At 34.1% G+C, this 72,089-nt stretch overlaps 1 protein-coding gene across 1 annotated transcript; it reads right to left on the minus strand.

The window, feature by feature from the left end:
• Window positions 1–16,001: 16,001 nt before the first annotated feature.
• Window positions 16,002–36,654, minus strand: LOC123528035 (ornithine decarboxylase 1-like). The gene is made up of 10 exons (XM_053522526.1): window positions 36,591–36,654; window positions 35,655–35,657; window positions 34,764–34,840; window positions 34,101–34,273; window positions 33,255–33,392; window positions 32,113–32,278; window positions 30,884–31,049; window positions 28,524–28,663; window positions 27,445–27,656; window positions 16,002–16,681 (listed from the first exon to the last, which is right to left on the minus strand). The coding sequence occupies exons 1-10, from the start codon at window positions 36,652–36,654 to the stop codon at window positions 16,633–16,635; spliced, it is 1,188 nt and encodes a 395-aa protein (XP_053378501.1). The 3' UTR covers window positions 16,002–16,632.
• Window positions 36,655–72,089: the final 35,435 nt, after the last annotated feature.

A 72,089-nucleotide genomic window follows, 5' to 3' on the forward strand; every position in this document is an offset into this window, starting at 1 on the left:
GAAGTTTGAAGACTCTGGGTCAAAAGGATCAAGAGTTATTGAGCAGAAACTATTTTCGAAGTAAGGGTCACAGTGACCTTGACCTTTGACCTACTAACCCATCATCTACTCAATTAGTCCGACCATCCTATCAACTTTGAAGACTCTGGGTCATATGGATCTCTAGTTATTGAGTGGAAACAAAGTGTGACAGACAGACTGATGGACAGACAGACGGGCAGGGCAAAAAGTGTATGTGGGGGAGAGACATTATTAGTTACACTGCTTGTTGGTGACAGGATACGGGATATACGCTGTCGAGGAAATCCATATCAGGCGAGAGCGAAACTCGAGCCTGATATGGATATTCGAGACAGCGTATATCCCGTATCCTGTCACCAACAAGCTGTGTAACGATTTTATCTTGCCGACTACCCTTTACTTACTTGCTATAATCTAATATTTTGTAAATTAACAAAGCGGCAGCCATTTGTTTTAATCAAAATTCATATCTGAAATGTACTAGCAGGATATGGAATATATCCTGTCTCCACGTGACGTCTATTGACCAATAGAAATGCAAGAAACTTGTAGGAGGCAAGATAAAATCAAATATCTGTATTATTACCAAATATACAATATGAACTGGAGGTATTTTTTTTTTCTGAAAAAGAATAAGATTGGTCTATTCCACAATTAATGTCCAGTAAACATATTCAAGATATATATAAAAGCTGAATGTGAAAATAAGCAAGTTAGCGATATGCAGAAAGTTTCAACTTCGTTTCTACATTATCCAGAAGTTTACTGAAAAAAGTCTTTTTCCTGAAAATATCCATAGTAACAAAGTTACCAACTTCCCACGGCTAAGGACATATCACACACAGCAAACAATTTTATTATTTGAATACTTTGAGGTGTGGGCCTGGGTTTTCTTTACAAAACAACTCATTATGGGGAAATTGTGCCAATTTATTTCAAAATCCCTTCATGGATGGCAGACTTATGGACCGGACACGAAACAGACCCTGTTAACTTTTGACCTCTTTGTTTGACCTTGACCTTCGAGCTAGGGGTCTGGGTAGTGAGCATGACACATCGTCTCATTATGGGGAATGTTTATACCAAGTCATTTCAAAATCCCTCATGGAAGGCAGAGTTAGGGACTGGACAAGAAACAGAATCCTGTTTACCTTGGACCTGTTAATTTGACCTTGACCTTGACCTTGGTGCTCATGCGCATAAGACATTGTCTCATTATAGGGATCAATTATGCCGAGTTATGTACCGGACACAAAGTATGATGGAAGGACGGACAGACGAACGCAGCCTACCATTTTTCTTCAAAGGGCGGAGGACAATAAAATTCAACAATAACGCTGCTTCAATTATGTGAGAATGTTAACATCTTGAAGTAAGTTTAAACGCACAGATTATTTCAAATTCGCTGATAGTAGCATTCAGAAATTTGACTGTAAACGTGGCCTTGGTGGCCTGTCTGTCTAATATTATTTAATTATTAAGCTATGTTACTGGAAATGTTTCTTTCGACACTCAGTGCTCTAGAAACTAATCAAGAACATGTAATATTGTGAACAAATGAAATTTTACACTTTTAGGGCGCAAAATGACATTTAATAAACTACGTAATGGAACATAATGTCTTTTTTCAGTAATTACATGTATGAATGGCCATACATACTGTCCCTTTACAATAACTCATTGGGCAGTGCACTATTGTGGCAATTTAACCCGATTGTTTTTATTTATTACCTTATTTGTGTGTATCAAGAAAGAACCATGTGTACCTGATAGTATGCAAATAAGGTTTAAGGGGATCAGGTTAAATGTCTAAGTAGTATCACTTCCACATTTCATGTCCTGACTACGTCAATATTGCTTTCATGAGGCAGAAGAGCAAAAAACGGATGGTTTGCTCGTGGAATGATGTCAGTCAAACATAGTGAGATCAAGTCGCTGAGCTCAATGAGGAATCCCTGTTATGACAGCTTTGCCATCGGGGCCATCGGGGCAGGGCATACCACAGTCGGTTCGACTATGAAAGTCAAATACATAGTACAAACTGTGATCCTTAATTATGGCAACAGTTTAACAGTCAATTGTCAAAAAGCAGAACTGCTCAGTATTTTTGAGTGCATCATACAAGCTATAGAATGGAATGTCTGAATGTTCTCTATCAACTGTTCCACAATAAGACTGCATAATTTTCATGTCAAGTTTGATGTTTTATGTGGACGTCCACAAATCATCAGATATTTAGAGCACAATTCGATTGACATGTACAAGCTGTCCAGTGTTTTGGCGACTTTGTGATTGAATATACCATAGCTGCTAAACAATTCGGTACATTGCTTTCCAGCTCCCACGAACTTTTCATTGCCTTGATGGCATGTTGCTTGAATGGACAGCATCCTACAATAAAAATTCAAGCCAAATCATTGATATTGGCATCGATAATTTCCTCCATTAAAGGGGGCCGTAACTCTGTCAAAAATATCTAACTGGAATGCCACTCTGATATGCATAACAAGGCATGGCACAAATAATTTTGGTGAAGTTTTATTGAAATCCACCCAGTGGTTCAGGAGAAGTAGTGCAGACAAGCTGACAGACAGACGGATGGATGGACTGACAGAGTACTGAAAATCTGATTCAAGGATTCAGGTACAGTCTAACCTGCAATAACGGTCACCTGTAAATAACCTGACCCAGTTTGAGATCCGTCGTATTAAAATCCTTGTATAATGGATCTTAATTAGCGTGAACCTGTCTTTCGCAACAGGAAAATGACCGAAATATTGATATAGTGGTTACTGTCATGATGGTCAATTTCACGGCTTATAAATCGTATACAAATAACCACGTAAACACTGAGAGTGATTATGATAATTTGACTAATATCGCTAATCTGATTGGAGATTTTCAATTTATGATGTGCACGCATATTTGACAGTTACAAATCAAAACTTCCAGGGTTACAAACAGATGTTATACTGTTAAATATATCGGCATCTCAAAGACGAAATGCACCCTCTCTTAAAGGGTTGCCGTGATTTTAAAACTTTCTCGAAAATGGCAACAGAAGTAAAACTTTTTGGAGTACAACATAATTGTAACCATAAAAAGAAAAGCTGAATACTTAGAGGTTAGAGTAGTACAAACATGACTACGATCTTTTTTATTTAAAAAAAAAAAGGAATATATTAATGTATATATTTTTAAACATTCAAAATTTAACATTAATTTTGTAATGTATTTATAATATGATTTTTTAATGTTGTTAAGTTTAATGGGGACAGGTTTGAGTTCAATTCAGTATCATTTAGGTCCATGTATATATTTTTATGTAAATTTTTATATAAATGAAAGATATCCCTGGATATAGTGGCCACCTGTCTATAGTGGTCATTCTCAATCCATCCCTTAGATGAATGCTATAAACAGGTTACACTGTATACCACCTTAACTTTATATGCGGGTATATGATAAATCGCAGGATGAAATGCTACTGGACATCAACTGACTAGTCAGGCATCAAAAAGCATGCAAATAAAAATACAACTTTAAATAGTATCCACTGGACAGACATGCTTATACGTGTATTTTCTAAGAATTCTTTTGCTTCGGTGACTGTGTGACAGGAACATTGCATTTAAAGTAAAAAGAATATAGAAACTATAATGTATCTGTAGTAGAACACGAGGTGTGCCCTCACTGGTACATTTTGTCACAGAAAAGGGGTAATAATTCAAATGTTTGCAGTCATACGGGAGGTGTGTGTGTGTGTGTGTGGGGGGGGGGGGGTTGAGTGGGGGGGGGGGGGGGGGGTGCGGTAAGGACAACACCTTTGAATTATTTTAAGCAAGTACCTGCGATTTGTTCAGTAGGCCTATAGATGTGCTTGATTTCTCTCACAAATCTTCTCCATAAAAGAACTTCACCAGACACATACTGTGTATGAAATTTGGGACCTAAAATAAAGAGCAATATATATTGTCAAACCTGCATTGAGAAAGCAGTTCTAATAGGGAGTGATAAATGTTTTACCTGCGTTTAATACCTTGAATATATAGTTTTATTTAATGACAATTAAGAACTCTTTTCCTTCAGTGACTGTGTCTCAGTTTTGCAGACAGGAACATTGCATTTCAAGTAAAAAGAATACAGAAACTATAATTGTGGAGCATCCGTGGTGTAGTTGTTACAGTCTCAGCCGTAAGATTGAAAGGTCCCGGGTTCGATTCCGGCTCAAGCCACGTATCATTGATGTTTGTCTTTAGGCAAGGCAATTCACTCTGCACAGCTACGGCACCAGCGCCGGGTAATAATTGGACCGAAATCACAACAGCAGAAGGGGCCACAATCCCGTTGTGCTCAGCGCCTCGCATGTTAAGCATTATATGATTCAGAAGTTAGTATCGGGCTTCCCGTATATACTAACAGAGGACCATGTGAAGAATTGCCATAGGCTAAACATGTTATCCTCTATAAATATGGACAATTATTATTATTATTATTATCATTATTATTATGTACCTGTAGGACACGAGGTGTGCCCTCACTGGTACATTTTGTCACAGAAAAGGGGAAATAATTCAGATGTTTGCAGTCATAGGGGGTATAGCCAGTAAGGACAACACCTTTGAATTATTGGGGTTGAGTGTGGGGGGTGGGGGGGGGGGGGTGCGGTAAGGACAACACCTTTGAATTATTTTAAGCAAGTACCTGCGATTTGTTCAGTAGGCCTATAGATGTGCTTGCTTTCTCTCACAAATCTTCTCCATAAAAGTACTTCACCAGATACATACTATGTATATATAAAATGAATGTTAAATGAAGAGCAATAGATTCTATATATTGTCAAACCTGTATTAAGAAAGCAGTTTGAATTGGGAGTGATAAAAGGCTTATTATTGCTAACAGGAGTTGAGAACTACCTTTTTGCTAAAAAGACTGTTCTGCAATCTTTAAACATGTTAAACAAGAGCTATCACAAAAGACGATGAATACCCCAGGCTCTGACACGAGTCCTGTGAAGTTTCATTGAAATCAGACCAATAGTTTGCGAAAACTAGCACAGACAAAATCAGTTTTAAGGTTAACTGAAATGCTGTTAAAACTGGAGTTAAAAACCTATGATAGATGAGAATATTTCATTAATTTGCTCATCTTTGACCGTCAGAACTGAAAATTCATGGGCCACCTTAAGCTGGTGTTGAAACACTTCAGGAAAAGCCAGACTCATCTGCCAGTAAGTGACAATGTGTGGGATACTGGTACACATAAAACATATTCTTAAAAATAGCAGTAAACTAAATAAGTGCTGTAAGAATTAAGTTCCTTTCAAAAAATAATAAATATACTCAACAGTATTAATTTTATTCTTTCCTCTTCAGAAATCAGCGAAGAAGTAATATTTTTGTCCGTACTTTTAGATAATCTTCCCAAAACAACAAACAAACAACAATTCTCTCCAAAATAAAATGCCAAGATCAGCACAAGTTCCTGATATTGATGGCATGATAATTATGACTTCATCAGTGACATCACTGTACATGTAACACTGGTGCTCTCAAGTTTTATAGAAATATTATGAAAAATAAAAACCGTCAGGCTAGTTATCAGGAACAGAATAATGACTGTAATTCTTTCCTTTTTGAACTAAACATATTGATGTGACCATTCATTTTCTTAGTTAGATCATTTTCTATCCACCTAAAACATTTTTGATGTAAAATTTGAGAAAAAAGTATTTTTTTCCATTTTTCTAGCTCTATATCAAGTAGGCATTAGTTATTTGATCAATTCCAACTAGAGACAGTGCCTTATTTCATTTATTATATTAAGAAACTGGCATATAGCAAGGATTATTAAGTTCAAGCTGATCTGTAGCTTACAAAAAATCACTTAGACCCTTTTCGCATTAACTGTCATGCATTCTTACGTTCCGATGTTAATTGCGAAAAAGTTCCAAGTGATAGGGGCCTAACATTTTATTTTACATACAGATATATTTCACTGTAAATATCAGTACTGTCACAATTCCTTAAAATATCAAACAAAAAAACAAAAAACTCCTACCTTAAAAAATATTCACTTAGGCCCAAATTCACTTACCATAATAAGTGCTTACATGCACTTGGAACTTTTTCGCAATAAAAATTGGAACAATTATCACTTAGAACTTTTGGACAAATTTGCAATAATTTCAAATAAAGATAGCTTTTGACTGGAAATCTTTCATCAAATGCTAGATATACACACTTTATGTCTTTTTCTGTAAAAAAGTGGTTTTCAGAAAATATGTCACTTAGAACTTTTTCGCTTTCACCCCTCGATTCAGCCATTTCAATTCCATTATGAAACACTTTCTAGTTTTTCACCCTGTCATAGACCTATATTCAACAAGATATCCATGCATTTTCTTCAAGAAAACGAAAATAAATAAAGGGTGTTGATTAGTATGCAGTGAAATGCAAGTCAACTGAAGTCAAGTACCCTCAAATTGCCGCATTTCAGAATGCGGTCCGCAGAATAAACAATCTACTTTCGTTTTAGAGTAAACAACTCGAAAACATGTGAATTCAAGCATGAAAAGTGTCTTATTTTTTGTAAATACATTCCACGATTTGAATAATACCAATCTGGTCCCTGATTTACGCGCAAAAGCGTTAAGAATTGAAAAAATAGGATCTATTTATTACAGATCTTTTTTCGACTACACTACCGGAAGCACATTTTGACCGAACTGCTATTATAACTATGTGTGTGTGTGTGTGTGTGTGTGCGTCTGTGCGTGTGTGTGTGTTCGGGTTTAACGTCTTTTTCGCCAATTTTCAGTCATATAAAGGGCGGTGTCTACTTGTAGCAGTGAGCACAATGCCCAACTTTATAGTGCTGCTCCAGTGGAATATCACGCCGTAGACACATGACATGATACCCAACCCAGTCACATTATACTGACACCGGGCTGACTAGTCCTAGCACTATCCTCTTAATGCTGAGCGCCAAGCGAGCTATATAACTATGGCCTACGTGAGAGTGACTGTGTGACCATGTGAGTGACTGACTGGAGACGAACCAACCATTTGTTCATTCAAAATTTATTAAATCAGATAACATGACTGTGCCTAATGATTTTATTCTTCCTGTGTGCTCATTTGTTTATAAAAGTATATATTTTCCTCCCTTTAGTTTATATTAAATATTCTCAAAGAGTGACTGTTCTACTTTTGAAAGCAGTTATTCTTTCCTGCGTATATGATATAATTAAATTAATATAAAATCAACTCCAAGCTTAAATGCAAAATGACGTTGTACTGACTAAAGTGTAGAAAAAAATATTGCCTTTATTTATATAAAATTCGTAGGCTAACTGATCGCCTTCATTTCAGTGATATTACAATGACTCGAGTTTCATACATTCATATAGATCTGTAAGTTCCCGCTTATAACAAAGCAAACGGATAACAGAAAATTTGGTTAGTTCATAGATGGTAGGTTTACATGCTGCTTTTCGTGACAACGCAACTAAAATGAGGCTTGCCATGCAATTTTCCCTTTCTTTAAAAATTACATACATACAGGACATTACTTTTTGTTTCGGGCGTCGGAAGGTGTTTCGTATTAGGGCCGTGGAGGGGGTTAGTACGAGAGGGAATACACCTTTCCGTTTGAGCTATTTCCTTACGCAAAACAGCTGTCAACAAACAATATTTTTCAATAGCTCTTTCATTGAAAAAATAGTGTGCTAAATTTCCGTTGTATAAACACATACTTTGAACTTAAATGAAGCATTTTCTGACAATAAAATCTTTTAATTAGCAAATATAATAGCGAATTTGTAGGTTTCAGTCATTAATTCTGGTTATTCTTTGTTTTGTTAAGTATAGGCCTAGAGAGAAGAAATTAAGAACGAGTAGCCTAAGTTGGTAAACACGATTTCTTCCCCTTTATCTCTCTTCACAATAGAGGCTGCTAAATTCTTATTATGCTTGAGTAACTTTTGTATTCATACGCCGATATATAAATCAGCTACTTTTCAGTTTTGTTTGACAGAGCCCGCCCGCTTAACTCATCTGGAGAGCGCTAGTCTACTTATCGCGGGGTCGTGAGTTCGATTCCCGGGTGGGGCGTATGGTCTCCGTGATTCATGTTGGCAGTTACTTGCGGAGAACAGGTTTGTACTGGTACAGAATCCAGGAACACTGGTTAGGTTAACTGCCCGCCGTTACATAACTAAAATACTGTTAAAAACGGCGTAAACACCCCACCCCCCCCCCCCCCACCACCAAAAAAAAAAAAAAAACACAAAAAAACAAGTTTTGTTATAAAATCAGAGTTATTTGATAGAAGAGATTTCGCCACACCCGGCCACCCTTTTGCTTATTATTTTTTCTTTTGCTATTATCTTTGTATGATTTATCTGTTGAATTGTATTAATTAGTTTTGTTGTATTTTACAGCATTTTACAGTGTTCTAAATTAGATATATCTGCTACTATATTATTGTTACAGCTGTTATTTGATAGCGGGATAAGATAAGATGTAAAAGTGATGTGTTCAATAGCTCAATATATTCAATGTTCAAAGATCCTGAAAATATAGAAGAAAGAAGAATAGATCTACAATTTGCGTCCCAGACTTGTAAAATGAGCCAAATACTTATTACAAGTTATTTAACAGAAATCGAGCTAATATAATCAACAAAACATTGTGTTATTGTGTACGACGTAACGTTGTGCAATCTAATTTTTTGTAGCTTTACAGTATATGTTGTATTTTTTTTCACGGAATGATGGTTCATGAATGTTTTATACTAACAAGGAAAGTCAGATATCTTTAGAAAGTCCTTACATTGCACATTTAGCCATTTATAAATATGAATGTCAACTTTCAATAATAACTCGCATATAATGGGGATACTCCATTTTGAAACGTACATTTTTACGTTAGATTTTCAGTATGTAATTTTTCTGAATATACCGTAGACGTTTAATACTGGTTAATGACTCTTGCTTTAAACATGTACATATCCGTTAATTTTATGATAATATACGTTTTGTTATTTTTTTCCGATAAATTATTGCAATATAATTGAAAAAATACGTACCCGGATGAGAGCGTAACGCTTGTACGAAAAGGCGTTGTTGTTTTGTTGACGCCAGTAAATACGATAATGACGTCAAATAAATGCACGTAAAGATGCGCGGAAAAATTCAACGTTGTCTGCTTGTTATTTTGTCCAGATATATTTTCAACTGGCAATTTTATTGTCAAAAAACCGACGGCCGTACCAACATCTTGTTACGCGTAACGTTACATTTTCCGTCATTTTTGTTGATGATAATTCGATTTTAAATGTATTTTACGAGAATAAATCCTCTAACAATTATAACGGAAAAAATGGAACTTAAATCTCTTAATCAGTGTAGTAAAACCATACATGGTCGTCAGTTACTGATAATTCAATAGCTGTATATGCTTCAATATGTACCTCAAAATCGCCTATGTACAAAATAGCGTGCGAGGTATTGCGTTTGCTTTTCAGTGTCGGCTATGGCGTCGCTGGGCTAGATGTTGCATTCAGAATAATTTTATAGTAAAATTCTCATTTTTTTTTTAAAAGTACCTACAATCCCTATTATCATCAAATGTCACATTGGCATTGATCTTGGTAAGGGACATATACCTGATATTTTACGAGTCCTGATTGGGCCAAAAATTGTAACAGCACATGCAAGCTTTTCATTTGCATTATATATATTCTTAAAAACCTCACTTAAGGGGCGGACAGATATTAGCTTCAGGTACCTCAAAGGTCAAGGTCACAGGAATCAGATTTGTTACAGTTTTGTTTAAAATTCAAACCCTATGTTTTCAATTTTCAATTGTACTACATCTTGTTAATGTGTCTTAGTACCGGTATCCCTCATACATATTATTTTAAGCCTTACCCTCGCGTCTACCCATACATATTAAGATAACACTCCTCCTTCTCTATTCATTTGTCTACATGTTTTGCTCTAACTTTTATCTTATTTTGCTTCTATCATTCCTTGTATACCTTCCCAGCACACACTCCTATGCCTTTCTCATTTTTTTCAATTGTTTGTTTTTCACCGTGTTATTTCTGAGTGCACTGCTACTAGCGTTACACCCCTCCCTTCCATCAACCACATTTTTGTCATTTTCACGTACATGTTTATTTAAGGTTATGAAGCAAAAAATTAAATTTCGGGATATTTGTCTAAGATATAGATAATCTGTCATTGGTCTTCGGTTAAGATCAGAAAATCCCAACCCGAGGGCGCACCGCTCAAGTCTTAAACGAGGCTGTGCCGAGTTTAAGACTTGAGCGGTGCGCCCGAGGGTTGGGATTTTCGATCTTCACCGAACACGAATGATGGATTCTATTTCTCACTTACCACAACAGAAACAATAAAAACAAGCATGAAAATGATATGAAACTATTTAAAACGCGGGAAATTGACGTCCGTAAGCAGAAGTGACGTCGTGACATTTCAGTGACGCACAATAACAAAGTTCCGCTTTAGTTTTATCGTTTGTAACGTAATGGTACGTTCTTATCATAAAGTAATGAATTTTGAATCGAGAAATACACTATAAGGAACGGAGAGAAAAGATAAAGGTACCTGATTTTTAATTATTTTACATAAATAGTATGTATATTCAGTGCATGAAGTAGTCCGTCACAGGAGTGTGGGATAACCCATGTGAGATAAGATTTTCCAGCACTTCTAAAAATAGAGATTTTTCTGTCCGATAAGTGAGAAAATCTCTATTTTTAGAAGTGCTGGAAAATCTTATCTCACATGGTTTATCCCACACTCCTGTGACGGACTCCTTCATGCGCTGAATATACATATTATTTATGTAAAATAATTAAAAATCAGGTACCGTTATCTTTTCTCTCCATTCCTTATAGTGTATTTCTCGATTCAAAATTCATTACTTTATGATAAGAACGTACCGTTACGTTACAAACGATAAAACTAAAGCGGAACTTTGTTATTGTGCGTCACTGAAATATCACGACGTCACTTCTGCTTACGGACGCCAATTTCCCGCGTTTTAAGTAGTTTCATATTTTTATGCTTGTTTTTATTGTTTCTGTTGTGGTAAGTGAGAAATAGAATCCATCATTCGTGTTCGGTGAAGATCGGAAATCCCAACCCTCGGACGCACCGCTCAAGTCTTAAACTCGGCTCAGCCTCGTTTAAGACTTGAGCGGTGCGCCCTCGGGTTGGGATTTTCTGATCTTAACCGAAGACCAATGATGGATTCTCTATATCGGGCATTGGAAACTTCAAAATATTAAAACGAGGTCAGATCATTGATAAACCAGATTTTTCGGATGTTAAATGTTTGTAGTGCAATAGGTAAAACCACGTTTCAAATGTGCAGCCTCCTTAGCCTAGAAGCGACATCAGGGCGGACCTGCACATGATTAGTGCACACGCCGTGCACACGCGAGTGTTCATAACTTAATCTCTGCCAGGTGAATCCTTTTCAAACGCGCTAGCAACAGAAGGCACAGTATATAAACGCACAAATAATGCTTCGTAAAATATATATGAGCCGTGCCATGGGAAAACCAACATAGTGGGTTTGCGACCAGCATGGATCCAGACCAGCCTGCATATCCGCGCAGTCTGGTCAGGATCCATGCTGTTCGCTTTCAAAGCCTAATGGAATTAGAGAAACTAATAGCGAACAGCATGGATCCTGGCCAGACTGCGCGGATGCGCAGGCTGGTCTGGATCCATGCTGGTCGCAAACCCACTATGTTGGTTTTCTCATGGCACGGCTCATATAGAAATCAAACCTTACACAACACTAAAACTGTTGTTTATACATATCCTACAGAGGTACAGTAAAATCAGACTAAGACTATGGACACCTGTCTATTGCTTTTTTTTTGTTTAGATTCATATTTGAACTAATCGTTCAAAAGTGACGAGATAGATGGCTTAAATTTTGATATGTTCAGTTTCCTTACCGTTCAAAATCAATAATGTCTCATGATTCACATCTAATAACATTTGCAGGGACTGTAGCCATATTGAAGACTTTTTATCTTTGTAACATATCTATTAACTAAACGCTTTCTCTGTAGGACAAGATATATCATAATGTTTGCAAATCTTTGCTACGGTTTATCATCGTAATTCTGAGCTAGTTACCAATATTTAAAGAAATCTAAGGATATATCTGCGACGAGTTTTACAAGATGGCGACGTAATTTACAAACAGCGTGAAATTTTCTGGCATGGGTATGTTTCGACTTTTATTCTTTAAACCTTTGGAAAGTCGTTTTGCAAGAGGCTATGAACGTCTGTACTGGTTCAAGACATACTAAAGCATTTTACACAACACAGGTCTTCACTCCTGAACTGTGCGATGTCGGGACAGATGAAGGACAATGCTGAATGACAATCGGCTCTTAGTCCTTTTCAGGAGACGGACTGGTCTGGTAATTGAGTTTCAACTGATATTCTGGCTTCTGAAAAGAAAGTAATCCACAAAATACGTGTACTATTTGATAAATTTTGATTTATATATATCTTTTTAATAAAATGAACGTATTTGTATTGTACAGTGCACTGTGGCTGTTGATATTAACCTTGACGTGATAACTTTATTAACACTGTCTTGTAATATAAGAACATGGTTGGAGTTGAAGAGGGATGTATAGAACCTGTCAATTTTAAACTCAGTGTAAGACAGGGCACTGTTGTACTACTTTGTGCATGTCTTTTGCGTTTGTGTTTCATTGTCCATTTAAGTGTATAAATGTTTAAATTTGTACGAATCCCTATGTACATATTAAGTACATGTATTACATAGGTGATCGCAGCGTTTCTGTCGAATCACCGTTGTCAATGTTTTTGTGTAGCTTAAATTATCCGACGTCGTTAGTATCATGTATGGCATTTATCCGTTTCAGCTGCATACAGTTCTTTGGTTGCCTCAAAAAAGGAGAAAAATACTAGATTAATTTATTATGACCTGTAAGCATGTTCTTTTATTTAACATTTTTGCTAGCCACTCTGTAAAGTATAGCGGTGGTATTTTTATTATAGGGGATATCCGTTGCAAAGTAGTTAAGGTAGCTGACTTTAAATCACTTAACCCTTACCGCTGTGAGTTCATGCCTCACTTGGGGCGTAGTATTCTTCATATGCGTAAACTATCCAGCTGGATTACGGAATGTTGATGTTTCTACCCAGATGCCGGTTGGTGATGAAAAATACACCGAGGGGCTTTCTACACAATTAAAGGCTAGAAAGTCGCTAAATGAGAAATAATTGTGTCGGTGTGACGCTAAACCCGACACCTACACAAATGTTTTATTACTTGTATCCAGGACAGTTACGTGTACGAGGGCTGTTCAAAAATAACGTAGACTTTTGCTGTCAAATATTGCATATTGTGTAAATAATAATGTAACATATATCGTTGTAATTCGGAATCTTTCTGTAATTTAGTCATTTTTGTAACACTTTTGCTGATAGGCGAAGCTCGTCGAACGTTTTTATTACCATAGCTACGCATAACCGGCGCAGTCGCTTTTTGATCTGTCGTGATTTGAATTCGATCGCTAATGTTCGCACTAATAATACACTTGTTTGCCCAAAAATACCCCAAAGTGCAGCAACACGTAGGGGCGACATGCACCTAGAGTATGGCGTCATTCCGTTGTGGGAGGCAGAGGAAAACAGCGTTTAAACAAAACCAGTGTTACTGTTTATAATGCATGTAATGTCGTCATCGACTCGCACGGATACTAAGACCGTTGCTTAGTTATGGAGATATTTTGGCGAACAGCAACTGAAATTCATAAACTAATGAAGCAGACGCCACAACAATGTTCAGTCATCTGTGTCTTTATCTCCAAGTGGTACAAACGATTATCTATTGGTCCAGAATTGCTTAAAGACAGCGAAGATGGAGGAAGAAAACGGAAAATCTGCGAATGGATGTTAACGCCAATATATGACGCCGTAGATAAAGACCAAGTTCTCACGTTGAGTACCGTGTCCGAGATGCGTGCCATAAGTATTCATACCTTTTTAGTATCTAACCAAACAAATTCTTATGATTTAAAATTGCTCATGAACATTTATAAAATAAATTTACAAATATGAATTAATGCAAACTTAATGAAAGCATCGCCATGAAAGCACGACGTCGTTAACGTCGTTGAATATAAGATCGCCGTGCGCCGGGTCCGTGCAAGGGACTGTTTTTGAGGAGGCGTTACTCCTAAATTCATGGTCATAATCACGTCAAATTTGCAGTGCAATTAGTAGAAAGATTGCAAATCATGATGGTATATTTCTTGTTTTGCTTCATTAAAGTATATAAAAGCTAGAGAAAAAGTCTACGTTTTTTTTGAAGAGCCCTCGTATTTGTCATATTAGAGAGGGTACGAGTTCAATACATCAGTGTGTATGCGTAAGTGTTGTGAATCCTTATTAACATAACGTTTAAAACTGTCCCATAATATAAATCGAGGTGTACACTACATGTAAATGTACACTTTTAATTCTTCAGATATAACATTTACGATTTCATGTTGAATGTGTACTGCCAAATTATTTGAAAATTCTTTCGAATACTCCCTCGTCTAAAAATGTTTTGTTGAGTATATGTCAAACATGCAACCATAGGCACAAAGAGGACTTAGCGATCAAACCCAAGAGCATAATTGGACACCGTCTAAGAATGATTTAGGACAAAATACAGTAGCGTAATTAACTTTGCACCGAACATTGCTCTAAGTCCCCATAGTCAAAGCAACAGACAGAGCAGAAGGAAGAGTCAAGATAATTATATACTTTAAAAGATAAAAGGTAAGGGTAGGTTTCTGAAACAGAACTGAAAACTAAACGGAACAGTAAACAGTGAATTAGTATATATATGTATAATTCATTTGAGGAATGTACTGTAAAATGAACTGTAAGATAAAACCATACTCGACGGCACAGCGAATTGGTTAGTGATAAACTTGTTGATGATACGTGCACTACTTCTTAAACTCAAGCTTAGTATAAATTAACAGGAATGTACAAAAATAATAAATACGTGCCAGGTGATTCGATTAAGACCTGAAATGGTAACAAAATGCATGATATGCAACCATTAAATGTCCGCGTATGTATATTCAGATGAAGGAAACCTTGCAAACACTATAATCAAGGAATAGATACATTTTGTCAGCAGGTAGATCATCAAGAGATACAAATGTTTTGTTTTTTTTCAGCGCGTATTACAATTCCATTGAATGGGATCATTCTTATCCTACACGCATCCTATAAATGAATATTCAAGTATCATGCAGTTATAAGCCAGCACTGTTACAACAGGATCAAATGCATTTCCGCGATGATGACAGTATTAATACTTTTCAATTTATTATATTAAATAAGACAGTTTATCAAGACAAAATATATGGTAAATTTGCGTATTTTAGTATAATAATTATAATGTTTAAAAGATATATTTACGTACACATACAAAATATTGCTAAATTATCTTTAAAAAATAACACACGTTCACGTGATATTATTTACAAAGCTCAGTTGGTTTTTATGCTAAGATTGAAATATTTTCAACCGACTAAGTAGCATAACTTTATTCTCTATAAACAACTTATACATGTGATATTTGCATTTTATCATGTTTGTATATAATTCGTTTGTAGGATTACTTTTCTTGGTATATGATAAACTCTAACACAAAACGGCCACAATATATTTAATGCATAATACAGGAAATTCACACAAATCTGGTTAAATCTACTAACTCCAAAGGAAGATGACCATTTCCGAATGGACTGTTGTTGTTAACTTCTTTTTTCCTCCATCTTTCTGGAGTATATTTGCAACGTTACGTACATAACTAATGACAATCGTTCGACGCAAATACGTCAGCCATCTCGAAAAAAACGTCCATATGTGGAAAGAATGTGTCCATTTGAGATTGATAATTCGAAGAAAGCATGTAAAACTTTATTTAAAGCAATGTAAATGATGAAACAAAACCGTACATACAGGCTATGATTATTTCTCACAAATTCCAGTTTAATATATTAGAAATGAAATATATGGTTAAATGATTAAAATACGAATAAAGGCCTCCGCGCATTTCATACATGCCTCAGTATTCAATACTCATAGGAAAACTAGAAAAAGAGATACAGATCTTAAATACTAAGTGGGTATTATTATTATAATGCATCCAAGTTCATAAATAAATTGACGATTTTCTGTTAGGCTAATCAAATAAAGTTGACCAAACAGTTCAGCTTTTGTTCATGTGAATGAAAAGCATTATAGATTACCCCCTTGTGTATCTTCATTAATTTAAAAATGAAAATTTGTTTTCTTTTAACGCTTCTTTGTGCATAAAGAAGATATGTTATTTTACAACTTAACCAACAAAAGACCAGATCACTTTATATGAAACAAACAGTCATATAGATTCAAAAAACAAACTAAATAGATGGATTTGTAGAGAAATAAAGAAACAAAGAGTACATTTAAATCCCTCAGAGATATAAGCTTTAAGTGTACGATGCATAGCATCATACAATTCACTGTATAAATCAGTTGACTGAGTCTTCCTCGATCTTGCTATCCGGATATACTTGGTACCTAAAATGAAGTAAAAGACCATCATTAGATCAATAAAATCTATAAAAAGATCCTCTGAAAGCATAGAAAAGCAACCAAGGAAAATATAGGTTATGAACTATGCAACAACTCTCAAGCCCCTTAGCTGCGGCTCAAGTGGAATTCTTTTAAAGTAAAATAGAATGTACTTCATGGTCAAACATTATTCCTCATATTAAATGGTAAACAAGCTCAGAAATGTGGGTTCGAAGTTACTTCACATAGATTTTTTCTTTTACTGATATGTTACAGTATAGATTTATAAATTGGGAAATGTTCAACGTAAAACAGTAAATCTAAGGAACTATATCATCAGATCCAAATTACAGATGAACCTTTCTTTTCACCATAGTTGATGAAAATATGCATATCTAATCAAAATGGTGTTACATTTACAAGCGGCATGTACAAGAAATGAAATTCTTGTATGCAATAACATTGAAATGATCTTCTAAACCAGTATACGTCACGAAATGTATCTGATTTATGTTTTATGTAAGAAAAATCCTTTTAAGCGTCACACATTAACCCTTAGCCTGCTAAATTTCTAAAATGGACTGGTCCATCATTCCATATGATATATATTTTGTGTGTCATTTAGAAGCACACATGCAAACCATGTGGCAGGTACCATCAACTGGTTCGTAGGCATGTATAGAAACTTCAGAATTTGAAATAATGCTTTTGAAGTACCGTAGGCTTTACATTGTTGTGTTTTTGTTTGATATAGTGGACGCAACTTCACCCCGATGGTTGACCTCTGTATTATAATACATAATGAGGCACAACCTATTATTGAAAGGAGTGCATTGTATACAAACTTACTGTATATAAATATACATGGATACCCTAAGCACCCGTTATTTATACTAATGAAATAATCAATATGAATAATCAGCCTAAGGTCAACCATCGCGGTCAAGTCGCGACTACTATATCACCATGTAATTTACAAAAACTGTTATAGTTACTTATTTACAAATTAATGTATTCATACACATTTATAGGCGTATTGTTGTTTATTGTCCGCTATAAGTTTTGCATATGTACGTCTCATGGGCTTTTTAGCGTAATGTATTTTTTATAATTTATGAAATACTATACACTTACTAAAAGGTCAAGTTATTTGTCAAAACTATTGCCCTGTGATTCATTTAAAAAGTTGTCATTATACATTTAAAACCCATGTATAAGCTAAAAGAAGTTTGATATATTAAGAGTGAATTTTGAACATGAAGAATTTCATATTTCAGAACCCTCATCCGTTATTTTTCTTTTATATCAGCCAAACTATAATACCGGTAGATTAGAACAAAACTTTGACACCCTGATTAATAATTAATTAAATTGACCATTTAGCAACGAAAAAGTGAAGTCATAAAATTATGTAACCTAGTGCTTAATAAAAAGGTACTGACTGAAAGGCGAACAGTGCAGATCATGAACACACTTCATGGATGTGCAGGCAGATCTTGATCTGCACTGGTCGCAAAGGTAGAATCATTTACGTCCAGAAGGCTAAAGGTTGAATTATTAGATAGCAAATTACTATGAACAATATCAATTAACGCGTCTAATACATGACACTTTAACAAAGTCATAATTATTTTCCCAATTACTATACATAGGCAAATTAAAGATCGAGTGAGATTTATCTCTCTATCTTTCTTCTTTAATTAGCTAGCGACCTAAGATATGTATTAATTTATATTTACATTTAACATATTTACATTCTTGAGAAACACCAGGTTATATAAAAGTATATGATTCTTTTAAGAAAAGCCATACATTTCAATAACAAATTCTAAAACGTTTTTCTCGCTATTACTAAAACAACTTTTCACTGATATATGCACTTGGTTTTGCGGAAGTTTCATCATACATCATAACATGAAACGGTTAGGCAAGCATAACTTACTACCCTCTATACTCTCGGCATGACATGCCCTGGGACTAACTAAAAAAATAATTTTACTGCCTCTAGCCACGTAGAATTTCCGGTGACAGATTGTCGGTGTTCTACGAAGATCTATCTTATCTTACCACCTACTGCGAAACTAGACAGTCTTGTCGTCGTGTAAAAAATCAACAGTTACATTTATGTTTGCATTTTAACTGATTCAGTAATCTAGCAATTTTCAATATTTTCGCAAATCGGATTCTAAATGTATCTAAAAGAAATGTATCTAAACGTATTTTAAACTTTTTTTTTCAATTTTGGTGCATGTAGCTACGCATAAAACAACAACAACAAAAAACAAAACAAAAAAAAAACAAAAAACAAGGTAATCATTAACATTCAGTGTTCAAAATTACATTCATCGAAATTGTTCACTATTGCAATTCGCGAAAGAATTTCATGTTTGGAGCCAGGGGCAATAAAAATGTCAATGTAGAAACAACCTGCTGGAGTTACTTTCCCTCGTAATGAAGAAAACAGATAAAATAATAAGAACAAACATAGGGACAGGAGCCAGTCTAATGTACATCTACTCTCCACGCTACACGCCTCGACGATCATACTTTTTGTCGTTAATTTGTTTCTCTAACAAAAATATCTGAATCAAGGAGTGCAAAGTTGGAAATGGGCTTCCTTGATCATGTTGATTAGAATTTGATAAAAATGACAAATTTATTGCAAAAGAAAACACATTTTCAATGTTTTCGATGTATTTTATTTACGAGCTGCATATCCATACGTAGCCCAAAGATTGCTAATTTCTAGCTGTCAGTGGTAAAATCAAACATATTCAAGAGTTTAAATGTGTAATTTGTATGAAGGTCATAATATAAAAGAAAAACATGACTTCAGGCTACGATCGAAAATCATTGAAAAACTTGAAACAACAATAAAGGGAGCTAATAAAATAGCAATAAATTATTCAAATAAGAAACATAAGAGCCTATATAAATTATATTTGATCGTAAAATATTAATTATAATTTAAAGTCAGAATATAAACAGAAAACGATGATATAGAATCATAACATTAAAGCTACAGAAAATTTGTAAACAGGTTGGTATATATTAACATTACAAGTACTAGTCGCTGGTGTTCGCTCATATGGAATTACACGGTGGCGAGGGTAAATATATTTGTTGCTGATTTCATCGCTAGTATAAGGCACGATATTTAACTGGTGAAATTGTAGAAGATATCGTGTCATAGTCTTTCAATTACATTAGAAACAAACACAGTTGATAAAAGACTGAAATTGCCAATACTGCGATTAGTTCTGATGAAATGTTTGCCACACCACTATCATAGGAAGAATCGCTGAAACGTATGACTGTTTATACGTTTAGATTTCAAACATATTTGGCAAGTATATATTTAATTTACATGTTACACTTTTTACAAGTTATCACATAAACGACTTCTGATAATGTCTAGTCTGCATTAAATTTAAGTTTGTACATTGTAAATCTGGTTTCAGCTACCCGTAGCCACTATGACTAAGGCGCGCTAGTCAGACTGCTCTGTTATCGGTTTCACAGTAACAACAGTAATTACCACTTCACTTGTTGCCATTTCACTGACTTTTATAAGGGAAATCCCTGGCCAGGTGGTTAAAGTCGCTGAATTTGAATCACTTGCCCCTCACTGGTGTAGGTTCGAGCCTCACTCGGGCCGTTGAATTCTTCATACAAGAAAACCAGCATGCTGGCTTACGGGAAGTCGGTGGAAAAATGCACGGATGGAGCACCTTGGGTATTCCTCCACCATCATAGCTGGAAAGTGGCTATATGACCTATAGTTATGTCAGTGTGACGTTAAACCCAAATTAAAGGCTTTTAAAAAGTAGGAACGCGAGGTTGTTTTTAATTTCCTTACTGTACACGTACCGGAAACCAAGGTTTGTGCAGAGCACTTGTTTTGGATGGCTTGTATCAAAGCCAAGGTCACACTTAGGGATCAAAGTTCATATGACTTTGTTACGTGATTATATTGATCTGCATTGAGGTTCTCTTATCTTTATTCGACAGATCATTTTTTGTTTACTTACATTTTTTTTTCATTACTTCCTTTTATGTTACTATAAACAGCTTATTTTGTTTTTTTAGGCTGGCGATATTCGCCAGACTATTATAATCATATATCGAGTTTCCACAAAGTTTAACAGGTGCTGAGACTGACAACACAAAATAAAATTCCATGCGCGATTCAAATAGTCCGCCACGTTTATCAGTTTTGCCATCGAGTTGTATAAAGATTGTTAAACTTACCTGATTCGATAGATCTATTTGCTCAAACATATCATAATAATGTTTTACTTTTCTAACGGTAAATACTTGAAAGATAACATTATATAAATATTGCATTCCTGAGAGGGTGATAGGAAAAATGTTCACCGCGAGATATATGAATATTGACTGAGGCGCCAGCCGAGGTCTATATTCATAATATCTAGGGGTGAACATTTTAATATAAGTATAAGTATAAGGGTCAAAGCATTTACTGGAAAATCAACATTATAATGTATTTAACATTAAAAAGTAATAACTAACCAAATAATGAAGACAGAATTAAAGAGTCTTTACTTGTTAGCACTCATAATTTGTGGCGACTTTGCTGTGTAATAAGACTTTTTTGATAGATTTAGTCGAGACGCTTACATATCGCTGATCCCTATATTTATTCTAATATTTCAAATTGCGTCAATCAGTAACATTCGAAGAACGGTGATAACTTTCTTTTTTTTTTTAAATAAAATATGTAAGTGTGAGCACTCATTTTCAAACTTATTGTGGTAGTTTCGACTCAATATTTGATGAAAAATTGTTTTCGAAATATTTTGCAGTCCGGTTTATAGCGGAGTTCGAGCCCAAAATTTAACTCATACCGACAGGAAAATCGCCCCATCTGATCAGTGTTCATACATTCATACATGATGTGTGTGCATGTGTGTGTGTGCGTGCATGTGTGTGTGTGTGTGGGTGGGTGTTGGGGGGTGGGGGGGGTGGGGGTGGGGGTTGGGGGGTGCATATCGAAATCTAGATGTTGTGTTTGTTACCTTTATATTTTATCTGATATTATGTCCCTCAATGTTAATCATCGCTTCTTTAGAATCATATATAAACGGTTATGGCACGCAAATTGTCCAATAATAACGTGAACCAAGGCTTACGGTAAAAAAGTAGGATTAACAATAGATAAACTAGGATTTCGAACGTAAAAACAGGTTTTTCTAATACTTACCCATATTTTCGAGCGAAAACACGCCCGTGAACCCAGGTTTCAACTAGGTTTTTCCATTGAACTTAGAATTTCGGCCATTATTCTAAGGTCACGACAGTGAACCTATGTTTACGGGAGTAAACCAGGGTTCACGAATGTAAACCATAGTTTACGAACGTGAACACTATGTTAACGATCGAGAACTTAGATTAATGACCGTGAACATGGGTGTACGACGGTAAACATATGTTCACACTCGTGAACATAGGATTATGACCAAAAAATCACAGTTTTGTTCGAGAAACCAAGTTTTTCGAACGTAAGCCTAGGTTCACGTTCGTAAACTATGGTTCACGCTCGTAAACCCAAGTTCATTGTCGTTAACATAGGTGCACGTCCTCAAGCAATGGTTCTCGGCAATCAGATTATCCAATAATTACGTTCTTGGTCGAAAAACTATGATTATCAAATGCTTACATAAATTTTCGAGCAAACACACCGGATAACGCCGGTAAACTATAGTTTACTCTCTTGAACACATGTTTACGTCCGATAAACTAGGTTTCTCGATTGAACTTTAACTTGGATGCACAAATTAATCAAGATGGTTCATCACAACAATACCCTATGCTCGGCTAAGTTTGATATGGAAAACCCATAATATCTTTTGCAAACAATATTTTGCAAACATCTTTCTCGCACAGTTTTCATTCAGTGTTTTTGGTAGCCAGCCTTTCTGTACTTTCAGTACTTTGATTATTATTTGTCTTAGGGAAAACAGAGAACACTTTTCTTTGGTACAACATGGATAGTACCTCCAATTTAGGTGTATTTTTACATGTACCTGGTAAGGATTTTTTTCTGGACTTTCTGAGGAATTTCCTCTCATTTGTTGTTACTCTCCTTTGGGTTTCAACAGTTAATTTCTTTAAAATTTGCCCCCTTCCTCCGATATAATTGTGGGAGTATATTGCCACGCTTGGCGGAGATCTTGTCTTTTGCATACGATATACTTGCAATGATAGAGGAAATAGAATAAATAACTCTACTTTTTATTGAATAAATTTATGAATTTACGTAATTACGGTGAAAAGTACAGTAGTGTGATGACATGAAGAGTAGCGTAAACAGCTACTCATGCAAATACGACGATGTGTTCAGCGTCTCCTCAGGCCCGAAATAAAGGAAGTTAGCTAAGCTACTACTTTCACAACGTGAAAAAAAATGACAGCAATTGTGAACCTCTACGTGAAAGCATTTTCTGGAAAATTATATCCTGGAAGATATGTTCAGTGTCACATCAAGATGTAGTGAAAACACTGATTACCGATAACGTGTTGAAACTTAAAGAAAAAAAAAATGATAAAAATAAATTTATAATATATTTTTTTTTTATCAAGGGCACATACTTGTGTCTCGAATATAACACATGAATAAAATCAGTTTTAAAAAGATTGATAGGAAATACGTTAATTTACAACTAAGAAGTTTATCTATACATTTAAATCGAAGCATGTCAATAAAGTGACAGTATTTTTTCAGTCATTCATTGTAAGATAAACGCGCTTTTCCAATTGTAATTACTCTCTACATAGAAAACTATATAATTAACCGGTCAAAACATGTTTCATCTTTGACGTTTTGTAGAGTCATTTGATCAAACATTGTTTTCACTTAAGAGATACTTGGGTTAGGTGTCCGTTAAGCTTTAGATATAGACATGCAGCACAATGTGTGATTTAATGCAGCGATGGTAAGAATATTTTACAGTTATGATATTTTCCGTATTCAAGAAACCGTTATGAATTAACGAAATGTTTTCTTCTGTTTTAATTTCACAGAAAGACATGTTAATCTTATGCTGTGAGCCGGTTGCCCCAACCGTAACTCCAAATTGTGATAATATTATTTATATAAGAGCAGGGAAATAGGGGGAATCCGAGGTTATGACCAGCAAAAAGGGGTTTATTAATAAAACCCAGCCCGGCCCGGCACAAACAACGGGCATAACCGATTCCGATTATACGGAAACCACCGGAAACTTACGGACGGAAGGCTAATATAATTACGAATGGTTATACCGTCATCTTAGTCAATGCAAATGTGTAATTTTCTTCATCATTACAGACCTAGTACAACGTATGTTCAATGAGGTATTTCACTTGACACAAGCAAATACTTAAAATAACGAGATAGTTAGGTGTTTCAATTAAACTCAGTGGAGCTCGGCAATCGACATGTCATTGTGTGTTACGGGCAGACATGAAATGGCACATGTCTGGACACTTTCAACAGAACTTGACAGGCTAGTTAATGTTACGTCATTATGAACTACTTTCAAAACTACTGTGTGGCACTAGGTTTTGTACTACGGCGAAGGGGCCTTTACTGTGTCGGTACAGTCGCCTGCATGTGTTTTTCGTCCTACTTTTTCACAAACTGGCGAGAGGGAAAGGAAAATATAAATAAGAACTGTCCTATAATTTTCAAGCAGGTGAAAATCGTTGACCTTGATAAATGCCAGTTAAATTAGAAATTTTGGCTATTGGTCTACAAGAGAACGACTAAAAAGCTATGAATATAAAAATAAACAAATGACTTTAACTTCTAAATATATATGTGACAGAACGTAACTTGATATCGACACGATATCATTAATATCGTAATTATATTAGCCTTGCATCCGTAAGTTTCTGGTAGTTTCCGTATAATCGAAATCGGCTATTTCCGTGGTTTGGGGCCGGGCCGGGTTTTATTAATACAACCGTAACCGCAAAAAGCCTTTTCACCCCTGCTTTCCGAGTAGATACTGACGTCTTATTAATGTTTCTACTAGATAAAATAAATGCGCCAAATGGAATAAAAAAATAAAAACAAACAATTCGGTCATGTCCATGACCTGTCATTCAATTACAAATCGATGAATTTCTTAAAAATATTTAAGTTAAGTAGTATTCTACATAATGATTGACATTAAGGCCATTTCCTCATATTTCTGTAAATACTACGCCAGGATTTGACGAATATGCGCGTTACTGCTTTGTGTGAATTCTGCGCTAAGTTAAGTGACAGGGGCCTGTGTCGTATTATGGTCTAGTACGATTTTTTTACTACAATAGGTAGATGTACTGTAAAGGCATTTATATTCAAATGGTTATTAATAATAATTATATAGAATGAAGGACTGCGTACGAGTAATTACTGTGTAAAATAAACTAATGCTTGAAGCTCCATGTAGATGGCCGGGTCTAAAATCTTACCTGAGATACCTGAACTCAGATAAAATGGAAACGGTCATCCATCCACCCAGATTTAGCTCAAATTTGTGGAAAAAGTGCATGGTTACAAATATGATCGCACGCTTTATAAATATACATATGTCTTAGGCCAGTCATTTGCAGATAATAAGGTACAGGTCGCACAAGGAGTGTATTTTGGACTATTTTTGTCTCAAAACTTAGTGTCCTGAAACTGGTGTTTCACTCTTTTTATCATAGAAACAACAGAATCCGTTCGGCAGGCTAAAAATGTCACATGTTGAAGCGCAACAATAAAATTTATTTCTTTATACGGTATGATAAACAATTGTTGTGCTATAGCATAAAACGGAAGAAAGTTATATTTAGTCTCTATCTTGGAATAATTATTGGTTATTAGATTTCTATAAGAATTGAGAAAATACGCTGGGAATATGCTTCGGATATTCTGCGACGTAATGGGTGGTATATTATTCCGAAAAAATATGGAGTGCCCATTTCTAGATGCAATACAAATATTTTGTTACATTTACAAAAGTATATATATTATTTCTATAAGAATGGTACAAATTACTGTTTATAGAAACTTTTAAACGCAATGGCATACATGTAACTGGTGTCACAAATGACGTCGCAGGCCCTATATGATATTTATTTGGACGTTAACATTATATTAGAAAAATATTGACGCTTCAGATTTCATTGGAACTCATAATAATTTATAGATAAGTATCAAATAATAGACCGTATTTTATGGCTCATCCGTCAGTAAATTTATATTAATGCAGTTCAAAAATGCTAAGAAAAGAAGTATTTTAGCTTTAAAATGACAAGTCATTCAAAATTGGAAAAAAGTCCCATCTTTTAAGCTGGATATTTTTCCAATTTTTAAAGCTGGAAAAAATTCCAACTTTTAAAGCTGGAAAAATTTCCAACTTTAAAAGATGGAAAAAATTCCAACTCCTAAAATTGGAAAAAAATCCAATTGGATTTCGATTTTTTTAAAAACTATTTTTAACTGACTAAAAACATCGTTATTCACTTTTTATATTTAAGGGTGTTCATTGATCCTGTTCATAAGTATTTACAATAAATCTGATTTTTTTTCTGAAAATGTCCAATCGGATTTTTTTCCAGCTTTTTAAATGGGATTTTTTTATTTACCATAGTATAGATCTCAAACCCAGACAAAAAGACAGTAAAACACAAAAGTAACACAAATATGCCTTTAAATTTGTTATAAAAATTTTAATGTTTTCCGCCCGGAAAAAAATCCAGCCTGCTAAAATATTGGAAAAATGTCCGACTGGATTTTCAAAAATTCCAATCGGACGCCATATATCCGATTGGAAATTGGAAAAATCCAATTGGACAAATTTTTTTAATCATATTTTTTGTACATAAGAAAATTAAAAATAATGCAAAACTATATCATTTATTGCTCCTTGGCCCCTAAATTACCATCCAAGCTAAAACAGAAGTTTCTAAGTCACTTAGAAATGGTAGTGAAGTTTGCCAAAATCCTGGTTTTGCAAAGATATCCTGGTTCTGTTATGGGCACTACCATTTATTATTCGAAGGGGTTTTCACTGAAAATTTACTGACTGAACAGCGAACAGTGCAGACCATGATCAGACTGCACGGATGTGCAGGCTGATCTTGGTCTGCACTGGTCGCAAAGGCAGAATCACTTGCCGCCAGCAGGCAAATGGTTAAACAATGTTTCCAGGTATTATCCATCTATTAAGATTTATACATGGTTTACAGGTATGGCTATTTGTATATTTTTGTGAAACTTGCTTGTCCAACATATATCTATAAAATTATTTTACAGCAGCGTACTCAAAGAAATGTATGTATTACAGGCATAATCCATAAACAAACTGCAGTAAGCTTCCCTAAATATGTATACCACCAAGAAACACATGAGTTAAGTATTTTTTAAAAACATAATAATAGAAAACATACACAGAAAGAGTTACATTTTAATGGTCCGGAATTAAATGTCAACCTGTTTATTTCTGTCAAAAATACATTACACTCATAATGTATTTCTACGTTAAGGTATTATAAGGTGAATAAGGTGACATTGTGAAGGTTAAAAATTAAATAATTGATTCTCATCTATCTGGCTTGTAAACATAGCTTTGGAATGTAGAATTCTTGCATGCGGGGAGACTTACTGAATATTATACGCTCTACCAAGGTATTCATCCGTGCCTTCAAGCAAGGTACCCATCCGTGCCTTAAGAAATGCACAGAGGGTGTGTCATGCAATTTGACCTCAATTGGAATAAATAGATACAAACCACAACTCTTCCAAACAATGGTATGTTATAGCAGGTACGTCCAACCCGTTAAATCTTGTAGCCGTACTGAGAGTGTAAGCACCCATATCTTCGTAGTAAATCCAGTCGCCGACGTCAAGGTTAGGTAACATTACTGACACGCTTATGATATCTCCAGGGGCTAGTGTACATCCAATCACTGTACTCTCACGGCCCACATTATCTCCCGTAGCCTGAAATATAATGTTTAAGACAGTACCGCTGGTGAGGTTTATTAGTGCCCCCTTTTTTATTCTACTATGGTTTGGATTGATTCTCTTTTGAAACAACATTTACACGGATTTCCTTCTGCAATGAATTTTACGCTGTCATACTTATAAAAACTACTAACGGTATATTATCATTCCTAACCAGTTATTTTGGTTATAATAACAGATTCGTTTCCTTTCTTTCCAACATTGTTGTTTTTACTCAGTTTTGCCTTTTTGGGTAGGCTATAAATCTGTATATTATCTAATTAGTCAATTGGCCGTTAACGTTTACTTTTTGAACAACGAACATGTTAAAGTGGCGTGTCATCGCAGATCTTCCAAGAGAAATAAAAATGCATGTATTTCATAAAACGAACGACATATGTTAGCGAACAAATGTTGTCACCCTACGAATATTTCGCCTTTGAGTAACTATAATTTACATGTACATGTATTTGAATACACAGATGCAAATACTTTTCTTCAAACTTACTTGTAAAATTCTAAAAATAAGACCACCCTTTCAACTTTATCAAGAGTAAATAATTGACGTTACAAAAAATATATTTACAAAGTAGATCAATATCATTTAAGAGTTTTAAATATATCAATTTACGTCCAGCCAAAGAAAAAGTCTTGGAAAATTTCAAGTATATAAGTAACGAATGGAGGCAATTATTCTTTTGCTTACATAGAAAGATTAAGTAGCGTTATTCATAAAGTTTGAAATGCTTAAGTGCCGGAAGAGAAATTTTAAAAGCATTCCAATATGATGCTGCTGAAAATGCCTTGCTTGTAAAATATTATTTATTCGTACCTTGTATCTACTTACGTAAATAAGGACCGTACCTTCACAACCTTAGGGATATATATCACAGATCCTGGCTTGTACAACCAACCAAACATAAAGTTCCCAAATACACTGTCATTCACGGAATAGGTCGTAACCTTGCTTTCAGGCTTTGCACTGTCTTGTCTGTTCACCTCATCTGTAAGAGTTCAATCGCAGACGTGTTAGTTACATGCATAAGACAAAAACGAACTAGAATGAAGAACACAGTCTGTCTCAACTAATTTTGAACCTCCGATTATTTATCTAAACAGTAGGTAAAATTGTCAAAAGAATGGCATGGCTGAGAAAAGAAGGTTAATACTTCTAGACATGTTTTTGTTTCTTTCTTTTCTTTTCTGGTTTTTTTTAATTATTTTTTTATTTTATTTTTTTTTGTAAAATGAAGAACAACAATAATAAAAAAAACAATAATATTTTGTAATGTTCCCGTAAACTGACGCTGCATAATCGAGTGACGTTCAGTCTAAAATAGTGGCGTCCATGCAAATGCCATTCTGGGCCTTGTTCACAGTCTGTGACGTCTGATCTACTTATTTTTGAATAACAGACATGAAAGAATAAAACGAACTTCGTGCAAAACTTACAGGATTTTCTTGCAAGTTAGGCCCTGAATTACCATTTCCCCATTAGTTAAGCTTTCTTTTCTGTTTCAGTCCGTGCACGCTATTTTTAGTGACCGTTTGATACTGGTAAAAAGTTCTACCTGTCTTCAAAGTTCAATGCAGTTAATGACCGAGAATGTACGGTCTCGATATATATTTTTATTTACACAATTTGCCGTGCTTTGGATGATTAACAAAAGCTTGTTATTGCTAATTATAATCAACAAAAGTGCTTATATAAAGGGTTACTTTTAAACAAATTAATGATTTGCTTTATTCTTTATCATTCTGAAAAATAACAACAAAAAACACAAAAAAAAAAAACGTAACATCTATTTCATTAGTTCCATCATGGCTTCTTGAATTCTTTCAAATTCTTTCAAAGTAGACATATTTAAACAGTGTTGATAGACATGGCAGATTATTCATCCAAAGTTTAGGTTCAAAATTAGATTGGATAGATTTTATGTACATAATTGCAATATAATATTTAATAGTATTATTGTTAGACTTTATAAAAACTTGTGCCTTAAGCTAAGCTTCATCGTGTACTTTCTTTTCAAAAGAACGTTTGTGACATGAACAATTTTTTCTTGATGCAATGATTTAACTAGACGTTTCATCTGATACTGATATTGTGAAGAGCATTCAATGTTACAAAATCAATGTAAAATTACCAAAAATTCTAACACGACCAGCAAATAACCTACATACATGTAGAGCAAAATCTATCTCGGGTTATTCTGCAATAAACCACTCGCGTGCAATGACGTCATCCGATCAAGGTACGTAGCACGGTCGTAAAATGTAGTTACCACTTTTTCTAGCACAGTTTATACTAGAATGTCAAGTTAGAATCAAAATAATAAGTTCCCAAGTGTGTTCTTTTTAGAATAACGCGAGTTTTTCGTTATTATACGAAACAATATATCACTCAGGCCTACGGCCTTCGTGATATATTCTTACGCATAAGGACTCAAAATTTTGGCCATTCTACAATTAACCACGTTTGGGAACTTATTATGTCTTAATTATTATATAGAGAGCTGGACCTACATTTTTGGACTGAGACATATTATTGATGCAGGGATGAAGACCTTACAGGCTTCGATAAGCAATAAAACAGCTAGAATGTAATCGGTACTTAGTGACGAGGTATATTTAATCATGATATATTTTGTTGGTGAAAATGATTGTTTTTTTCTGTGGAAATCATGTCCAGAGATTTTAAAGAACATTTTTTACAACCAGGTTAAACAAATTGAAATATGTACTGATCATTCTAATTTGTGAAAATTTACACCTTGCATGAATGCAAATTCCAAGAAAACAAATATGCAAGAAATAACATATTAATCTTTTCATTTAAGCCATCTGCATCCAGCTGTTTGAGAAATATCTAGTAGGAACTCAATCTACAAGGAAGATATTTTGTACCATGATTATACTTAAGAACATTATGCTTTACTTATATATAGGTGCGTGTGGTTGGACTGGCCGGGGAGTTTTAGTAGCGGAGTCAATGGAAAATCATGCCAAAATATAAAAATTAACATTAATTTATTTCAAGTTTACTCCTTTGCGATCTTATTATCAAACTCGTGTGATAGGTACCCATTATAAACGATGAGTCCAACTGTGAAGCTGATTTCAATAATTTCACGTGTAAACGCACATTTATTTAAACTTTGTTAAAAAAAATAAAACAAATTTTATCATTATCACGAAATGTATATTGTATGTAAACGGAATACCTTCTCCATTAACATTAGCACTGCTTTGATAGCATCTTTTGCTCACGATACTGGCAACTACTGTAAAAGCAGAAGCTGCTATATATCGGCCGGGCTCAGCAATTATCTCAACGTTGTCCTCCGGCGGGAATAAATCGAGCAAGGTTTCGTTAATGACCTCAGTGATCTGCACAAAAAGAATAATTATCGTTTTATCTATTTTACACATATCTAAAATAACGTAGGAAGTATGTTTGCAAATCAGTATCAAAACAAAAAATTCTTTACCATGTTTATTGCACTGTACTCTTTTTCTGTCATTTTCGCTTGGAGTAATAGAGTACTGTCTTTTTGCAATTTTTAAATGTTCTATGTTCATTCACATACAGGATAACAAGTACATAAGCAGGATGTTGTTGCGGCGAATTAAAATTTTCATTTTATAATGCCAAAGAAATAGATGAATACTTTATTCATATTAATGCATTCTGTCTTTTAAGGGTATTGAAGTGAGTATTCAAAGTACAATTATATATTACATATCCAAATTCTGGCGAAGATAAAGAGGTATTTAACCGCAGTAAAAACAACCATATACCTTTAAAATAAATACATGAAAATACTTCTTAATAATCTATCTTTTTCGAAACATACTATTTTTCCATGCTATACGTACGTGTACCACATGAACTTGAAATATATGTCTATATTGGGTATGATATTTTTCATTTTGGACGACACGTCATGTCATCTTTTATATAATTAAAGGAAGAAAGCCATTGATATCCGCATGAAGTTTATAATCTGATAAACGCATAGAGCACTGGTTTCTGTGAACGCCTATCGGCTTGTCTAATATGATACTTTCAATTGGATAGTCCCCAAAGTATATTGCCGAAATGTACAAAACAATGTTTAAAATTTAATATAATGATGATTATCATTGAAGTTTAATTGGTTAAAACAGCCGAAAAATATAACTTGAAGTGTCCGGCGTTCTGCTTAATGTTACAAGTGATAACTAAGTATGTATATGATCTAAACTGTTTCAATAGATTGTGAACACATTGTATTGGTCAATTATAGTGCAAGTTCAATTTGCAAAGTATATATAACTATTAATAATACAAAACGATTGTTAGAAATTATGCATGTTATATATGTTGGCAAACTTACATTTACTTTGGTCTTGATATAATAGTAATCACGTATTCGCATTAGGTTGGAAATTAAAATAAACTCTCACTGACCTCTTTAAATCGTTCAAAGGTGTTTTGTTCACCAGGAAATCCCCCGCCAATATCTAGTATATTCATGTTAAATCCCATCCTACGTGCAATGTCAAAAACGGATCTGGATTGTTGCAAAATGGGAACATAAGCTCTGGGTTCTTGTATGTCACTTCCAACATGAAAGCTGAAGTATTATCGAACAGGGTAATAGTCTAGTTACACAAGTTAATATAATGGTTTTGGCAATCATCATGAATACAGGTTAAGACATTTGCCACATGCTATCTCCCCCATATATATATATACATATATATATATATATATATATATATATATATAAAGAAAAAATAAACAACATTACATGTGTTACATTATATTTGCCTACCGGTTTCGTTTATACTCATCAGGGCAAATAATACAATATGGCTTCAATAAATGTGTAATTGCTATGCAATGTCATTTTTGCTTATATATATATAAAAAATAATTTTTTAAAGCGACTAACACACACATCATGGTGTGAGATTTTAAAACATATAACTTTTCCTATATTCATCTTTATGTCGCATATTTGATGTTCTAATTATATAACTACGTGTTAATAGTGACTCGTTTTGTCTTCTTTGAAATTAAATAAATTGAAGATTAAAATTCGAAAACCGTAACCATCCAGCCAATGAGGAATCACGGACTGCATCGTAATCGTAGTGCATTGCTTAATTTTATATTATTGTTTTGTTGTTTACATTTCAAAACGCCATAACACTGTGCGGTGCTTATACGTGTGTGCTGTAATGATTGTTAGTGACGGAAGCATGATTTGCGCATGCACAATTTTGGTTTGATAGTGTCAATGTCAACGATTAAGTTTCATATAAATATATGAAACAGTGGCGGCATTTTGTCTTTCGGTGATAAATTATTTAAAAAAATTACAAATCACAGTGTTTGGTTTAGTCTCTTTAAAGGTTTATCCTCTAAGATCATTATTCTAAGTATAATGAAATACCTTTAATCAAACAAAGATATCCGCTTATTCATTCGAGGTTTGAATATGAAGACAATATCTAACTGAAGCACTTTTTAAGCGAGCAAATATAGCAGTTCCATTAAATGAAGAAATGATTAAGTTTACATTTTAATTTATAATCTTTAATTACCATACTCCTACAATGTTAAGATCAAGATCTTTCGCCGTCTGAAGTATGTGTCTAACCTCTGTGGAAGAGCAACCATATCTGCCGCTAAACTGTAATCTCGCATTGAATTCTTTCTCTGGTAGTAATCGTAACAGTAACCTAATATGTAAATGAAGCAATGTGTACACTGGAGCTTCCCTACAGGAGAGCACGATTATAAAATTGACAATGAAATACCAGACAGAATTCCGGTCAAATGTCCTGGAATTCTGAGTTTTGTAACAACGTTTCTTCTCGGCGATATATGACCATTTTGTGTCGATTCGCCGTAAAACCCAACTCACTCACTCACTCACAACGTTTCTTCATCAAAGATGCTGTGAACTGAATCTCTTGTACTCGTAAACAATTTTAATGTGTAATATTTCTGATATCAAATAGTCGCTACATCTTAAAAAAATGATAAATCATGCAAATATATGTCTGGATGATTTTCGTCTGAAGTTGGAATCTGCTTAAAATGCTACAAGTTGTGATCTCATAATTATACGCGAACGTGTAAGACTTCATTCTTCTTTCTGGCGTATTGTGTGAAAGATTTATATTAATTTATTTTATTCACAAAACTTAGCCATACAAGTTCCAAATATTCTTCTAAAACAAATGTAAATGGACGCCTAGCCAGCAACTCTTTTCAGTCTATTTCAAGCAGACCACTGTTATTTAGACATACATGTTTTTGTACAAGCAAGACATTCCTACAAGGTCTAATATAAACATAGTAGTAGTACAGTAATACTTCAATATTCCTTATAGATAATGTACACATAATTTTGTGTGTAACAAGGTATAAGAAAATAAGAATACCTAGCTGAAGGATAAGTCTCTTTCACTTTCTTAAGTTCATTTACATTGTCGAAAGTCACCAAGGATACATCCCGGCTTTTCGCAAAAATCAAACTCGAAACAGGTTTACATGGGTGAGCATACACGATACGGGTAGGAGATACACCAAGATGTAAGACGGCTTCAATTTCTTTCTAAAATATTTAAGGCATATTTACGAATACATCACAATGAAGAATTTTGGAATACAAATAAAATATAACTTCCTGATAAAGACACTGTATAAGTTCTGTTTTCGTAATCACACCAGTTCTGATATTTACATTTGTATGTGAGACAGTATGATTTCATGGCTGTCGTTCATCTACTTGGTTACCAGCCTTGCCCTGGCTTATTTTCGATTCCACATGCTTTAGGTGATTTAACTTTTTTTATTATTTTTTTCATTACTAGACTTTTATGAGCCATTTGATTGCTTCCCGACTAAAATGGCATTGGTAAGTTAATCTTGAAGAAGTCAATGCATTTTATTTGCAACCTTTTCAAAAATATAAATAGCACCATAGAACATACTTAACAAATGTTCTTTTTGCATTTTGTGTATCCGCTTCAAAAATATTGTCATGGCAATCGAACAGCACTTAAAGTTGATGCATACATATATTTACATTGCTAAATAATTACCTTGCTTGCGCAATCAAACGAAGCCCCCATGTCTGACAGAACTTGCAGCAATACTTCATCACGATTACATTTCACAGCTGAAGCACAAATGGTATGTACATGTACAATCGCTCAAAACCAGAATACGTCTTACAGACGTGTGTTTGTGCATGTTTGATGTTTGAGCATGTTGTGTGTGCGTTTGTGTGTGTTTCGGTCTTGTGTGCGTTCATGCATATCCTGCTGTGGTTTGTGATCTGGGAAGGCTGCGATTTTCGGAGCGTTGCTTCCTCTGTTGAATATTCATTTTCCATTTTCCCAACTCCCCTACGCTATATACCTTGCAATGCACGATGTCTCATCTATCTTTAATTTTGCTTTAGTAAGATTAAACGTCACGCCGACACAGTTAATAGGTCTTAAGTAATTATATTAAAATATTGTGTTTTCTAAAAAAGAAATGTTATAAAGTTTATAAATCTTTCTTCAAAAAGTATCTAAAAATGAAATGTTATAAAGCTTGTATATATTTCTTCAAAAGGTATCAACTAATGACCACATCCTCTGTGTTTTGGTTTAGTGACATATAAAGAAGCTACACTTCCGGACATTTAATCAATATCAGTACCTCACCATGTTCAAAGAACCTTTACACGTTATCTGTTTCATGCATTTACAATAATATGCAAGTACAGAAATTACGCAAACCGAAGCTTGCAGTATATTATAATCACCTTTAAGGTCACTGATTGTATAGCTTGGAGGTCGTCATTTTCGAAAACGAAAGAGAGATAATTTTGGTGGGACAATGTTTATGATTTTTATATAATTTAGAGATATCGAGGTTATGTCTATTTTTTAACACCATAGTAAACCGTGAACTCACAGTTATATATGTACATGTAAACATACCTTCTGTAATGTACAATGTAGAATCACTTTTACCTACACACAAGCCTTAAAAAATATTATAGAACTACATGTTCAGGTCATTCAGGGTATCCACATACAAAAGTTGGTAATTTTATCTAAAAATATCTGAAAAATATATTTTAAAAGTGGATAATCCGATTTTTGGCTAGTCATTGGTTTCTTCGTACACATATTTGTGCTTTCTGAGTGCTTAATACATGTTTGATTTTCACTGGAGGTTCTTTTAAAATCTGATTTTCCTATTTTACTTGCACAACCAAGATGGGGTTATTTTTAACATAAGATTTAATTCTAATAAACATTTTTTGCCAATTGAATTATCTGAATATTAGAATTATTGAATTTCAATGGAGAAGATTTGCATTAAATATTGCACAGTCATAATTCATTAGAAATACAAATATGTGAAGCTACTGTAAATAATACCTCATCTTCTTGCATTCTTCATAAGCCATTAAAATCAAACTGCATTTAGTATATTCAAAGCATAACTCAGAAGCTTTATTTTTCCTAATTCCTTACAGAAATGAAATACTTCATACTATCATACTTCCAGTATTAAAGGTTCGGAGCTTTATGTTATTTTAAGTTAAATGAGGCGCTTTGTATTGGGATTAGGTAAATACATATCAAACGTTCTTAGGTTAAAAGTTATAAGTGCGTTTTCCTGAAAATATTGAAATATTGCAAATATCGGGGTTATGTCTATTTTTTAACAACATAGTAATCCGTGAACTCACACTGTTTAAAAGACTCTCAAAGTGCCCGCCAATGATGAAATAATGCACGGAGGGTCATCTCGGATTTTCCTTCACCATCAAAGCTAGAAAATCATTATTTAGCCTAAATTGTGTCGGTGCCAACAAAAGCCAATAAAAAATTAATAATTTCTTTCTCTGTTCTCTGTTGGCCTACTATCGCTCAGTTCCTTTAGTAGATCTTTCTGCATCTGTACCGGAAGAATATGAATTGGCGTCATCTGTGCCTGCCTTGACATGTAATGTGCGTTTCAACGTGTTTATCATTTAAAGAGCGCTTTATAAATCTAGAATAATAATTCTCAGTATACTAAATATAGATTTACATAAGTGTTATATGAAATGATGATTTCTAGAAATAGAGAAAAGTGGAAACTTCACAGGTCACTCAACACGACAAAAACGAAAATGTTGCAGGCTCGGTTTGATTGAGCCTGTTCATGGACGGTAGTGGAAATGCATGCTACCGAAGTAATGCAAGAAATAGATATAGTTATATTCTTTTCAGGTAAATCAGCACCCTGTATATATGCATCAGTCAGAAGACACTCGAAGTACACGTATAATAAATGGAAACAAATTTAAGGCCTTCATATTTTCTAATTTTTAGAATTTTGGATTTTTAAGAATATAACTTGATACCATAGAGAGTTCTAATTTGTAATATTTTCAATGCTATTCAATAGCCAGCATCAAGATGAATTCCATCATTTGGACCAAGATACAATGGAAGAAAAGTTAATTGCAATTAAAACCATTGCAAGAACTCTCATTGTAAAAACTGGACCTATCAAGGTCTGACGCATTTATGACTCCTGGCCTAATCGGGCTCATGGCCATTACAATTCTGAATACGTACTGAAGTTAAATTTAGTCAATTTTGACTCTTCAATTTGAAACGGACTTCAAATGCAGTTTTGTTGGTTAAAGCATAATCATAATTCTGTTTCATATCAGTCAAACTTCGTTCGAACTCGGATAATTCCAATACCACCATTCGTTCAAGCTTATCGCCGGGACCAGGCTACAAATCTACACTTATTAAGAGAGAGATATATATATACGACATTCGACTGTGAACTGATGATTCTTAATACCTCCAAATTTATAGCGATTGTTTCATCCTTGCAACATGTATAGGAAACACTCATATATATAAGTGGTTTCGCTGTGTAACATGGTGTGCGTGACCATTGTGTACAAGTGGAGCTCGTGTTGTTCTTCATGTCTAACAAAATACATTGCATGCACTTTCAAGAATTAAATGATATTAAATGTTGAAATTATTTACAAACTTGTTAATTACGATTCATCAAAATTGACGAACTTTTCTAAGATTTGTCTAAATTTATTTTAATTGTTATAAACTTATTTTTCTTGCAAAAAATAGGCGTCTATTAAAATCGTTTGTTGAATCAATAATGCCCCTCAATACCTATAACAATTCAGTAAAGTAACTTCGGTATAACATATCGCAGTCACTGAAAGTATACCTAGCAGTGTCACATCAACACGTGATATATTTTTCAAATATACCCATGTCATATATGAAATAGAATAATAATTCAATTATTCATTTAGAGCTGGGAGTCAGTGGTGCAGCGGTTAGCAGGTTGCACTTCAACGCCAGCGTTCCAAGTTCGATTCCCGGTCGCGGCTAATGTCACGGCTAGTGTTCAGTGTTGGGTGATTTACTTAAATTGGTACTCTTTCCAGCAGTATCAGCCTAGACAGGGTGCTGAGGAGGTAATTATGACGCATACCGTGGGCTCCGCTGGAAATAAGTTGTTTCATCCATTCCAGAGGGAATTTTTGTTGACTACTCAAGACATTTTACTTTTTTATCTTAATATGTTAATTCCATTTGAAAAATAAATATGCAAAATACACACCGTAGAATATTTTAATCCTTGGCATTAACGTAACCCAACACTGGTACTTCTTGATGATGTCTCCAACATCACATACAACAAATCTTTCGTCGTCACCCTTGATCGAGAAAAATGGAAGATGAAAAATGATAATAATCATATCTAACTATTCTCTTCAAGATTTAATCGTAAAGACTAATCATGTAGCACAAAAAGTATAGCAATAATTAAAGGTAAGACCTAAGTCTTAACACAGAGCCATCCAAGAGAGATGTTTGTGATTTTTGAAAAAAGTTTTTGTCGGTATTTTGTGGCAAGAAGATCTTTTAAGTATCCATTACAAACATGTTCATTCGGGAAAAAATGACCGTACCCGCTAGCAGCCGTCGTTTTGGCGTGTCAAAGAACTTTCATCTGACTAAATAGAAAGTCACCTAAATTTGAAAGTTGTGTGTCGTTTTAGTGCGCATGCCGATTCGACAAAACAGAACTAACAAAAGCATGTAACCAAACAACAGAACGACACATTTTTACTTGTTGTCGCTCGCGCCATCAATCAAAGATATGTTGGCGCGTTGGCACGCACGCCAAAACAAAATAAAATGTCTCTTTGTTTCTCGTTTACGTTATCGCTATCAAAAATTGTTTTAGCATGTTAGCACACGCCAAGAGGAAATAAAGAATTTCGTGGTCCAACGTTGGCGATCACAACAAAGTGTGTTATATGGCTTCGTGCACGCAAACGCGCTACTACAAACATTTAATTTTGTCTCTCTGCGCGAACGTCAATACGGCAAAATGAAATCTTTAAGGACGCGCACGTTCTATGTTTCGTTATATCGCGTTGTTAGTTTCATATTTTCGCGTTAGCGCGACAGAAACGACATACAAAAGTTTGACAATTTATTTAAAGTAAACAGGAGAAACAACTGAAAGTTATATACGTGAACACACGTAATTATATTAAATATTATTGATAAGCTGAAATAGATCGTGACCGATTACATCCATTAACTATGAACAGATGCATTGACACTACAAAAGGGACATAACTTATGTGTATAGTGTCTTCTAAAGACTTATTTTCCGCAAAAAAATACTGTTATGTACTTTTCTGTGTTTTGCTGACACAACATTTTCGATTATTTCATGAGTCGATCTTCTCTCTGGATGCAAATCAATGACACACCGGTCTGCAAGTCTTTTGTTCATTATGTTGGCAGAATTACGTTTTCCAAAATATTCTGAAAAGAAAATCAACCTTAAATATGTCATTTTTGTCATCCATAACGGATTCGAATTGTTTTGAATAAATATACAATCATAAAAAAAGAAAAACATATCGTGTTAAGTGTAGAAGTTTACCTGGTAGATTTTGGAGTGGTTTTCTTTGGTTCGTAGGTACTACGCCTTAGTATATTCCCTTTCATGACGAAAAGCGAAGCTTGATTGAACCTATTAGTTGCACGACTGCTTGTTTAGTTTACCTCCCTGTTTGTGTGTTTAGTTCATTTCAGTTACTTAGCTAGCTTTGAACAAAAACCAACTCAGGGGGTGGTTTTTTCCTTATAAACTTTAATTAATGTACAGTTCCGTATGAAAGGGTAGGTATAATTATCATAACATTAAATTATTTGCTTGTTATTCCGGAGGAATATCATTTCTATGGTGGCTGATTTCTGCTATTTCGTGTTTTCGTGTCGGCGGGGCGAAAACACGACAACTCGTAAACACGAAAACTCGACAAATACCTAATTTGTCGAGTTTTCGTGTCGCCGGGGCGAAAACACGAAAACACGACATATCTTACGCGAAAACTCGACATTTAAAGGGCGCCGACACGACAGATTTATCTGTCGAGTTTTCGTGTTGGCGGGTATAAATGTGTCGTGTCGGCGCCCTTTATTTGTCGAGTTTTCCTGTTTTCGTGTCGGCGGGGCGAAAACACGAAAACCCGACAAATTAGGTATTTGTCGTGTTGTCGTGTTTTCGCCCCGCCGACACGACAACACGACAAATACATTATTTGTCGAGTTTTCTTGTTCTCGTGTTTTTTCGCCCCGCCGACACGAAAACTCGACAAATTAGATATTTGTCGAGTTTTCGTGTTCCCGTGTTTTCGCCCCGCCGACACGAAAACACGACAAATTCTTTTTAGACATCTCTTGTAAAATGTAGAGTAATATGGAGTGTATGTATAATTGACCTGGTTCCAGAAATATTTTACTGGGTGCGGGGAGCGGCAACAGTTAAAGAACGAAGGCGGCATCGGCGAGCCGAGTGGGGTTTAGTACGGAAAGGGTTAAACCCTCATGTTATGTGGGCCAGGGCGTATCTGCCTTTAAATGTTTGAAATATATGTATAAAACGGTGAAATGTTTGAAATATATGTATAAAACGGTGGCCTCTGCTGCATTTTTGAACCCAAATTTTGAGGTACGGGGGTTGGGTATTTCGTGTGAATAAGTTAATCTTCAATGAGGCCCACGCATATACGTAATTATTTTTCTGTTTGTAAAAAATGCAGCAGTGACCACCATTTTATACCTATATTTAAAAAAATGACAAGGGAAAGATCCTGTGACTCCACTGTCAGGAGGGGGTTAATCGTACCTCAAAATTTGCAGCAGAAGCCAACATTTTATATATGTATTTCAAACATTTAAAAGTAGACACGCCCTGACCAACCTACACAACTCGGCTCGCCGATGCCGCCGTCATTCTTTAACTGTTGCCGCTCCCCGCACCTCAATGAAATATTTCTGGAACCGATTCAGTAATACATACACTTCGTATGCTTAAAACGATAACTGACATCTGACATATTATTGTACTGTTTTATAATCTCAAATCTCCTAATGCAGCTTTAAGGAATTTAAATAAATTTCGAATTGGCCGTTCGTTCGAATAGAAAGAGAAATGCTTCTAAAACACTTTACCACTGGCTTCAGAATAACTCCACATTTTATAAGAGATGTCTAAAAAGAATTTGTCGTTTTTTTCGTGAAACGTTTTGATATGATAAATAAAATCCATAAGGAGACCCTTTCGAAGCACAGACAGCAACAAAGCAAACTAATAGCAGAGTCAATTTGACCGAGCCATTTCATGACAGTTAATAAAAGTGCAACTTCCCTCACGCCCCTTGAGTCACTGCATTTTTTCACATTTTTATAGAGTTAAAAACGCAAAATGAAATTGTAAACATACCTTAACATTTTTAAAACTTCGATCGCACTAGCACGAAAATCTTTATTCCTTTAGTGACATGTGGCAACAATAATACAAACTGTGTCAATTTACCAAAGTTGAAAAAAGTTTTTCACTTAAATATCAAAATGTCATCCTTGTACGAGGGATGTTTGAAATGAATTTCTTATTTCTATCCGGAGACTTCAAATTTCTAGTTAGCCCAAAAGGGCTCATTTCATGCCCTCGAAGTACTCCCCGTGGCTAGAAATGCAAAGTTTCAGCCGATGTATCCACTTCTTGAAGGCGTCACGGTACGCTGATTTGGGCACAGTAATAAGGGACTGATGAATGGCAGATCCAAGTGCCTGTCGGGACTGGTATTTCCGCCCAGCAAGGAATGATTTCAGTTTCGGAAACAAAAAGAAATCACATGGGGCAAGGTCTGGGGAATACGGGGTTGGGGGGGGGGGGGGGGGGGGGTGAGGCAAAACAGTTACTTTTTCTTTCTTCAAAAACGCCGTAACTATTGCGGAGGTATGAGCGGGGGCATTGTCATGTAGAAGACGGACATGTTTAAAACCAGTGGCAGGGCGTCGTTTCTGATAATACTTTTTCAGGTTCTTCAGTACTACGTCTTTGTAGTACTTTCCGGTGATGCTCTTGCCCTTTTTCACCGGCACTTTTATTGCGACTCCTTCACCAGAGAAGAAGATTGCATACAAAACCTTCTTTGCACTCAAAGAACGTTTGGCAATTATTGGGCGTTTGCTGTGTTTAGTGGCCCAGATCTTATTGCTAACCTTTCTGACGGGCTCAAAATAATGGACCCAGGTTTCATCACCTGTGACGACATTGGCAAACTGCTTTTTGTCATATTTTGGAAACATTTGAAGCAGCTTTTTGGCCGATTTAACACGTTGCCTCTTTTGCCCATCAGTCAACAGATGTAGCACCTATCTAGCAGAAATCTTTCTGACTTTCAAATGCTTCTTCAAAATAAGGTGAACCATTGATAGTGATATGCCTACCTTTCGTGCAATATCACGAACTGTAAATCTGGCATCTCCTTCAATGATTTCCTTTATTTTGAAACGATTTCTTTACGAGATGCAAATTTTGGCCTACCTGATTTCGGTGCATATTTGATGGACTCTACACCAGACTCAAATTTCTTTTTCCACCGCCGAACTGTGTCATAAGACACACAAGAAGGTCCATAAGCAGTAGAAAGTTCAGTCATCAGCTGCTTCAAAGAACAACCAAGTTTTGAGCGAGCTTTGATGTAAGCCCGTATTTCATCTTTCTTGTAGTTTCTAGTTTATTTTCCTCGTAGATATTAAACGGTTAATTACACAGACAAATGATGTTAAAATGTAGTTACAGTATCATCAATTTATGTGTCTTTCCTACATGACTAAAAGTATGTAAATGTTTTTTAAACCGTGGCTAAACGTTATGCACCGAGATTCGAGATTATTTCAGATTACGCGTACTAAATACAGAAAAGGTATAATTATGATCGTTTTTATCATCACCATAAAGTTTCTTTTAAATAAACTTAAGCGTTTGATCTTTAATGGCTGTTTTCGGTTCTTTCTAAAATATTCACGAAATCGAAAAGAATAACATACCGAAATATGTTTTTGGAAAGAAAAAACACATGAAATATAAAAAAAAACGCAACGGCTTCTTGTAATTAGAACAACCTTTGATAAAAAGAAGATGATAAAATACATGTTATCATTACAGCAATTAAAATTATTCATTTAATATTAAGTCGTATACGTAGTAGTGATAAATGTGCGAAAAGCAAGATTTTAATTAAAGACAAAACGGTTATTGGCATAAACATAATTTAATATATGTATTTACGTTTTTCGTCAAAGTACATCCCTTGGAGGTTTGCTTAACGGATCTGAATACAATACTACACTTGGCAAAACTATTGATAGCATAAAGAGTAGAAAAGATACAAATACATCGAACACGATCATTTTGAACCCTCATAGCAAGATAAACATAGAGCTTAACATGATAATATTATTACTATGATATTAAGTACATGTGTGCTTACCAAAACTAAGTATCGTACCTAGGTCAATATAAAGTTCAACAGCGTAACGAATGAACACTAAATAAACCTAACAAGACTGAATTAAAGCGCGGCAAATGTCCATAGGTGTATTTTTTATCATAATTATGTAGTGAAACGATGAAATCTGAGACGCGCTGGCGATTCACTGAATATTGCAAAAAGTACCAATGTGGTTTATACTCTATAAACCCACACATAATAACATTCGGTATGTATTTTTACATTTTGTAAGTAGTTTGCGTCAAGAATGGGTGCTTTGCTTTCCTTGATTATCAGAAAATCAAAATAAATATTAGGATATCGATAATAGATTGCCAAATGTGACCCGCAAAGTTCAATTTTAAATCGCCTTCTTATAAAAAGTACAGTTCTTGTTAGTTCTTTTTATAAAATATATTTATAAACAGTGAAAAAAATATATAGTCGTGGCGATTCTATTTTGGGTTTTAACGTTTAGTTAGAAAATTAATTTTGGCTATAATTTAATATTCTTTTTTTAGATATTGGTGTCCAGTTTAGAAAGACATTTACGAATGACGCCACGTTTTTCTTTGCGAATGACATAAGATTACACCTGCAATATCGCGGGAGGGATATGATATCCTTACATCAACGTTGTCTATACGAAAGTAAACGCGACTTTCTTTCCGTACAGCTTTGTGAATTTAATTCTATGATCATAATGAAATCATAATTTTCGTAATTTGGAAATATTCAAAAGATATCCGTATAAATTCATGTTTTATTTGCAGTATTAAACGCGATCGAGATATGTGATACATAATTTGAATGAAATTATAAATGTGCAATAATTATTCCCGACTGAGCAGTCCTCAAACAAGAAAAGATTTTTTAGACTGGTCATTTTAACATTTGGGGTTAAACTAATTCCAGCATAAACTTTATAGTGTGGACTAAATAGCATGTAAGGATGGAACGAAGAAAAACAGTCCTCAAAAATATCATGGCACATTTTTTAACTATTGCATCTTTGATTCTGAAGTAAACTCTAATTATTTAATAATATGTATTGTGACCAATATTGTGTACCGTATGATGTATTGTCTACTACGTGTGTACTATAGCATAAATGTCTGCTCTTAACATAAGAAAAAAAATAGAAAAAAAGATATTTTCAGATTTCTGACAGGTACTGTTAGACTACATTTAGTATTTAACTATCTTAGTCAAAAAGCATTGGGTGTCAAAATTCAGAACATAAATATCAAAATTGAAAACATAGTATTTCTAACCAAATACATACTTACTATAAAAGAAACTCATCTACATTTAGTTAAAAGGGGTTGAACAATATCTGCATCTCACTGACAGAAACAAGAAAAAATATCAATGGGGATTCGTGAAACAAAAATGTATTCTGAGTGTCACTGCAGTTGAGCGGGGTACTTGACACAACGACTCGTAATTCATAGCACGCCTGCAAATTCGCGGAAAAGACAATCCTTAATATCATTACGCCAGTGTTGTGTGTACGTATGTAGTCGCGTTTTCTTTCTGTACAAACGTTTTGAATGTTATTAATATAACAATTGTCGTAATTTAGAAATATTAAAAAAATACCATTATGAGTATATGTTTTATTGGGAATATTTAACACGACCGAGATATGTAATAACTGGGTTTTCACAACAGGTTCCAGTTCTAAGGTAGAAATATATTAACAAGGGAGAACAACCGCTTGATGTTTAGACCACATTTTGACTGAATTTGTGAATATGTTATAAATAGTCCCTACTGAACGGTCCTCAAACAAGAAAATATCTTTTTAGGCTGGTCATTTTAACTTTTGGGGTTGAACATATTCCAAAATAAACTTTTTGGTGTGGAATAAGTAGTATGTTGGGAAACGATCCTCAAAAACGTGGGACATTTTGGAGATATTGCATCTGGAATTCTGAAGTAAATTCTAATTAATACGAATTGTAACCGTTACTGTGTACATAAAGCATTTTGTAATAATTATGATCAATATGTGATGCATGCACTATGATGCAACTAAAACATAACGTTTTTACTTTACATATTTAATTTAAATGTTACATCTTTATGTATCGAGAACGTGAATAAAAAGGGTAACCCGTTATGGACCCTCGAAAAAAAGTTACATTTATGCAAAAAAAAACTATGTTAGTTTAGGCGACATTTTCGGCGAAATTGTTCTTTCTCGTAAAAATCTATAAAATGCGAGTGCTATGACAGTGATCAGTGGATAACATTCATTGACATATGAATTTTGTATACCAAAAATACTTTGCAGAAGGGAAAAAACAGTTGTAACACTTTTTGAAAATTAATAATGTAGAAAATCAACAATCGCCTCGCGGTTTTACCACTGTGTAACATTATTTTGAGCCACATCATTTTTGTTTTTTTAGTTTTCTATGTTATAATTATGCCAAGCTTTCTGGAAATGAAAACGTTGAAAAATTTCACCACAACCGTGAGCCAGTGTCTTTAACAATACAAAATGTCGGAAATTGTAAATCAAGCGCGTTAGACTTTACTACCGTGGTATGTTAAGGACATGTATTTATTTTTTAAGATTGAATTATCTCGTGCGCACGGCATGTTATCCCGAACGCTCGGCATCTTATCTCATGCGCTCATTATCTTATCTCGAACTCAAGACATCTTATCTTATTGATTTGTCCTTATAAAAGCAGTGACAAAAAAACCCGATGTGTTCAAATTCAGGCCGAAATAATTACTTTTAACGTTCTTTTTGTACTCTGTATCCACGTGGCATGTGTACAGAGAAGTTAAATCATGTTGATTATCGCTTAACTGGTTCAAATAATGTCTAGTATTCAGTCTACATGACATTACGTTTACGTGAACTTTTAGAGCACTTTCACTGAATTTAATTTGACGCTCCAGTTAGTAGTTATTGAAGGTTATGACACATTTAAAATAACCTAGATTCATAACTACTCGTCTTTACTATTTATAAACTTGTGGGATGGTCGCTAAATGATAACGTTTTTTGAAAACTAGTGACATTTAAAACACTTGACTTAAATCCATAATACAGTATTTTTTCGACAGCTTGAAAGTAATGTTATTGCATACTTACTGAAAATGTATATCAGGCTTTATAGTAAGTAAGTGAGTAAGTAAAGACTTTATTTAATGAGGCTACACATTTGGTTTCCCTATCTTCCATGTGGGCCTCAAACAAATTATAATATTTGTTTACTACGCAAAATCCCCTTTACAGTGCCTGTCATTTAAATTCTACTGTTGGGATGTAAATTCGAATCCGTTGTTTCCGAATCTACTCTACATTGTTCACAAAACAAATAGCTAAATGGCAACATGGAACATCAATTCGCTAACATCGTTCTGACCGGCTTTGACTTAGATCTATTTCAAAGAACTAGATTGAAATTAAATCTAGAATGTCCAAAGGACACGGATGCCTCAACCGCCTGTCACTGTAAGTAATAAAAGACTACTGTTAAGTAACATTTTTATATCATCTTTGGCTAGGAGTGTAAATCATCTGGGTCGCTTAGGTTGGGGGTAGGGATGGTGGACGACTTCAAAATATGATCGGGAAACAGAAACACAAGATAAAAGACATTGCAATACTATTTTTGGGGTGAAAAGGATTAGTTAATCCCCAAAGTAGAATCAAGGTGCACAAAATAATGACTTTTGGCATATTTTTACCTATCAAGAGCCATAACTCTGGTCTGGCTAATTAAAATACCAAGCACAACTTTATATGCTGAATAACAATGCTATAATGTTTGATGTCTCTATGTCAAAATCAATGTTTAGATGTACGAAATGAAAAATTCGGAGATCCGGACAGACGAATAGAAAAAGGAAGGCAAATTCAAGAGCCAAAAATTGTTGGAACAAAATCACACCCACGAGTGAACAAAAACTGCTTTCAAGTATATTATGTAAGCCATCACTTATAAAAACCCTGAGACCTTTAGCAATTCCGTAATGCTGTTGATATGTCCCGTTTCTCCTCAAATACCATGGTAAAAGTTCTCTGTAACAAAATGGCAATGTTCCCGTTTCTCCTTAAATACAGACAGATATTTACTTTATTTCCTTTGGGTCTTCGTTATTTCGCCCCTTTGACTTGTACATTTGAAAAGGGTGACAATACGACATTACTGTAAAATATGCAATATTAGGATATCACTATTTTTCACTTGTAATTTCACCTTTATGTCCAGGAGAATACAGTGCGATAATATGATGCGGAAACGGAAAAACATGAAGCGGAAGTTCGACATTAAACATCGCACTATCGTACTTTCGTAATATCACCCTTACGTCGGAGAGACGGCATTGCGGAAACTCGGTGCGTGCGAAAGAACGATGTTAATAGTTTCTTCGTGTCTTCGCGTCGTATTATCATGCTGTCGCCTCTATTAATCTACAGGGCGAAGGGCCGAAGAAAAGATTTGCTGGACACTGAACACCTTAGTTATTTGCTGAGACAATTTGAAAGTGTAAAAATAGAAATTAAGAAAGATATCAAAACAGGTTATTAATATCGGTCGGTCGCATGTGTCTGTCTGCTTTATTAGATATTGATATAGCAACAACATTTTGCAGGAAATAACACTATACAGTCAATCACCATATACATATTGCATTTCCCATAAAGCAGGACGAGAGCGTTCTACCATCAGTCACCATACTGTGGCACAATTGCTACATATTCTTAAAGCACTGTTACACTAACGGTTTTGTATATCTTATATACTCATGGACTTTACTAATTAGACCCTTCACAATTTCACGTATATTCTAAAGTTAAATATCCAGTCATGAATACATTTTGCCATTTTGTTACAGAAAACTTTTACCATAGTATAGATTATTTACACATACATGATATTGGCACGATTAATGCACCAACGTTTGCAGTTGCAGTTACTCTGCCAGGTGGCATTATGCCCTAAAACATATTGATCTTACATTGTGTTTGTCTATAAGCCACCAAAAAGCTTTTTGAGTGAAATAAAAACAGTTTCCATAACAAGGGTGTTCCGTGACGTCTCTTTAAATGTTTTACTGTTTCAATAATAATATGGATCATTTTAATGAAATCTGAGGGTGGTAAAGGGATTTTTGTAATGATCAAAATGTTATATTCGTTCTGACTTTATCGTCAGAAAGTCGGGGGAACTTAAATCATGCACCAATTTTATCTTCTTTTTTTTTGTAAATGGATTGTTATAAATCTTTCAGAAACCAACATGAATAATTTCATCTAAAGCATAAAACTTGCTCGTTTTCAAAATTGTGCTGTAGTCCGGGAAACATACATGTACCTTATTAACATTCTGTAAGATCCTACATCCATAACCGGAGACCTTTCGAAATTCGTTTAGTCTGTAACTTGATCATGCAAGATAAAGTCGTAAAGCACGAAAAGTGAATTTCGACAAAGTTAGGTACCATTTTTAGTAGAATATATACTTGTAAAACATTGTATGTTTATTAATTAGCAATATCCTTCCTATCAGAGTAATTGTAAAACAAAAAATATTTCGACACGAATTTTTAAGTTGGAAAAGAGAAAAAAACGCTCCACCCTTTTCTTTGGAAGAATAGATGCCCTACTTTTAAAAAAGTAATAATCATGACTGGTGTAAAAGGAGGAACATCCATTTCATTCCAAATTGCAGTGAAATAAAAAGATATCCATGATAACCGATCCTGAAAAAAAGAGAGGCGAAGATATTGAATTTCATGTGAAACTATCAGTCATGAAACCTAAATCCGTAAAACCTATAAGATGTTTAAAATTGTGCGATGACATGTATGAACAGTTTTTAAACAATTTTTGACGCATCACTAACACAAGTTAACAGACAAACATTTAACTTTAAGTTTGGGAGTGAAGTATTTAAATCTATCTTATCTATCGTCACTTCAGTCATTTTTTGTACAGTAACCCTAAGGGCCCAATTGTTTGAAACTTTAACGGGCTGTTAAATTAACCGCCTGTTGAATTTCGATTCAAGATACTAGTCTGGGTGGGAAGCACTAATATGATGTTTTATTTTTACTGTAAAGACGTTTAAGTGTTTAGTACATTTGTTTTTGTAAGTTTTCTCAATTGTAGAAATATAATTATAAAAGTTAATCGACCATTAGCTTAATCGCCTGTTAAAGGTCTAGATGTTCTATTTTGTCATATATCCTAAGAGTCCGTTCTTTATAAACATAAGAGTATGGTTAAATCAATAGTTTACGCATTTCTTATATCATGGTTCACTCTGCTCCCTGAAATATCACTTTTACACTGCTGCAATGTACTCAGACATGGTAAATAGGAACTGATAACAGGTAATGTACTTGTAACATATGTTTAGACGAGGTTTGTTCGTGTAACAAACAAGCCACCTTTCTAGTATGTCTTATTAATACAAATATAATTGCGGCTTGAAATCAGAGTATTGTCTCTGTCTTGTTATATTGATGTTCTTTTAATATTTTGGTATTTTAACACCTGGGTGGATCCTGTGGACTAGAATATTAGAAGAAAACGTACAGGCTGATTATTTGAAAAATATTCACATTTTTTGAATGGAAAGAAAAAAGCGTTTAGTTTCGGTATACACAACATTGACGTTACGATATCGGTTTAAACTCCCCAGTGGTGTTTTTGCCACTGACCGTTCCAAGGCGGTGCCCCACTGTGTTCCTTTATTTGTTCGTTTTGTCCTCGTGTGTTTGCTTTGTATGCGCGCGCGCGTGTGTGTGTGTGTTTGTAGTGTGCACGTCTACGTGCTGTGGGTTTCGTTTTGCGGAGACTTCGTTTTTGGAACATGGCGTTCCCTGTTTGATATATGTCCTTGTTTTTATACTCGTATAAACGCACAAAATAGCATTGCATTTAATTCTTAAATACTAAATCTGTAGTCTACTGGTGATGTTGTTTTTGTTTGATTATTAACACCATTGCATTTTGGTTCTCTAACACTGAGTGATTAAGGTAGCTGTTACAGTATTAAAATATTGTGCTCCTCGCCGCTGTGGGTCCGAGATCTTGTTCGGAATGTAGATATTCTTTCACTTGTAGAACCATCCGAAGGTCAAAGATTCTACTGGGGTTTTCCTCAACATCAAAAGCTACAAAGTAACTGACCTGTAATTGTGTCGATGTAACTACAAACCCATCAAAAACTAAGCAAAATAAAATTCATGGCAACATAAAGGTTTTGGCTAGAGGGCGTGGACGGTAGAATGCATTTCCTCTACCGTCTATGAACAGGCTCAATCAAACCGAGTCTGCGACATTTTCATTTCTGCTGTGTTGAGCGACCTGTGGAGTTTCAACTTTTTCTATTTTGTTTCAAGCCATATATTAATCGGCTAACTGATCTTTTAAGTATAGATATCATTTCAGAGAGCGGGAAGTTAATAAGTTAATACAGTTTACAGTAACACCATATTTAAAATACGTTTTGCTACAATCTGACAATGGATAATAACTGTTAAATTACCTGAGGTGATTAAATGCAAAATTTACACTATGATTGATGAAATATATTGCATATATATAATATTTTGAAAATTATAGTATGTTGGTATATTGATGACACAGACTGTGGGTTAAATCGAAAACATTTTTATTGAGTATATACTTGCTATTTAGATAATTTGAAGTCAGAAAAGTTGGTCAACTTGAAAGTTAAGAACAGTTCACTGCTATTTTTTTATCAGACTCTTTATAAATGTACGATCGTAAAAACTCAACCGATAACTTCATTGCTTCTTATCTGTATAACAGTCATCAGGTGACCTAACTCTATAAAATTGAAAGAATTTACAACACAGTATTTACCCTAAGGGGTACCAAATGTTTAAAGACTCTATGAGACGCCATGATGTAGAGTAATTCTCGGAATTTGTCATTTTGATAAAGGCCTTATGGCCGAAACGTTAATAAAACTGAGTGAGAACTATAGAGTCTTGAACGAATTTAGTCAATTTTCTTAATTTGCGAGGAAACAGAGAAACTCTCTTCAGTGTTTTTGAATTTATTACAACCTTTCTCATGATCATAGACAGTATTTTGGCAAACGGTTTTTGTGTTCTACATTTTAATTTCTCTTTTCTATATCAGAAAAAAATATGTATCGTTTATCTTATAGGAATGAACTTTGTACATATCTAAATGTCTATTGGTTTTTTCAACGTATAATTAACCTTTAATGGTACGGAAATAACGTTTTGATATTCTTTTACACTTGCTTTTTACTCATTTTAGCACATTTTCCCGTTATCTGCCGAAAGAGAATGGATTGATTAGTCAGTTAGTCCCGTTATTACGGAAACACATATTGTCTCTACAGAAGTACACCAAAATATCAACAAGGCAATACAAAAATATCCATATCCTCGAAACAGAAATCCGAAACACTAAGAAATTACAGTCTGGCGGTAAGTTTTGATATTTCCTGATATGCCAATATATCTAAATGAATCGCTATTCTAAGTCACTCAGCAATTCTGGCTAGAATTTCTAATAAATTGCCGCATATTTTCAGTATTTTTATCGTTGCGCCCCTGTAGCTTCTACAAAAAGGAATCATTGTGACCATATTGCAAGAAAGTTATTTACTTTTTTATCTGTCTATAAGAAGATAAAAGTACGGCAAAATCTTACCTTTTTCAGATGTACGTGTACAATCCGTCTCCTATAAGATTTCGCTCGATTTATATTCTACTATAATACATATAGCACTGAACGTCTATACCTGTGAAATCAAGTCAGTAATATATTTTTTATAAGTCTATTAAGTTTACATAACGTGAAATCACAGGCAAACCTAGTTTTTTGGTGGCCTTCATCCAACCATAACTATAACTGCTAAGTAAAATGAAAAAATACATACATTTAGACTTTTACCGATCAATATTGATGTGAAGAATTTAATTGAGATAACTGACATTTTCCATTTGTTGATTCGACATACACCTATATGTTTATACTTAAAAAAGCGACAGTAATGTAGCAGTGCCAAGTAATTAACAAATTAACCTAAAATAAATAGAAAATGAGACATTTATTTGTTATGTCTGCAGCTATAACATGAATGTATATATCTAGCTTATTTAACGTCTTCATTGCCTATATATACCTGTACATTTCTCAAAGTCAGCGTGTTGCTTCATTACTTCCGGGCTATATTTTTCTCTATAACTAAACTTCATCCATGTCAGATCATCATATATTCAAATGTATATGTTCTCATCTGTGTATTTATTATATGAGTAAATATATTACTTAATATGCGTCACCAAAAACAACATAAATCAAGAATGTGAAAGACATACACATTACCAAACAACTGTCTGTCTGAGCATGCAAGATTCGCGCGTGCGACGAGAGTGCGTGTTTGCGCGCAAACATGCGCGTGAACGTGCATACTACCTAGATACATGTCTCATCTTATTTTAACAATAGTATTTTCATTTACTGAATGTTGTTAATATTGCATCTCTTGACATTCATTGACATTGAAATATTAGTTTTCTCTCTGACTATTTCACATCTGGGTACTATATAATGTAGCTAACTGTGAAGTGCGTAAGATGCAAGGTATTCAAGACATGTGTGCAAAACTTGTCCGGGGAAATTTGACAGTTCTGAACAAGCACTGTATGACTTACACTTGTAGCCAATGAAAGCAAGGATTGAGTTTAAGATACTTTCTTTCATGTACTCGTATAGCTGTTACATTGTCAGAGCACCTATGTATTTAACTAAACTGCTTAGTAATACTGAGCATGTTCCCAGTAGACAAGGAATGAGGTCATCAGAAAATTCTGAATGTTGTTATGTTGATCCATACAAAAATTACAAATCATTTGATGATAAAAGCTTCTGTACTAATGGTCCAAAATTGTGGAATGAACTATTCAAAAGTAAATCACTTGATACATTAAAAATTCTTAAGGTATTAATAGTAATGTTAACAAACTGGCCTTTGCTTGGTATATTCTGAAAGGTAACCGTGTTTTGCACTATTTTGCAATTTTTAAACAACTTTTACCGTGCCGTTTTTTTTATAAATTTTGTATAACTTATGGTATCTCCTCAAGCTCAAGTAGAGACAAATTTCAAAATGATAGCCACTATCCAAAACGTTTGCAGAGAACTCATTTTATCATTAATTTTAATAAAAGAAACATCAAACTATAGGTAAACAATTATAAAACATAAAATGAATGTCAATATCATTTTTTCTATGGTGCCTCAAGTAAACGGATTTAATGAGACAGAATCCATACTTCAACATTGAAAAAATAAGGTTGAATGCTGTGTTTCTACTTTGAATCTTGCAACTCCATTTAAAAATAACCTTAGGACAGACGTAAAACCTACCTAAATTTCTTCCACAATATATAATCTAAGACTGAAAGCAAAATAGAAAACTTTCACCGCGTGTAACTCAATATTTTTAAAGATGTGTAACTCTACCCCTTCTGTTTACACTTTGAACACCAAGAAATCGCTTATAAGATTCATCTTTTTCCATTTTTATACAAGAAATCAATAATAAGTCTTGAAAGAAGTAAAAACTGACTAGAAAAAAAGGAAAATAAGGGGGAAAAAATTTGGTCCCAGTTGGGCTTGAACCTACGCTCCCCTAAGAATTGCAGTAAAAGTAGGTTTATGGTAGAAATTGAATACTCTTCAAAAAGGAGGTTCTCTATTAGTAATCTAATACCTTAAGACTGAATTTTAGAAACTTTATGGCATTCTTTTAAACTTTCTGATAATTTTTTTATATGCGATAACTGCAGAAGTTAGTTCTTACATTTTTTGTTACTTTAAACGTTTCACCATTCATATTTTAACGTTTGTTAAACTGAATGTACGACGCCATTGAAGGTGTCATTGTATAGAAATAGGCGTTTAATCAAATTAATCAATTTCAGTTCATTCAAGATATTCTAATAAAAAGGAATTAAGAACTTCGGTTTCTGTTTCCAATGCAAATTTATTTTATTTAGGACATGTCTTGCTGTAGGAGGCATTCAACAACCAGTTAGAGGGTGAAGAAGAATTAGTGTATTAGAATACTTCCAGGTCATGATGTAATACTATGACTAATATGTCATTGATATAAAAAAAATAAAGAATAAGAATCATGATTGGGTCGAGTACTTCAGTACTTGAATATCATGGCTGCAAGTTCCATTTTTCAAATACTCGCTAGTAAATCGCTCATGTAAAACTTATAGGTACTTTTATTTGTAAGTACTGAGTACTTTCCTAAAAAACCAAGTTCTCATCAATATTTTGTTCAGACCTGTGTATATATTCAGTTTTTGTTGAAAAAAAAGTTTTTAAGTATAGATGTTTGACTTACAGGTGATATGCAGGCTCCATAACCTCAGATCCTCTTTATAAATTCAAGTTTGTTTTGTTCTGCTCATTGTTTTCTCGTTTAGGGCAAACCCATTATTTTAACTTGGGACCATACGCCGCTTTTCATGGAATTACATGGAAGTGTATCATTGAAGGTTCCATGTACATCACCCCTTAGATTTGGTACCTGCTTTCTAATTTTGTCTTGTGGCAGTTCCTGTGATATGCAGGCGCCATATCCTCAGACCCCCTTTCTAAATTCCGGTGTTGGCAAACCCATTAATTTAACTGGGAACCATACGCCGCTTTTTATGGAATTACATGCAAGTGTATCATTGAAGGTTCGGTCCATGGGATCGCCGTATGAACGCATCTGCGGATGTCTTTGAATTATATTTGTATTTGTAGCATGTGTAAATGTTGAGTTCTGCTAAACCCGGGGCTAGAGGGCGTGGACGGTAGCATGCATTTCCACTACCTCAATGAACAGGCTCAATCAAACCGAGCCTGCAACATTTTCGTTTTTGTCGTGTTGAGCGACCTGTGATGTTTTCACTTTTTTTTAATTTCACTACATTTCATTTTGTATTTTTTTTTTAATTATTGTTTTCTTTGTTTCCCAAAGTAAATCATAACTATTTTCCTTCAATAAGATATTATTGTTATAAAGTGCGTATAAGAACAATTATATAACTATCACCGGCACACACTAACTGATTACCTTTTATGGTCAAACTATAAACCCGTCAACAATATGACTTGTTGGCAACATTTATATTCTTATTAACAGTAAAGTACCGCAGAGTATGACGGCAATGTTTGTTTTAGCAGTAGGTCATTTGCAATCAGTAGTATCATAGTTGAAAACAAAGGATAACGGTATATCAATAGTCTGAAAGGATATGGCTTGTGATCATTTTGTAGTGAATAATTTAGATTATCGAATCTTTCATCACTAGAAAAAGTTTTATTATTGCTAAAGATTTTTTTTATTACATGTGTTTTGTCAGTTGATATTCACTGGTTTGGATTATTCATTCATTCTTCATCTCTTTTCCATTATATATTATTGTATATAATCGGCGGTTTATTTTAATTTAGAAATACTAGGCAATTCAATTTAAAGTAAAGTGAAAGATTGTAAAAATGCTGATCAAATTAACACTGTCTATTTTAAAGTATCACACTAGAGCAAAATTTAAATATTCATATTACGTACTAAATCATAAAAATGTATTTAAACATAAATATGTGCGATTATTTTCTATTGAAATAACAAATACAATTTTGAAAACAAAAATGAATCAAAAATAAATTATAAAAATAAACGTTCCGTCACATAGAAAATGTATGAATGTTCAAATTTAACGTGTATGTTTTTTTCTGATGAGCTTGACATTTAATGTTAAATGATACTTGTTTAGAGAGAGTAGTAACGTATCTCTTTAAAGTATCGCCTGTGAGACAATATCTATGCTTTTGCAACTGCATGGTAAATTGATTGATTATTGCACGGTGAAATATAACAACTTGTGGATTTTAGAATATAATATTAAAGCATATTAGCCTCATATATGTAATTCTCTGGCTTCCCTGAAGTATGGTAACTTATCTATCTGATTGTCAAGGGACACATATTTAGCAGGCACATTGTATGAAAAAGCATTCTCCTGCCGGTAAAATGCCTTTGCATTGAATTCTTGAAACATATAGGTAAGAAAATGATTACGTTTATTGCTTGATATATACGTATTAGTAAAGTAACGCTGAGCAAACACAAATAAGTGCATCCGAGTGGGAGACAAGACAAATTCGTCCATATGAAGCATATTAGAACGTTGTAATTTGCACACGTGTCAAGCAGACACTAGCAAATGTTATTAGCAAATACACCAGTGGGGTTTGATTGTTTTTTTTTCATTTTCATGTTAAGTGGAGAATCAATGGAAAATGAATTTGATTTAATATGTAGAAATGAAACGTGCGGTTGAGTGAGTACTTTTTAAAATGTGGTCATTAAAGGGACACAAAATCATACTAGAATATCTAAGATTTTAAAATAGAAATGCACTTTCAATATTCGCAATCAATAGAAAACCAAACATATCACTTTTGATACATATTAAAAAATCTAAGTACAGTAAACAGGTTGATCTATGTTCTGACATGATTAAAAAATTGTTGATATATATACATGAGGACAATTCATGTAGTTCTCATTCATGAGCTTATCTGGAAATAGCACTTATGATTCAAGCTACTGGATCATTATCACGAATATCGGGCGTGTTAAATTATATCACTAAATCTTTTAGAAAGTAGCTCGACAAAAAAGTATTACATATTACCATCACCTTTGTCAGGAAGATTTATCTGTTTACTTTAATTTTTCAGTTGAAGAAAAATTGTAAAACTTCTGATAGTAATGAAAAGTCAAATGGACTCGATGATTGATGGTATATATCAAGGGTTGAATGCAAAAGAAGTCTAAGTGATTCTTTATTTAACGATCAAACAGATACAGAGAGTTGATAAATCCTAAAATATTTATATGGAGTGTATACATGCGTTTTAGATAGCTTCTATTCAGAATAATCGGTCAACTTGAAAATAAACGAAGACTTCTTTAGTCATTTGTAATAACACTAACATTTTATATGGGAATCTTTATAATTTCATGACCAATAACAAACCAACCAGTAACTTTATTGTTCCATATAATTATTACAGAGTCTTCATGTGGCCTACTTAATATGAACTTATGTGAATATGGTCGATTTAACTAATTTTCTGTATAAAAGAAATTTAAACTCCATATAGATCTAACATACGTTCGTGTACCTATAAAATAGAAGGAACGTTTGTTCAAAATGTTAATCAATAGACAATATTCATCTCATATATAGAGAGTGACAATCGTACTTATTACACCGCCGCTGTCAGTTAAAGTCACACTTTCTATACGAGTTAAGACAATAGTGAAATAACTGACCCGTAATGACACTCGACAATTTCCGCGTGATTACGTATCCTCCGTATACGAGTTCAGCATCTCTTTGCTGTAACACGACATTATTTTTCACGACAACCTGAGAATGCCGAAATCACATTCGGAGAGCACGTGAACAAATGGGAATTGCCGATCCACTCTCTTAATGTAACATTGTGCTAAAAGTTCTGAAACCATTCTTGTAGAATCTTGTATTCAATAAATGAATTTACTCCGTGATAATAATTGTTCTATCTTAAAACAAATGTTATTTTTATCGTTTCAATGATCGCTAAATAGTAGGTTACATGGTACAAATGTAAATGCCATTTAACGTATGATTAAAACCAAATGGAATGAGAAAAAAAAAACTTTTTGATATAGATGTAATATTCTTTACATTAGGTTTTCACATAATTTATAGCAAAAACCGTGTTTTAATACTATTTATACACGATAGGCGGATATACGTCGGGCGCAGCCCCACTGAAATTATTTCATACGGCGTATAATCGGCTGAGTGTATAAATAGTGTTCAAACACGGTTTTATTGTAGATTATTTCGATTCTAATAGGTCTCTTAATGTAAAATTTAGATAAAATATGACATAATTTTTTTGGCGCATGTATGGTGCCAAATAGTAGGTCGCCACTCTCCTAAGTTTATACACGCCAGGACCATCTTGCGATATAGTTCCATTACAGCGAAAATAATTACGAATGTTTCTGAATAAATAATACCAACTCCGTGAGTGTGTGAAAATTAATTAAGACAATTATATGTGACGTTTTGTTTTAAACATGATTTTAAGTAAAATATTTGATCAAATTTGAAAGCTCTATTTCTCGATGCGTACAAAGCACTAAATAATACGTCAACAGGACGTCAACATAATATCGTTGTGAGGATTAAAGCATTGTTAGTCATATTAGAATAGAAAATGAAATAACGTCAACTTCTTACCTTTCTTGAATCTAAAATCCGTCTCCCAAAAGGTTTCGCTCGATTTATTTTCTACTGTAATCTATATAAAGCTTACCGAGATGAACGCTGAACTCCACTGACCTCAAGTCAGCAATAAAACAAAACAAAAAATAAAGAAATACGATATCTATGAAGTGAAAGTCGCAAAATTTACATAAATTTACCATTACAGGCAAATTTAGTTTGTATATGACCTTCATCCAATCATAGATACAACTGCCTCATGAGGTAGACATTCATAAATTTAGAATTTTACGAATCAATACTTATTTTCCAAATTTAATTAAGATAACTGACATTTTCAATTTATTCATCCGACATACATGTATACGTTAAACGAAAGAAAAAACGACAATAATGATAATGTAACACAATATGACGATATCGAATATCGATGTAAAATAAACATACGCCTAAGTAATGAACAAATTATGTAAAATAAACATACGCCTAAGTAATGAACAAATTAACAAAAAATAAATGGAACATCAGAAATGTATTTATAATATCGACGACTTTAACATGCATGTATACATTTAGCAATTATTTACAAACGTCTTCGCTGCCTAAATGCCTGTATAGTATTTATCAAATATATTTGCTCTATTAATTCTGCATATTAACATTTTATCAAATAACTAAATTTCAACCATTACATATCAGGTCCCGTGTTCACAAAACATTTTTCGGTCTCAGCTGAGTTCGAGTTTGAAATTTTAGTATCAATTTGACTGAAACGTCATGGTTAAATTCCAACTAAGACAGACTATTATTACTTAATAGTCACTTGAAAATAGTAATTAACTTAACATTTAGTTTCAAACATGCTATTTAGATATAAATGACAAATAAAGTTTCATTATCAAACTCAGCTGAGACTGAAAATGTTTTGTGAACACGGGGCCTCATCATCAAAAGTTCAGATCGGTTAGTTGATTATAACAGTGCCCAATACATCTATATTCATATAACGTGCTGCACCGTTACCAATTTAAAACAACATAACCAAGTAAAAGAGTAGAAGAAAGACTAAAAGTAACTCGCATAATTTATTTTCGTAGCGGTTGGAAATACAATTTATTGTGTACTATATTGTGTTAGTTGGGCTGAAGTAGATGTATATGCCCGTAACCATTTCTTTGTATAAAGCTTCACTATTAAAATTTGTATCTATTTGTCATAAAAAAACGTAGGAGCAGGGTGGGAGCGACCCCACATTTTCAGAGTGTGGAGGCAACTTTGGACCCCAAAAAAACTGATGTTTCTACAAAAAAACAAGAGGGCCAAGATGGCCCTAGGTCGCTCACCTAAGAAACACACTATAACAGTGTAAAACATGTTTGACCTAGTGATTTCATGGAAACAAATATTCTGACCAATTTTCATTAAGATAGGACCAAAAAATTTGTCTCTTGCGATAAAACAAGCATTTTCTTAGATATGACCTAGTTTTAGACACTAGATGACCCGTGTTCAAACTCGACCTAGATTTTATCAAGGCAATCATTCTGACCAAAATTCATGAAGATCAACTGAAAAATACAGCCTCTATCACATACACAAGTTTTTCTTTGATTTGACCAAGTGACCTAGTTTTTGACCTCAGATGACCCATATTCAAATTCTACCTAGATTTCATTAAGGCAATCATCCTGACCAAATTTCATAAAAATCAATTGAAAAAAACAGTCTATCGCATACACAAGATTTTCCTTTAATTTGACCTAGTGACATAGTTTTTGACCTCAGATAACCCATATTCAAACTCGACCTAGATTTCATCAAGGCAATCACTTGGATCAAACTTCATGAATATCAACTGAAAAATACAGCCTCTATTGCATACACAACGTTTTTCTTTGATTTGACCTAGTGACCTAGTTTTTGACCCGAGATGAACCATTTTCGAACTCTGCCTAGTTTTCATCCAGGCAATCATTCTGACCAATATTCAGGAAGATCAATTGAAAAATACAGCCTCCATCGCATACACAAGGTTTTTCTTTGATTTGACCTAGTGACCTAGTTTTTGATCCGAGATGACCCATTTTCGAACTCGGCCTAGATTTCATCAAGGTTATCATTCTGACCAATATTTATGAAGAATAATTGAAAAATACAGCCTCTATCGCATACACGAGGTTTTTCTTTGATTTGACCTAGTGACCTAGTTTTTGACCGAGATGACCCATTTTCGAACTCGGCTTAGATTTCATCAAGATTATCATTCTGACCAATACTCATAAAGATTAATTGAAAAATACCGCCTCTATCGCATACACAAGGTTTTTCTTTGATTTGACCTAGTGACCTAGTTTTTGACCCGAGATGAACCATTTTCGAACTCGTCCTAGACTTTATTAAGGCTATCATTCTTACCAATATTCATGAAGATCAATTGAAAAATACAGCCTCTATCGCATACACAAGGTTTTTCTTTGATTCGACCTAGTGACCTAGTTTTTGATCCAAGATGACCCATTTTCAAACTCGACCTAGATTTCTTCAAGGTTATCATTCTGACTAATATTCATGAAGATCAATTGAAAAATACAGCCTCTATTGCATACACAAGGTTTTTCTTTGATTTGACCTAGTGACCTAGTTTTTGACCTGAGATGACCCATTTTCGAACTCGGCTTAGATTTCATCAAGGTTATCATTCTGACCAATATTTATGAAGAATAATTGAAAAATACAGAGTCTATCGCATACATAAGGTTTTTCTTTGATTTGACCTAGTGACCTAGTTTTTGACTCCAGATGACCCATTTTCGAATTCAGCCTAGATTTTATTAAGGTAATCATTCTGACCAAAATTCATGAAGATCAGTTGAAAAGTACAGCCTCTATCGCATACACAAGCTAAATGTTGACGGACGACAGACAGACGACGGACGCCGGATATCGAGCGATCAGAAAAACTCACCTGAGCATTGCTCAGGTGAGCTAAAAAGGTATTAAAAAATCCAATTTGTGAGAGCATTTAAATGTACTGATATGAATTTGATGTGATGTATATTTTCTTTAAAGCAGAAGAACTTTTTTTTCATTTCAGGAAAAATTTGGGTAGGTTTAGCTGGCCGCCCCAACCCACTCCCCACTATTCTCTCCCCAACTTTGAGTTCGCTCCTACGCCACTGAATATTCATGAGTACTTATTAGGAGTATTACTTCAGTTTTGTTTTTTTGCAAAATAGATACTCAGTAATCATTAAAGTAAGTACCAAGTTGTCAAATACTCCAGTACTGACACCCACTGCTCTACCAAAACCTTATAAGATAGACCCTTAAAGAACACACGATTTAATTTTGAGTATATCAGATAACACATTAAGGTCAGAAAATGTGCTATGAATTTACAGAGAAACATTTTAATCTGTCAGATAAGATTTCATTAACGGCAAGATCAAACGTTTTTCCTAAATCAATGTTGAGTGTTCCAATTTTTCTACAATTACATTTGTATTCAAGTTACTATATCAATACTTCATTGCAGTACTGCATCTTTCAGAACTCACTGTTTTTTGTGGTTTGGTCATGGTAATATATAGTGTTACTTGTCACAACTGTAAATATTTTTTAAAGTACGCAAGTTTAAATATATCCGTTCTGTATAGTATCAAATGTTTCCAAACAAGTCAAGATAAAGATATAAGCCAAAATGTAAATATGTTCTATGCCTTATTATTTCTCAATTATGCTAACTATTATATTTTGGAGGATTTTGATAAAAATGGAATAAGGTTAAAGCATAGATTGAAAGGTCAAATTAGGTTTCAGATAAGTTTTCAAATACTCGTTTAAACTTTGTTATAGACTCTACTGTTGTAAATGTTTGAAGATAACCGTTTTTGTAATACCGTATTTATAATTGCAAAAATTATAAGTCAGGGATAAATGTACATATCCCTGGAGAAAAGGGCTTAGTTTGAATGTTCCACCTATAATATCGGTCACCAGAATGATGGCAAAATACAAGCATGTAATGCGAAATTGGCTGAAATTTGTCAATATTATGTCAATTAGCTGCCAGTTTTATATTTAAGGATTTGTGTTTTGTCCACTTCGAATAGCGAGTACAAATATACGTAAAAACGATGGTACAATTTGTGCATTCATTTTGGTTCTACGTGTCTTCTGCCTCAAAACGTGGGATACCATTTTAGATTTCATGTAAAATGACTCAGTAAAGTCCACCTATGATAGAATCTAAAACCAGAGCTCTACAATTTACAGGACTTACTGATCAAACGCAGTCAGCCTTTGACTTGACAGCTGTTTGTCATATATTATGTCATACGAATAACACGTAATTGCACGGAAATAACCAATATTCATTACGGGTCCACCATCTTAAATGTAAAATTGCGTCCCTCAAAAGAAGACATGAAGGGTAAGTAATAATGATAATGATAAGTAAACAGATTTATTACAGTCATGTGTATGCACAATTAGATATTTATATATTATGTTTGTGTTATAACAATATTATTACAGTATTGTCTGAGTAAAATGAAACATGTAATCTCAAGTTTTGAATGTAAACCTGTATTTATTGAAAGTTCTCTATGTCTATACGGTAGCATATTTTCGAGAAAAGGATAAAACATTCAAGGGACATATTTTTAAAAATAGAAACCTTGAGGTTCAGAATGAACTACATCGAGTCATAAATAAGTCCTTGGCTGGCAGTTTCTAATAAACATGGAGAAGAAGTCGGCTGTTTGCCATAGTCGCATAGGAATAATATATCTTGCAATTGCATAATACATGTATATGTGTTAAGACTTGTCGCTTGAAATCATTATAATATTTGTGATGCATGTTCGGCGTGAAATTTTAAACGAATGGATCGTTGAAATGATAGATTTTCATGTGCATTTTCTGCTAGGTAACCCAGAACCGAGAGAAAAACTGAAGTAAAAAAAAACCATCCCGAGATCGTAAAGCATAAAAAATACTCGTCTTAAAACCGTATCATTTCAAACCTTTTTATATGCTTATGTTAAATATAGTATTGTCAAATAATGTTATAAGTATTCAAAAACGTAATAAAATAAATGACTTCAACTTTACTTCGATGAAATTCATATACGAAGTTAAAGTTATAAGGGCTGAACTTCACAAAAGACCACCTTTTTCACAAGAGTTGAATTATGAATGGTAAGATGCCTCAGAAAACATAGATTACATGTATCAGAATTAATCATGTTCGATATTTAGAAATTTATAAATGCTCCAGCCACACGAACGAACTTCATTCAAACCGATTCAAAAAGTACAAAATCAAGACATTAAATTTTATCGAAATTGTCTTCCAACAATTTCTCATGTCACATAGTATTCCCAGTCAGTGAAGCTATTTTTAGATATTTTTGCTCGTGACTCGTGAAATAACATTATAAAATATAGGCATACATTTTTTATCATAAGATTACAACTTGGCTCATCCTAACAGGGTTGCAAAGTTGAAAATTCATTCGAAACCGAAGACTTTTTGCTAATCTCAATATCATGCCATAAATTACAAAAAGGCGATAAATAGAGGATATTTGTTTGTTTGCAGTGAGATATCGAAATATATCATCACCGATAAGGGAGACAATTGAATATTTTCACGAAGGCGGAACAAATTTTCTTTTTATTTTATGCTAGTTTGTGAAGATCAACGAATTTTCTGTTTATTATGAGCATAAATGGTCATATAAATCCAATATTTCATGACGAAATTCGGATTTATTTAAGCTACCGTGTTACATATGATACATCCACTAAATTACCATGGACACTTAGGCACATTAATATCGAATATTGGTGATTAGGTTCATAAATCAACACGACGCCATTTTGTTTTTAAAAACAAAAACTGCATTTAAATATTTTGTGTAAAAAATTCACAGTCCGCGGCTGACAAAGACATTGACAAATGCCGGTAGTTAAGTAAAAGCATATTTAAAACTTTTCGGGTCAATCCGTCAGTTCGTTGAATAACCGGAAGCTTGCTTTGTTTACCAAAACACACGCCGAAGGTCAGATTAAAAAAAAAAACACGAAAAATCTAAACAACTGTGGGATATGCGTAAGTCCTTGGAAAATCAAGCTGCAGAATTAAATATCATCATGGATTCAATGGAAATAGCTAGGAAATATTGATCTAGGAGCTGCATAGCGTAACAAAATGGATGGAAGTGTGAACACAACTGGCTGGGCTTGGAGTTGGAGTGGGAAAGTACTTCGACGAAAATGCTGGCATATTACGTAAGGCTGAGTTGATGTCTTGTGATAATTAACTAAGACAACAACCAACTAAATGTGCTGTCGCCAGTAAAATCTACAATACGATAATGAACCAATGGAAAAAAAGTAGAGGAAACACACATATATCTGTAGCTACATGAATGGCAAGGCCTAGCAACCAAGCTGACAAAGGTAACATTATTTCTTTTTTTTTCCAAATTTAATTATAGCTAGTCTATTCTATATAGGATTGTCTAGCAGTTCATGACTCGTGTATGGCTTGAATATTAGTATAATCCAGTAATTTTAAAGGCAGCAAAGGGAGGTAATTAAAGAATATATTTCAAGGGAGATAATTTATCTGGAAAAAAAAGAAGTTCGGCACTGTGAGTGATATCGATTTATATCTCACTGCTATTTTCCAGTATTTCACCAATAAGCATAAAATAAATATGTTGTATGTTTGCACCAACAACCAATATTTAGCCTTTACTTCTTCACCATGTTCACGTTGTGAAGTTCTTCTCTTAGAAATTAGAAAATAACAGCGGTGAGCATTTACTTTGAAATGTTACAGGAATATCTTTAATGAGTTAATAACGTAGCTGTATCTATACAGACATATGTACAAATAACACATCGTGCTTTCGATAACAGGATGAACGCCACATATATAATTCAATAGCTATATCATCTCTTAAGTCCTTTACAGCAGACGGACTGGTCTGGTTATTGCCTCTGTCTTGCTTTGTCCCGCCCTCGTCGGAGTTTCTACTGATAATCTGGCTTCTGAAAAGTCATCCATAAAATACGTGTACGATTCCGATGGGTTTTGATTCATTTATATCTTTTTAATAAAATGAGCATATTTGTATTGTACAGTGCGTTCCTGTAGGTGTTGATAAGTGTGAAGATGGTTAACCTGAAGGTTATAACTTTATTTACACTATCTGGTAATATAGGAAAATGGTCGGGGTTAAAGAGGGAATTATAGAGCCTGTCAATTAATTTAAACTCAGTGTAAGGCAACATTTTTGTTTCATTATCCGTGTTAATGTATACATTTGTACGAATCCCTAGGTACATATTGAATATTACATATGTGTTTGCAGTGTTCCCGTCAAACCTACGTCCTCGATGCTTTTGTGTAGCTTAAATTATCCGCGGTCATTCGTATCATGTATGGCATTTATCCGTTTCCACTGCGTACAGTTCCTTGGACGCCTCCAAAAAAGGAGAGAAAATACTAGATTCACTTATGATGACCTATAAATCTTATATTTAACATATTGATAGCCACTCTGTAAACATAGCAGTGATTGTTTTATTATAGGGTGTATCGGTGGTCAAGTGGTTCAGGTAGTCAACTTCAAATTACTTTCCCCTCATCGATGTGGGTTCATGCCTCACTTGGGGCGTAGAATTCTTCATATACGTAAACTATCCAGCTGGCTTACGGAACGTTGGTGGTACTACCCAGGTGCCCGCCGGTGATGAAATAATACACGGAGGGACGCCTGTGAGATTACCTTTCATGGTATATGATAAACTCTAGCACACAACGGCCACAATATATTTAATGAATTATACAGGAAATTCATTCACACATATCTGGTAAAATCTACCAACTCCAAAGGCAGATGACCATTTTCCAATAGACTGTTATTGTTAACTTCTTTCTTCCTCCATCATTTATGGGGTATATTTGCAATGTTACGTACATAACTAATGACAATCATTCGACGCAAATGCGTCAGCCATCTCAAAAACGTCCATATGTGGAAAGATTGTGTCCTTTTAAGATTGATAATTCAATGAAAGTATGTAAAACATTATTCAAATAATGAAACAAAACTGTACATACAAGCTATGAGTATTTTTAACAAACTGTTTAATATATTGGAAATGAAAAATATTACAAATAAAGGCCTCTGCGCACTTTGTACATGCCTCAGTATTCAATATGTTATAATGCATCTAAGTTCATAAGTAAATTGAAGACTTTCTGTTAGACTTATCAAACCGTCCAGCTTTAGTTCATGTGAATTAAGCATTATACATCATTGTATGTCTTCATTTAAATGAAAATTTGTTTCTTTTCACGTTTATTTGTGCATAAAGAAGATATTATTTTACAACTTAACCAACAAAAGACCAGTTCACTTTATATTACAGATATTCATATTATAGATCCGATAATCAAACTTAACAGATTGATTTGTAGAGAATAAAGATCTCGAAACAAAGCGTACATTTAAATCTCTCAAAGATATAAGCTGCAAGTTTATGATGCAAAGTATCATATATTCCACTGTATAAATCAGTTGACTAAGTTTTCTCCGACTTTGCAATCCGGGTATACTTGGTACATAAAATGAAGTAAGAAACCAAAATTATATCAATACTTTTGTTTTCGGTTTAACGCCGTTTTTCAACAGTATTTCAGTAACGGCGGGCAGTTAACCTAACCAATGTTCCTGGATTCTGTACCAGTACAAACCAGGGATGGTCTAGTGGTTACACGCTTGACTGTCAATCCAGAGGTCCGGGGTTCGAATCCCGGTCCAGGCACTGGAAATTTCTGAGATGCTCTTGAGTGTCTCCTACCTAACTGAGAGGCATGTACTGGTTCTTTCCAGGAAAGACGGCTTCACGTGTGTCGGTGCTATACACAGGTCACGTTAAAGAACCAGACTGTCTATTCGCAAAGAGCTATGCAAAGTTAGCCGGACAAGTCTGTATCTAATAAGGATTTCTCTCTACCTCTCCTGGGGGCTTTATCTCACTCTGTCCCTCTGGTCAGATCGCTCTGTGTCTGTAGAGGATGAATTTTGCACCCTGCGTGGCTGCGTTTGCTATATGTAAAGCGCCTTTGAACGTGTTTATCATAAAAAGAGCGCTATATAAATCTGGTATTTTAATAATAATAAAACCTGTTCTCCGCAAGTAACTGCCAACTTCCCCACATAATTTATCAGAGGTGGAGGACGAATGATTTCAGACAATGTTTGTTATCAAATCGTCACGGATACACCCCGCTCGGGGATCGAACTCGCGACCCCGCGATCCGTAGACCAACGCGAAATGAATGCCGCAAGGTAAGACTCTTTGCCATTTCAGTTATTTGGATCTCATTACTGGGTAATATGACATAAGTTGCAGTGTCCTTGCATTTGTATAACAAAATGAGAAAAAAACTCTTGGCAGCTGCGTTTGAATAATATAAACAGACAGAAACATTAACTTTGTAAATGTAAGGAATTTAAAACAATACAGGAAAAAACAACCTCTTATGTCAACTAGAGATGTATATATATATCCACTTTAAACATTTAATATTCGATAGAAATTATAAACTTAAATTACTCAGATTTAGAATTTAAACAAAAAACAGCAAAACTCATTCGGTCAGACGTGTTGAACCTTATAATAAATTTTGTTACACGATCACACATACCATTTATATATTTACCATACTAAAAAGTATATTCGTGTAGTACACATTAAGCCTTATACACCTTTAAATACATCCATAATGTATGACTCAAATGTACGTCAAACATTGTAGATACAAGGCGATTAAAAAAGCGATTAATAATTTATATCAATTATAATTATATCCTTCCGCTGCAGTAACGTAATAAAGTTATTAGCGTCTAATGACCCTTGCACGCTTTTCTAGAATCATCATTTTATTACACGAAATACATTCTGAAAATATTTCTGAGATGTCTAGGTTGCAACTGTCAAAGCCGGAAATATCCGGTGCATATATATATTGACACTTTTTGACAACAGCATAAAGGACCTTTTGCACGATTCCACAAAGTTCCAAAAATCTCTATACACCCTTGCTCCGTTACGGACCCCTGTTGGATTTTTGTTTGGGTGCAAATAGTGTTTCGTAGAATGATTAACTGACATGTCATGCTAAAGCCCAGGTATTTTCAAATAGTTAGAAACTGCTGAAAATTTATTCCCCATTAGCAAACCAAAGTCCACTCGCAAACATGTAGACGGGGCAACCACTACGCGTGAACCCTGCTTATAGACCAATGCAAATGCGAGTTTAGCCTGAGTGCTTTCATTTGTTTACTTCCGGGAAAAAAAACTGAAGGAAAAATGACGTCATTTTCCGTGTTGTCAAAATTATACGTATACCTACTGAGATTGTGTAAAACGTGCCGGCCGTCCTACGGATATGATGTTATGCAAATGTCACAACAATAAGATATTTCTTTATTGGCCTCATTCGTTTTCATCCAAATTTAATAAATATCTTCTACTTGCTTTTTTATTTAAACAAAATCAACACAAAATAAAGGAAACAAGAGGGTAGATGTAACTGTTAAACCTATTAGATATAAGTTTGGTAAACATTAAACCAAAACAATGACAAAAATATTCAAGAATAAGATTTTTTTAGTAGCAACAAGGGAATAAATCTATATTTTGTCCAAAAAGAACTCCTTACCAGGTGGAGATATTATAAAATGCTCCTAAAATGTGACAGTAACGTTGTACCACAGAAAAGTGGTCTTGGATTTTCCTTACGGTCAGTTATTAAAGAATATACAATAAAAGTTATTTATAACAACATCAAAGGGAAGTGAAAAAATTCTACGTCCGCACAAAAATCCTGATCAGGTAACGATAGGTCAAAATACACCTACATATTGGATGTAACATACATGTTGTACCACAGAAAGGGGGTCTCAACTTTTCCCTATGGCCGGTAATAAAAAGTTACAATATAAGCTATATGTAATAACAACAAAGGGAAGTAATTCTAAAATTACGGACCTGGTTCTTGCGCATGACATTCCGTCTCATGTGGTGAACATTTGTGCCAAGTTGCATGAATAAAGACGAAATTCTCCGGATAAAGTCTTGACCTTTGACCTCTAAGTGTGACCATGATCTGAGACCTAGGGATCAGATACTTGCCCATGACCTAATGGTGAACAATATTCGCAAAAAACCTGTACGCCCATTCAATAAAGAAATGATGGAGTGATTGGGCTTATAAGCTCCATACACTGTTCTCAATGAATTAATAGATATAAGGTTTGTGTTGTACTTAACTTGCGACAATAATAAAATCCATAAACATACGCATTCGAAGCGCTAAATGCAGCAAAGCAAAATAATAGCAGACTCGACTTGACCGAGTCTTTTCATGATAGGCAATAAAAGTGAAACTTCGAGTCACTGCATATTTCATATTCTTTATAGTACTTTTCAATATAAAACTTTAATCTCGAGTTAAAACACAAAATGAAATAACTACAGTAAACATAATCATTACCTTAAAATGTTTAATACTTCGAAAATCTTAATTCCTTTAGTTAAATTGCATGTGGCAATAATCATACAAACTGTGTCAATTCACTAAAGTTGAAAAAAGATTTTCACTTAAATATCAAAATGTCGAATTTGTATAGTTGAAACGGTTAATTACATCGCAAAATTATGTTAAGATATAGTTACAGTATTATCTTTCCTTCTTGCCTGACTAAAAAAAATATGTCAACATTTTCAAACCGTGGCCTTACTTTATACACCGTGATCATTTCAGATTACTCGTTCGAAAAACAGAAAATGTATATGATCGTTTTTTATCATCACCTGAAAGTTTCTTTAAAATAGGCGCTTGATATTAAATGGCATTCACGAAATTGAACAGAATAACATATCGAAATATCGAAAGATACTGTAGCAAACATGGCAACCAGTTTGTTTTAACACCCACGAATTGCAATGTTTCATATTTCTGTCTCCAACTGTTTTTAAAATATACTATTATAGTAGATGGCCTACTCCAATTGAATAAGATCCTCTGATATGTACGGAAAGCATGATAAAGTATTCAATTTGTCAAAACGCATTTTAATTTTTTATTTGCGAATTAACTGAGACAAAGTATACAGCTACTTTCATTCTGACGCATTTTTCCATCTAAAATATTGTGTTTTTTTTTAGAATTTTATCTTTAGAAATATGATATCTGGAATAAGATATTATAATATTGAAAAGTCAAAAATATAAATTATATCGATATAAAAACAATTTCGCTACCTATAAACTATGTTTAGGCTAGACGTACTGCATTATGATCAATTTTAAAATAATTGTTGTAGTTGCTATTGTACATGTAAATGCAACAAACCTTAATAAAAATGAAGTCGATTACATGCACGCTATCATTACAGCAATTAAAAGCATTCATTTAATATAAAATCGTATGACGATTGTGTAGTAATGGTAACCAAAAGATAAATGTGCAAAAAATTTAATCAAGGTCGAAACGGTTATTGGCATAAACATAATATATATATATATATATATATATATATATATATATATATATATATATATATATATATATATGTATACAAGTTTCTCGCCATAACACATCCCTTGGCGGCTTGCTTAACAAAGCTAGGTGAATAGAAAAGTATGACAAAATATAACAAACGTGGCAATGCTATTGATAGCATAAAGAGAAGAAAATATATAAATATATCAAACACGGTCATTTTAAGCCCTCATAGCAAGATAAACATACTTTGCGAGCTTAACGTGATAATATTATAACTATGATATTAAGTACACGTGAACTTATCAAAAACTTAGTATCGTATAAGACTGTAAGTACCTAGGTCAATACAAAGTTCAACAGCGTGACGAATGAACACGAATGAACACTGAATGAACATAACAAGACTGAATTCAAGCGCGGCAAATATCCATCCATGGGAGTAGTTTTTTATTTTATGTAGTCAGAGTCGCTTGACCGATTCTTGATGATTGCAAAAAGTCCCAACGTGGTTTATACTCTATAAACGCACAAATAATAACATTTAATACTTATATTTACATTTTGAAAGTAGTTTGCTTC

The sequence above is a fragment of the Mercenaria mercenaria genome, chromosome 14, assembly GCF_021730395.1.
Source record: "Mercenaria mercenaria strain notata chromosome 14, MADL_Memer_1, whole genome shotgun sequence".
In the NCBI taxonomy this organism is placed as follows: domain Eukaryota; kingdom Metazoa; phylum Mollusca; class Bivalvia; order Venerida; family Veneridae; genus Mercenaria; species Mercenaria mercenaria.

Excerpts from the sequence above, each read along its gene's own strand:
- LOC123528035 (XM_053522526.1), bottom strand. The coding sequence starts at position 36,654 with ATGACGCCAATTCATATTCTTCCGGTACAGATGCAGAAAGATCTACTA. Across the intron at positions 28,664-30,883 it reads TGCTAATGTTAATGGAGAAG|ATGAGGTGAACAGACAAGAC; the intron begins GTATTCCGTTTA and ends GAACTCTTACAG. Across the intron at positions 16,682-27,444 it reads CATTGTTTGGAAGAGTTGTG|GTACCAAGTATATCCGGATA; the intron begins GTTTGTATCTAT and ends ACTTCATTTTAG.